This window comes from Oncorhynchus clarkii, chromosome 3 (genome assembly GCF_045791955.1).
Source record: "Oncorhynchus clarkii lewisi isolate Uvic-CL-2024 chromosome 3, UVic_Ocla_1.0, whole genome shotgun sequence".
Lineage (NCBI taxonomy): Eukaryota > Metazoa > Chordata > Actinopteri > Salmoniformes > Salmonidae > Oncorhynchus > Oncorhynchus clarkii.
Genome location: NC_092149.1, coordinates 31,407,756 through 31,468,703, shown reverse-complemented (window position 1 = coordinate 31,468,703; position 60,948 = coordinate 31,407,756). Strand labels below are relative to the sequence as shown.

Below are 60,948 nucleotides of genomic sequence, written 5' to 3'. Positions count from 1 at the left end.
ATTGTAAATAAGAATTGCCTAGTTAAAAAAAGGTTAAATAAAAGAAAATGTGACTTATTGGTACGCTTAGAAACAGGGTGTCAGTAGAGACATCAATCAATCAATCAAATGTATTTATAAAGCCCTTTTTACATCAGCCGATGTCACAAAGTGCTATACAGAAACCCAGCCTAAAACCCGAAACAGCAAGCAATGCAGACGTAGAAGCACGGTGGCTAGGAAAAACTTCTTAGAAAGGCAGGATCCTAGGAAGAAACGTAGAGAGGAACCAGGCTCTGAAGGGTGGCCAGTCCTCTTCTGGCTGTGCCCGGGTGGAGATTATAACAGTACAACAGTCAAATACCTAAGCTCTAAGGGTACTACTCTCACTGATATATATATATATATTTTTAAAGAAACGTAAACTCATTATTTTCTCTCACATTGATTAACATTCATCATCATCATCTGATGATACTAGCTTGCTATCTTGGTACATTCCAGACCTGGGTTCAAATACTATTTGAAATCAAGTACTTTATCTGGTGCTTTATTGAAGTTGCCTGGCTTAATGGATCAATAGAATAATCAAAACAATATATGCCATCTGGCACTTTATGCAGGCTTTATGCAGGCTAGAGCAAACTCTCAAAGTATTTGAAAGATTTCAAATAGTATTTGAACCCAGGTCTGGAAACTTCTGCTACATTCTACCATCATTGAAGTCTCATGACATTATGATGACATAGAATGATAATGTTGTCATTACGTCCATCTGTTCCAGCCATTGTTGGGTCCAAAGAAATCGGGTCACTAGATTATTGGATGTGTCTGTCACTACTGGCTTGTGTCCCTGTGGAACGGAGGATTTGCTCCCCAAACTGTGCCCCACTTGGCCTCATACCCAATTCTGGCTCTATCTTGGGAACTAAGTCAACTATACTGAGATATAATACCAAGATCATCTGAATTGGTTTAAACTGGTTGTCCCTATACTAAGATACAATGCCAAGATCAACTGAATTGAATTTGTTTAAACTGGTTGTCCCAATGGACCCTTCTCCCGAGGCACCTCATCTTATTTTCTAAAAGCTCAAATGGGATCACCCTCTCGAATAAGAAGAGAAGTGTACAACACTTTGACGGGATATGAAACAGCACTCTACCCATCTAGCTATCCTAGTTGTTCTGTTACAATGTTGCGTATAGACCCAAGACAACATACTGTACACCCCTTGGCATTAATGAATTGGTGTGAGTCATGCTGTTGTTTTCGGCCTTTAAAAAAGACCACGGATGAGGAGAGAAACTCTGTTGCTATATCAAGGCTTCTAAAGCCGTACTGGTTCCAAACCTCCACAGCTTTCACACGAAAACAACTCTTATGTTATAAAAGGTCACCAACTCACTCTCACAATGCCACACTCCCCCTGTCACCAAAGCCTGAATGTGGCTGCCAACAACCAGGTGCTAACACGTTTGAAAGACACGAGGCTGAACTCACAAACCACACCTTGTGAACTGGTTTGTGATAACCAATGAATTGTAATGGTACCCTGATACAGAGCATGCAATACAGTGAGGTATTAAAGGCAAACAATGGAATACAATGGAAGCATTTCAGCAGACTATCAAATAAAGTAGTGTTACGCAACAAGACCAATATTGCTCTCAATAGGTATTACAGCCCTGAACACACTGATGCAATTAAAAATAGTAATCAAAAGTCAAGTAACATAATTGCAATAAAATCAAGATGAGTAATCTAAAGCTAAAATGAAACATAAGAACACAAGTCCCATACATGTGGTACGACTCATACCTCATCAGTTGATATGCACCCAGTGAAGAGCTCTAATGCCCAGCAGATAGGAACTAGCAAGTCCTCCTCTCCTATGGCATCTGCCTTCTCTCCTACTCTCTCCCGCTCTCATTTTCTCCTTCTCTCTCTCTCGCTCTCTCCATTGTTGAATCAATCAAAGAAAACAAAGGGAAAACACAATTCTGTATCAGTTGTATTACTTTTAATATGTATTCATACCCTTAGAATAAATATGTCAAACATAAATCACTGTCTTTATATAGGCAACAACATTTAATTGTAGTGCCAGGCAGGTTGTAGTGAGTGAATAACATTGATTTAAAGATAGTTGGGCCCTCTTTGTGGAACATTTCAATATATAGCACGGCTTTCAGCCAATCAGCATAAAGGGATCGAACCACACGGTTTGTAATTATCTATATAACTCTTAGTTTGCATATTTGCTTTCATATCATTAGATCTATCCAAAAACAGGGTGACACAGCAAAATCTGGTGTGCTGGCAGAGTTGATGTACCAAGCAGGTGGCAGCTGGGCTCTTACCTGGTACAGTACCAATCCTCATGACTTGCCATAGCAAAATTTGTCAACAATTAAATTCCTGAACACATTTCAATAACAGGTATAAACAAAGGCCACCATTCAGTCAGACCCAGTGTTACAGCACATCCATCACGTCTACATATTGGCAGACATTGAACATGGAGATTGAACAAGCAACGTGAAAGGCCTTTAGAGTAAAATCTATGGAAATAGGAAAGAAAGCATGGGTATGATGTTCATGTGGTGAAAATAGTAGATACCCATAAAGACAAAAACAAATACTGAAATACTAGTGTGCCTTCTGTATGTTATACAGCATTCCCTAAATGATACTCCCTCAGCGAACAGCTCTTCTTCATGCCACAGAAACAAGACAGTGACATCCGGTGGTACCTCCTAGAACAGCATGTCAGAGCCTATTATAGAATTTTCACCCGGTTTCCAATTGACGTCAACGCATGACTAAGTGACTATTTGACTTAAGTAGAAGTTTGCCCCATAGACTGTATTTTTATATAGAAAAAACCCTGAGCATTTTGAAAAAGCTTTATTGTAAAATTACGCTTGTTGTAAATCACAGTCAACACAGTATGGACAGTGGGTATGACAAGTAGACTGTACAACAATGGAGTAAGTACATTTTTCATAGCAATAATAAAATAAAAAAATTAAATGAACAAATATAATCTGCCTATGGCTGACATTATTCATGACAAATATCATTGTTGGACAGACAGTTAAAACTAATCCAAAACTCTAAATACGATGATAAACAATGTAAAAATAACATGGCTATTATTTGATTTGAGTCATTTAGTAGAGGCTCTTATCCAGAGCAATTAGGGTTAAGTGCCTTGCTCAAGGGCACATCGGCAGATTTTTTACTTAGTTGGCTCACCGATTTGAACCAGCGACCTTTCGGTTAGTGGCCCAACGCTCTTAACCGCTAGGCTACCTCCCGCCATAATAAAATCTATTCCATTTTAAATGTACAGCATGATCTCATTTTCATTTAAAAAATCCATGACTTCTCACAGTAAATAATTAAAAGTTCAAATTAATACTTGCTTTATAATCTTAAAGCTCCGGGTTACTCACATTGACTGTAAGATGAGACTGTAAGGTGAAAATGAATGGTTAAAAAGAGTGAATGAAAACCATTTTTGGTTTACTTTGGCTATTGCAATTCCAGTGTAGGCTACTTTAATTAATTTGGTATGTTCAACCACACACTACACTTAGTGCTTCAGTTAGAGCTATTCTGTACATTAAAAATAATTGAGAGGACATAAGGCTGACAATGTTTTCAGTAAATATGAAGCACACAATTACTAAATTACCCCCAATAAGGTCATTTGTACATAAATATCCAGCACCAAATTTTGATATCTGAGTTTAGGTATTGAAAATAAAATCACGGTATCAAGTTTGCAACATTAGTACTATTGACATAGACGACTAGTAATTGTGTTACGGGACAGATCAGTTACGCTGGGGGATACTAAACGTCTCACACCACCAGGCTCTCCCGACTCACGGCTCCATTCTGAAAAGAAAAGAAAGAGAGTTGAAACAAACAGAATGAGTTGGCCTAATACTGTACTATAAGCATTACTGTCAGTCTAGAGACAACAAGCATACATATGAGAAAAACATGCTGAAACATACCACCACAATTCTGGCAAAACTAGGATCTGGATATATATTTTCTTCTGCTAAATATGATTATACAATTTTTTGTAACTAGCATTAAAGGGATACTTCAGGATTTTGGAGCCCTTTCTACTTCCCAAGAGTCAGAGGAACTCGCTGTAGCCTCTACGAATCCGAGAGTGGAACTCTTCTCTCGTCTCTAACATATAGGCTCCCTTTTTGTGAAAAGTCCCTGCACAAGTCAGAATGCTGAATAAACTTAATTTTAACATACTTTACTTAATCTGACACAAAATATCCAGAGCATTGTTATTAACCTGACTTTCAGCATTGCTGGTCTGTATATCGGTTTGTAGTTTCAATAAAGATGCAATTTGCACGCTACTTGCACAATATGTCAACAATGGCCAATCTTAACCGAAGTACAGACCGAAAGTTGTCGCAGGCAATCAGCTGGCAAATTTCAGAAGCACTTCCAGCTGATTGTGATGGAATGCACTCCAGTCGACAAAGTTCGGGTTACATTCGGCTGTTCTTTACATATTGTGCATCACGTGAAATGCATCAAGACATGGAAAAATACATGCAACATAAAACTACCAGCGCCGCAAAAAGTTGGGTAAACAACACTTCACTGTGGACATTTGATCTCCACTACCTTGAGGTAAGAGGACCAATAGCACGACATTCATTTTAGTCAACATTCTGGCTTGTAGAGACTATTGCGTCTTTTTTACAGCGTCTTCTTTGACTGATTATCTATGGAATAACCATGGTAACAGTGATGTTTAGGTGAAACTTGTGGATACCCTTTTAATGTCTCAGCATCCTGTATGAACAAAGTTAGTGGTATTTTCACTCGCAAATGCTAACTAGCATTAGCGCAATGACTGGAATGCTATGGGGAACAACATGCTAGCTTTTGCTTCAAGCAAGACACAGAGACATAAAAAGGGCATCCACAAGTTCATCGGACTCTGGGGAAGTAGATAAAGGGCTTCATTGCCAAAATCCTGAAGTATCCCTTTAACTATGTTGATGAAAGTAGTTCTATGAAAGAAACAATCAACGAGGCATTATGGCAATGCAGTAAATAACGCTGTGGCCTTGAGTGGCACCCTGAATGCTCAACGCCCATATGCAGAACCCTGTGATGACTGACTGACCTTGCGTAGGTTGCTCTTCTTGGAGGACGTCAAGCTTTCGTCATCGCTAATGTAGGGAGGCGGGTGAGGGGCTGGGTAGTTGTCGTCGTAGCGACGGTCGGGGTAGTTTGAAGGCGGGGACATGGGAAGTGGAGGGGGTCCGCGGGGGGCCCTGCCTCGGTCCGAGCGTTCGCTGTCGCTGTCCAGGCGCTCGCGGCTCCTCGCCCTCTGCTGCTCGCCTAGACGCTTCTTCTCCATGGCTTCCCGCAGAAAGCTATCATCGTAGGCGTCCCGCCCACCACCCCGGCCGCCACCGCGCTCCCGATCACGTTCGATGTCCATCAGGTCGTCACGACTACGGCTGCGTCTCCCCTGGAGACCGCTGACCGGGCTGCCTCCGCGGCGACGGTCATCAGGGGAGGGCTCGCGCCGTCTGCGGTCGTCAAAGTCACGGCCGCGGTCGTAGCCGCCGCGGCTGCTAAAGTCATCATCCGAGCTGAGGGGAGAAAAAAAAAACTGTGGGTAAACCAGTGGGTAAACAACTGGGTCGAATCATTATCTTCCCCAGATTTGACCTTTGAGAAGTAAGGCTCATGCACTAGAAGGAGAAAGAGTGAGAGAGGCACCAAATAAGAACCTCACCCTCTCCTTTCTCTGGCTCCTCCTCCGTCGCGGCGGTGGGGAGGGTAGTCTTCGCGGGGATCCCGGGGGTCTCTGGGGTAGCGGTCTCGGCGGGCGATGTCATCTAGGTTGTCCATGGAGCGGGCCCGTCCGTGGGCCCCCATGTGGGGGGAGGGCCCACCTCCTCGCCGCGGGTAGTCGTCACGCCCCCGCTGGCCGTGCGTGGACACGCTGCTGATGGTGCTCATGGCCTCGTCCTGGTCGTACACGGTGGCGAGGGGCGGGGCCTGGGAGCGGCCACCGCCACGGCCCCGTGGGTCGTCGTGTAAGGAGCTCACCTCGCTCATCCCCCCATCCACTGAGAGAGAGAGAGAGAGATGGGGGGGAGAAGGAAAAAGGAAGAGGATGGGGAAACGCACAAGATAAAGTGCAAGTCAGAGTTAAAAAAGCCCTATCACATTAACATTACAACACATTAAAGTTGATGAAGCCAGTTGAAGGCTCCGTGTGAAATGAACAAACACTTCCCCCTTTCACTTGAACAACACCCACAAAACACAATATTGAACTGATCCTAGAACAGCACTCCTACTCTGAGGCTCTTTGTGATTACAGGCCCCGAACTCTGCAGTACAGTACAGTTGACATGGCTGTGTTTATGTGTAGGTGTAAGACTCACAGCGGTTGTACTTCCCAGCGGCGTCACCAGACCGGGTGGGGTCCAGGTTGGCTAGCTGTCTCTCCATGTAGTAGATGGCCCGCGTTGCATTCCCATCTGGGTCCACCTGGATACGGTAGCCACTCCGAGCTGAGGAGGGAGTAAATCATGAGAGATTGTGACAAGCAGGGTTGGTCTCAATTCCATTTCAAGTAAACAAAAAAAATGTTGTTTGCTTCGTAAACTAAAATTCCTTTGAAAAGCAATGTGGAAAATTTGAATGGGAATATCAGTTTAATTTGTGAATTGACTGAACGGAAATGGTAATGAGCCCAACCCCGGTGACAAGATGAAATATGCTGACATTTTTCAGCCCCCGAGATGATTCGGGAGCGAAGCTGTAGCTCTGGTTAGACTTTTGTATTATCACAAATAATCAAACAGACTGAGAATTTGCACTAAGCATTTTAACCACTCACTTTGGTCTCCTGCGCCACTGTCCTGGTCATGCAGCAAAGGCACCTGGGAGCCATGTCCAACTACAAGCAGAAAACAGAAACAGAGATTATCAAAAGGTTCCTCACACCAGCATTGAAAACCACATTGCTGAGAAAATGTGCAATACTGGGATTAGCCCACAGGTTCCTCGCACCAGCATTGAAAACCACATTGCTGCGAAAATGTGCAATACTGGTATTAGCCCACAGAGGGGAAAAAAAGTTGCGCATCAAGTCCTTGCTTTTATCAAGCTAATTGTCACGTTAAAACTGGAGAGGGGCTGTAGTTACCCGAGCTGGCTCCGTCGTAGTCCCGTCCGTAGCCGTTGGGGTGTAGTGGGGGGCCGCCCATTCCCTGGGGTAAGGGCAGCATGGGTATGCCGGGCTGTTGCATGACCCCTCCGTAGGGTGGCTGGGCGTACATGCTGGGAGCGTAGAGCGTGGGCGCGTAGTTGCTGGGGATGCCTGACTTCACCGCCTTGCCTGCTTCGTACACTGAATTGAGAGGAGTAAGTTCACAGTGTTACGACACATTGACGTTGTAGTTAGGTGGCATACTGTAAATACATATTCTGGAGGACTTACTTCATTTGCCGGTGTGTTGTGCGTGAGCAAAACCTTAAGTCTTTCTATGAATTGTATTTTATTTAACCTTTATTTAACTAGGCAAGTTAGTTAAGAACAAATTGTTATTTACAATGGCGGCCTACCTCGGCCAAACCCTAACCCGGACGACACTGGGTCAATTGTGCGCCAATCTACGGGACTCCCAATCATGGCTGGTTGTGATACTGCCTGGAATCGAACCAGGGTCTGTAGTGACTCCTCTAGCACTGAGATGCAGTGCCTTAGACCACTGAGCCACTTGGGAGCCCAAGAAGATAAGAGTAGCAGCACAAAGTGTATAAATAATATGTACATGAGAATGGCAAATGAAAGGTAAACAGTGCCAGGGTCACAAATTCACAACGTGAAACGAAATGAGAAAAAGGAGTTTGGTTGAATGGAATGGGCATACTAACGTGAAAGTGGCATCGAAGCAGGATGCTCTGTGCCAAGTGGAAAAGGGACAAGTAGGGGTAGAGGGTGGTACTTACGTGCCCGAGGGCAGCAGCATTTCTCTGGGCAGCAGGGGCAGCGGATGTAGCAGCAGCAGGTGTGGGGGCAGCACTGGCACCAACAGATTGCTATGAGGAGCAACAGCAGCAGGAAGCCAAACACTACCAGTACTACCAACAACCAGTCTGTATACAGAGAAAGAGTAGGGGGGGGGGGGGGGGGGGGGGATTATAATTATGCATGTATAGACAAGCTAATGTGTGTGCCATTCAGTCAAAATTAAACATCTCCTCTGCGTTCTCTGGGTGACTATCAGCGTGGTTGACTGTTAACGTTTCTGTATTTACATAGCACTTGTTCATGCAGTTCTAGGTTTCCTGTGGCTCTGTTTAAACCAGAGAAGTAGATAACTTCCATTGTTCAAAAAGACAACTTGACAAAGCTAACTTCTTCAAAAATGTGGGCAAGAATGTGACAAGAATGTGACAATTTACTAGTCTATCAAGAACACTGGAGAACAGAGCCCTAGTATCGAAAAATAAACATTTGTATTAGAACCTGTAGCTTGGCTAGTCCAATGGTCGGTCTAGTATGCAAGGCCACAGTATGAGTAGTGTGAAAAGTCACAAGGACAAGCAGTAAACAATGGAGCATCTACACGAGAGGTTCATTTCAGACATCAGAGAAACCAGATAACACAGGTTTCGGTTTTCATTTTTTTCAAACAATGGGTTCAGTGAGTCATTCTGTCAGATGAGGGAGCTAGCTGCACGGGAAAGAAAAACAATACAAGCCAATATACTGAAAGAGGACATATTCAACCACACATTTCCTATAAATGTCATAGGCTGCAGTCTGACTGAAGAGTTATTTTGCGGTTTGAGTCAACACAAAACAGACCAGAGCTATGTGCTGAGTGGCCCCATATTACAACAATGTCACAGCTTTTAGGGCAATCATGATGTTCTGCTGAGAGTTTTGTGGTCTCGACCATGAAGGAGAGAAATTTTTTTTACAGTTGAATATAACTTTTTAACCAATGCAACCAACTAATTTTATATTTCAAGGGTTAATTATCCATTGTTTGAGTTGTTGTGAGGGGACTTCCCTAAAAAACATTTTTTAAAGAGGTGTTTTTTGGTAGCTTTTTAGCTCTGTCAGTGCACATTTTGAGATGTTAAGCAATGTGGTTCCTCATTCTAAAGTTAGACCTTGAAGGTGCTGTAATGTTTAAAAATAGACAACAAAGGCTTGATTCAGTACAGACAAATTCGTTGCACGAACTACCTTGATAAAAACACCAACAAGCTTGTTAAAGTCAACCAGGCTTGATCAATCAAACCAGCAAAACCGTAGTTTTGTCGGCCTTTCTCAAGGGAGGCTGCTTCTTTGACTCTATATTTTCTAACTACATTGACCACATGTCGTTTCATTCAAAGCTATGAGGTATTTGCAAGAGGGTTCAGGCCAAATGTCATTCTCCTGAAACTGAACCTAAACCGTGACCTAGTTTACTAAAAAAACAGGGCTCTTAGGCTAGGGTTGAGCTCTACTGGTTTTAAGGGGCAAACTGGAAAGTACCTTCCATAACCAGTAAGTCAATCTCAGGCAGGAGATCAGTGGTATTTGACTTTCTCTCTGTGAAAGAAAGAAAGCCACAATTATTTTTAAAAGCCCCAACTATCTTTCTAATAAATTACTACACTTTTGCCCTCTTGAGTCTCCCTCACAACAACTTGTCCTTCTTGGAAGTCCCTGCTAAGTGGTTCATGATTCATGAATCACTTCAAAATAGAAGTCATGGATCCTTCCGGAGAAACTTCACTCAGCCTTGATGGGTGCCGTCTCATTTATACAGAATCCGGAGTCAAATAGCAAATTTGGAAATTGTGGAACTGCCTGAAAATTGGATTTGGCTTTTCAAGATATTTTACATTTGATTGCTACTGCTATTAGATTTTGTGTTGCTCCACATGGTGTCCAGCTAACTCAACAAATAAACCCAAGAGAACTAAGGAGAAACTAGCACAGAGAAAACGAGTGATTGTTCCTCATAGGACAGCAGTTCTGTGAGGAGCAGTAGTATAGGACTTGGTGGAAATGGAGGGGGGGGTGGTGGTGGACAGGTGGAAGATGACAGCAGGTCAGGGGAGCTCTAAAAAGGGTCTGTGAGGATAGGAGCCACTCACCCAGCACTATGAGCTCAGTGTAGTCCTCGCTGTTCCCTGTCAGGTCTTGAGAAGACACCACAGAGCACACGTACACGCCGCTGTCTCCCCACGCCGTCTGGGCAAGGTTCAGGTCTGCGTCTAAAGAGACAAGTACGGTGGGTTTGAGGAGGGGACACTGGCAACAGACAAGACTCACTCTGATATAGGAGCCTTGTAATGGAAGTAACGCAGACAGAGAGACAGGCACACATACCGCTTGCCCCCCCCCCCCCCCCCCCCCCCCCACACACACACACACACACACACACACACACATCACATTTGAAATCACAAAAAGTCAAACTCACTGTTCAAGATGCTGACTTTTCGCCCCTGGTACTCCTCGCCCAGAGTGACAGCACTGCCCTGCTTGGAGGCCACGATGCGCACTGTCCGCATGTTGTCGGCACACTCAATGTTGGCGTTGTAGTTAGGGTTGTTCTGGGACAGGATGTTGTCAGCGCTGCTGGGGTTCAGGGCTGCCTGGATGGGGTCCCTGCAGTAGGACTTGTACCTCCAAGTGATGACAGGCGGCTGCGTGGAAGTGGTCTGGAAGTTGCAGGTGAGCGTGACCGGCTGGAACAGGATGACCACGTACCTCTTGACAGGACACTGGACAGAGATGGCCATGGTGGAGCCTGGAGAGAGAATAGGAGTGTTTAAAGAGGATAGTTTGTCTCAATGCATGCAGGTAGAGATAGATATCTTCACCACCCATAACAGTGTGCAAGAAAGTGTTTGTTGTTAACTGAAGGCAGTGTACTTTTCTCGTGAGTACATTATTTGCTAAATTTTCTAATTTGTAATTCAGCAGCTCTGTGAGAGTGAAGGTACTCTGGGTGTGGCAGGAAGCTGACCAGTCTGCAAGTGACAGTCACAACGATATGTCATAACTAAAGACTGGTATCATAGAGAATAGATGCAATGACTCACCAAGACCTTAAGCTGTGCATGTTCCATCAACAAAACTCTACATTTGAGTAAAAGCCCTAAATGCTGTAATAGTTCAGCTTTGACTGAATTATACATTTCATAGGGGGTAAAATGGTATCAAATGTATAAGGCAGACATTGGCATCTGGCATGAACATATTAGATGTTACTTGGCTCCATCAGAAACTTCAACTTGCTAAGATTGCTTCACCGCTCTTCAATTGTCAAAAAGGTAGCATCACTGTGGAATTCCTGCTAGATAGACTAATCTGTTGAACTACAGTTTCATATCATATTTGGAGTAGGGAGATAGTCTGACTAGTATCGTTGATGTGATATTATCAAAATCACACCCCTTCACCTTATTCCAGGCCATGTGTGTGCACAAAACAATGTCAGGAGTCAAACATATTTATGATATGATGAATACTTCATCTGAAAGTAAAAAAAGAAAAGAAAAGGCTTTGACTATGATTCAGGCATTAAAATGAAAGTGTCTAGTAAACCTTAGTTTACTGTATTCTGACATGTAAATATAGATTGTTGTCCACCATTGGAGAACTGGATATCTGTGATTTAACTAATGAATCACAAATCCACTAATGATTATCTGAAAAATACATAGAACTATTATTAACGTTATACATTTTATTTCTATAGGAAAAACACTCAATATTACTTATACGGTGGTGATTTTACACACCTACAAATTGTAAAAAATACATAAACATAGTATTTCGGGCACGTGATGATGCCAACGGATACATAGCATTTATACATGTTCAAATGAATACAGATGTAGCCATTTGGTGATCAACACCTGACAAAACAACGAACTCCAGAGATCCAGGTCACCTCTAACGATGAAAAATAAAAAATACAATTTAGCACTTTTCCCTACGAATTCGACATCAAAATAAGTTAATATAAACGGTTTAAAAGAAGACGTTTATTAAGAAATACACAAATCAGTAACTAACTTATTGATTAAATTGTGCCCTGACCCTCCCTTCTCGAAAAACATTGAATTTCCTCTCCCTACCTGTTGCCATAAGGACGGTCACGACAAAAATCAGGAACATCTTTCGATCCGAAGTGAGTATATTTTAGAGAAGTCTCAATTTAAAAACCTTAATGTAAAAACCATGTATAGTAATTAATTCAAGGCCTGCATAAATGCCATTAGAAACCTTGTAGAACCCCAAGCATGTATTGTTTTTTTCTTAACTAGGTAGGCCTTCCGACATTTTGTCTCACGGCGTAGGTATGCGAGTAGGAGGCGGACCAGACAGGTGAGATTGCCAAACCTCTGGCACAATGGGGGGGGCTTTTGATGCGAATCCTAGGGCTAGCCATTGGAAACTAATATTAGTTTCCAATAGCGAGCCCTAGGATTTGAATGTGAAATATGTTGGAATTAAAATATATATATATATATATATATATATATACATATATATATATTATTACAGTTTTAGTTTATCGCCCTCTGCATTGATAATCTACATTTGAACGTGACCTGGGATACACCCATTCCACCTCAAACTACCGGTAGCGATAGTTGGTATGGCCTAACTCGAAACTAGTTTTTTTTGTTTTGCCTGTATGCTAAGCAGCAGCAATGTGGTGATCTCAATCTCATTGCCTAGTCAAACACTGTTTTATGAGGATGGTTTGTTTATAAGTATAACCCTATGCGTGAATTGCCAGTATTGCCAGGGCTTTCAATTGTGGGTTTCAATTTCTATTTGAGTTTGAGTTGTGGTCTTCAACTGTTTCATTTTCTTTGAAGAAAATTCGTTTTACACACAGTTTTCACTCTGAATATCCTTAGCGATGGTATCCTACACGTTTCACATTTGTTTTGATACCGAGGTAAAGCCAGTTTCAGGTTGGATATTCAATAATCGCGCTTTCAAACCACTTGAGCCACACTCCAGATAAGTGTCATGATGTTGGAAAAATTGCACACACATTGCAGAGGTCTTATTTTCACAATTTGGACATTATTAATTTGCCTTGCAAAGCTAATAAACATGTGGAAATGTGAGCACCATTTTGTATTCCAAGTTGAATTGTGTTGGTCATGTGACTCAAACGAGGTTCAGAATGTACACTCAGTGGGCCTACACATTGCACACCCTTTAGTTGGTCTATTTTCATCTCACACGGTTTTACATTCATTTTTCAAACTTATTTCAAACTTATTTCAACAGCTCCTTGGTCATGTGACCTACTGGACTCAAACAAGGTGCAGAATGTCTACTGGCTACCCTTCTATATTGCACACCCTTTAGTTTGTCCATTTTCATCTCAAGATTTTACATGAATTTAAACATTCACATTTCAATGGTCCTTGGTCATGTGACCTGACTTTAAACACAATTCAGAATGTACAGTCGTGGCCAAAAGTTTTGAGAATGACACAAATATACATTTTTCAAGTTTGCTGCAGTCTTTAGATATTTTTGTCAGATGTTACTATGGAATGGTGAAGTATAATTACAAGCATTCCATAAGTGTCAAAGGCTTTTATTAACAATAACATGAAGTTGATGCCAAGAGTCAATATTTGCAGTGTTGACCCTTCTCCAATACCTCTGCAATCTGCCCTGGCATGCTGTCAATTAACTTCTGGGCCACATCCTGACTGATGGCAGCCCATTCTTGCAAAATCAGTGCTTGGAGTTTGTCAGAATTTGTAGGTTTTTGTTTGTCCACCTGCCTCTTGAGGATTGACCACAAGTTCTCAATGGGATTAAGATCTGTGGAGTTTCCTGGCCATGGACCCAAAATATGGATGTTTTGTTCCCCGAGCTACTTAGTTTTGCCTTATGGCAAGGTACTCCCTGATGGCTACAGTTATATTCTGAACAAACATGAACATTTTAAGAAATGTTAAATATTCGATTGATATACAAAGTTCTGTCATACTTTCCAGGTCTATACCCAAACAGTTTGAACTTCTAATTTTAAAAATTAACCTCTCCAGAAATAAGTCTCTCACTGTTGTCGCCTGCTATCGACCCACCTCCGCTCCCAGCTGTGCCCTGGACACCATTTGTGAATTAATCATGCTGGAAAAGGCATTGTGCGTCACCAAACTGCACCTGGATTGTTGGGAGAAGTTGCTCTCGGAGGATGTGTTGGTAGCATTCTTTATTCATGGCTGTGTTCTTAGGCAACATTGTGAGTGAGCCCACTTCCTTAGCTGAGAAGCAACCCCACACATAAATGATCTCCGGATGCTTTACCGTTGGCATGACACAGGACTGATGGTAGCGCTCACCTTGTCTTCTCCGGACAAGCTTTTTTCCGGATGCCCCAAACAATCGGAAAGGGGATTCAGAGAAAATTACTTTACCCCAGTCCTCAGCAGTCCAATCCCTGTACCTTTTGCATAATATCAGTCCCTGATGTTTTTCCTGGAGAGAAGTGGCTTCTTTGCTGCCCTTCTTGACACCACGCCATCCTCAAAGTCTTCACCTCACTGTGCGTGCAGATGCACTCACACCTGGCTGCTGCCATTCCTGAGCAAGCTCTGTACTGCTGGTGCACCAATCCTGCAGCTGAATCAACTTTAGGAGATGGTCCTGGCTCTTGCTGGACTTTCCTGAAGCCTTCTTCACAACAATTGAACCGCTCTCCTTGAAGTTCTTGATGATCCGATAAATGGTTGATTTGGGTGCTATCTTACTGGCAGCAATATCCTTACCTGTGAAGCCCTTTTTGTGCAAAGCAATGATGACTGAAAGTGTTTCCTTGCAGGTAACCATGATTGACAGAGGAAGAACAATGATTCCAAGCACCATCCTCCTTTTGAAGCTTCCAGTCTGTTATTTGAACTCAATCGGCATGACAGAGTGATCTCCAGCCTTGTCTTCGTCAACACTCACACCTGTGTTAACGAGAGAATCACTGACAGCTGGTTCTTTTGTGGCAGGGCTGAAATGCAGTGAAAATGTTTTTGGGGGATTCCGTTCATTTGCATGGCAAAGAGGGACTTTGCAATTAATTGCAATTCATCTGATCACTCTTCATAACATTCTGGAGTATATGCAATTGCCATCATACAAACAGGCAGCAGACTTCGTGAAAATTAATATTTGTGTCATTCTCAACTTTTGGCCACGACTGTACACTCAGTGGGCCTGCACATGCTTTAGTTTGTCCATCTTCATTTCATGAAATTTTACATGAATTTTTAATGTTTTTCCATGATACTAATTTCAATAGCTCCTTGGTCATGTGACCTACTGACCTCAAACAAGATTCAGAATGTCCACTAACTATCCTTTTATATTGCACACCCTCTAGCTTGTCCAATTTCATCTCACACTTTTTTAAAACATTAATTAGCCTGCTCTGCCCTTCTGAAGGACAGTGTCACTCATACACCTATTCACTTGGCCTTCTCCCTGGGGCCTTCCTGATCTCCAGGCAGGCCCCCATTGACCTGGTGACCTCTGACTCCTGGCCTCTAGGCCTACACTCCCTGCCCGCCCACCTGCCTGCCCTCTCCCTGGACCTGAGTGTACAGCTTACTCCCTGGAACTACAGACCTCCAGGCCTCCACACCTACTCTCCCTACCCGGTCAACACCCCTCTCCCTTGGCCTTAGAGTATAGCTTACTCCCTGGAATTACTAAAATGTCTATAGTCCCGCTGTCAGGAACCACGTGCACCTGGTAACCTGAAACAAGCTCTGTGCACCTGGTGACCTGCCCGCTTTTATCCGCTCAGAGACAAAGTCCCCAACCCAACCTCCACAGCCTGAGTGCTGCCCCCAGCCCCTGAATCTGGCCGCCCCTGCTCGGACTCTGAGTGCCCCCTGCCTTGGGGGAGGCCTGCTCGTGCACCTGGTGACCATTTGACTTCCACAGCGAGTCCTAACCTGACTCACAGTCCCATCAGAGGATGGGCCTGGGCGGATGGGCGACCACAACCTAGCCCCCTACCTATCCAGAGCCAAATGTCTTATGCCTTCGACCCACCTGCCTGGGCTCTCTCACACTCTGAGTCTTTCTGCGTTCACCTGGTAACCCGTAAGTAAAGGAGGAGGATGGTGGAGGAAGACGCCCTCCGTCCCCGACAAAAGCTTGGATCGAGGGCTGACTTTCAATAGATTGCAGCGAGTGAGTGAGCTGCTCTGCTACGTATGAAACCCTGACCCGGAATCAGGTTGTCTACGAGTGATTTAGCAACAGGTTCCCCACAAACATGCAGTGTGCATCAGGAGAGGGGCGACAACTCATCCGTCCGCACCCCAACCCCGTCACAGACGGCTTTCCTCACCTGCCAAAAGAGGCAGGTTATACCGGGCCAACCGAAGATCCGCTGTGCTATGGTATTGTTACATTTAAGGGGATTCTGACTTAGAGGCATTCAGTCATAATCCCACAGATGGTAGCTTCGCACCATAGGCTTCTTAGCCAAGCAAATACACCAAATGTCATTAGAATCACACCCTGTGGTATCATCTGAGACATTTTCTGTCTTACAAACTGGACATCAGTTGCCGCTACTAACCTTCAGCGGACTTTAACTGTGTTTTTACACCCAATCGACATCAAGTGCCAGTGCAATACTTATAGGCTTGAGAACCAAATACCCATTGCAGTATCTAGCGGCACTACTCACATCAGATGTAGGCCTCCCTCCCCAGACAAGCTGGAGATGCCTCTCCCCACTTCGTAGGGCATGAGCCAGATCCATGAAATGCCCTATCACTGCGAGGCCAATGGGTTTAGTCTCCGCCTCAAGTCTAGTGAGCATAGAGGAGACCTCCCCACCTTCAATTTGTGGGGCCGGCAAGCACCGTAGCTGAGGAGTTCCACGAGAAGGGCCGCCACCTGCTGGACCCCCCCCCCAGAAAAAGGTCCGCCTTCGGCCCTCTGACGGACACCACCCCGACGAACCCCCGCATGCAGCCCCTTGCGAGACCACGCACGAGAGACCGCGAGATGGGCCGCACAACGAACTTCTAATAGTAATGAGAGGGCGACAGAGCAACTGCTCCCCCAGCCCCGCTTCGCACCCCTGACCTTTTTTGCCAACTTCCCTTACCTACATTGTTATAACATGCCAGAGGCTGTTTACCTTGGAGACCTGCTGCGAATATGGGTACGGCCCAGTGTGAGATTTACACCATCTCCCCTGGATTTTCAAGGGCCAGGGAGAGCTCACCGGACGCAGCCAAAACCACAAGGCTTTCCAGGGCTTGGACCCCTTTCTCAGGGCGAACCAATTCCAGGGCGCGATGCCCTTCACAAAGAAAAGAGTACTCTCCCCGGGGCTCCCGCCAGCCTCTCCGGGATCGGTCGCGTTACTGCACTGGATGTCTCGCTATTTAAATAATTTAAAATAGTGCAAGATGTAAATCAACAACAACAAAAAGTGTGTGCAATGTGTGTCTATGCCATTCGGTTAGCTACAACCAGTTTTAGGAGTAATGGTTAAAGAGCTATTGAAATTTGATAAATAAGATTTGTCACTATGTTGACGGCCCCTAACTGCTGTTTGTGGACGTAAGGAAAACTACAGGCAAATATCCGTTGAATATCCAACCTGAATCTGGCTTTACCTCGGTTGTTTTGATTGGGATTCCTCAATCCCCTTCATACAGATGCTTACCCATGAAGTACCTTCTTTATTTTAGCTGGTTAGGCTTTTTCACATCCCTGTCAGTTATGAAAGATAAAAGAGGTCCCTTTCAATGCAATGAACATAATAATAATGTCATCCAGATGCATAACATAGGAGACAATTATTCTGGTTTCACACTATTAACTTTTCTCAGTAGGCCTGGCTACATATATGGTGACAAAATATTGGCAGTCCAATAATTTTGTTTTACTTTTGTCAGATTTGATTCAATAGCAAATCAATTCACAACCTTCCACAGAAGGTGCATATGCCTACTGTAATATAGTACACATAGTTGGGGTTAGAAAGCAGACACCTCAACAAATGAATGTCAGCATACATGTATGTCTCAGGGTGTAAAGCAACAGGTTATTTTGGATCTGGGTTGAGCATGCAGTGTGAAGCAGAGACCGAGCACAAAGGACAGCTTTGATAGATTTATTGTGAAAGACGGAATTCACCTGGGTGAAAATGGCTCCCGGCTGTTGTCATCAAACATTGGGAACGTTGTTGGTCAACTAAATAGACATGAGGACAATATTAGCATTACATGTAAGTCAGTTTTTACCATCTCCTCATTGGTCACTGTGAGAGTTCCACATGTTGTCTGAAAGTGGTGACATGCCAAATGGTGCTAACTGGAGAAATGTCATTGCTATTCTTGCTTTGTTTTCCTAACAGGTATAATCCAATCTTTGAGTATCCTGTTCTGAAATCTCAAAGTATAGAATCCATATGATTTTAAATGCAGAAAAGGTTTGACATTTTTACATGTTAATATTTGTAGTTTATTACCTAAAATTGATCATGTCAAGATCTGGGCCTCACAGGCAGACCCTGATATTTATATTGTATCTGAGACCTGGTTAACTAATAAAACCCTGGACTCTGATGTTGCTACGGATGGTTACAATGTGTTCAGGGCTGGTAGGAAAGGCAAAGGTGGTGGTGTTGCTATTTACACAAAGAATCTTTCTGTGTCTCTGTTAAAGGCTACTTCCAGTCCTAAACTATTTGAATTGTTGGCTTTAAGTCTTCAGTTGTACAAACTCAAGAATAACAGGTATCGGAATCTATCGTCCACCTTCTGCCAAGAAGTGTGTACTAAACGGACTCACTGATTGAACTGCCATTTTCATTACCCCAGAGGTGTCGATCGCTGGAGATTTCAATCTTGCATGGTGAACGCAGGATGCGGATTGTCTAAATTATTTTTGTACTAATCTAAATTTGACTCAGCTGATTACAAAGCCCCCACGTCCAAACTTAAAGGACCCTACAAAGTCGACTTTGACCTCATATTTACAAATATGCTGGGAGTGGGGTATTTGCTTTGGATATTAGTGATCCCTGTCCCATTGCATGTGTCAGGGATATATGGATGCTTCGATCCAAACCTTGTTTTATCAACAATATACATTTCAATGAGCAGGCCTTTTATTTTTGACCTTTTATTTTGGTGACTTTATTGCATCTATACCTGACCCAGACTTGGCTCTGAACCACTTCTCAAATGTTTTCAATTGTATTGTAGATAAACATGCTCCCTTTAAAAAAATGTGAATACAAAATCGATCTTGCCCTTGGTTCAGTCCAGAGCTATCTTAAGTTTTATAAAACAGAGATGCTGCCTAGGCCAAAGCTAGATTCACAGACTCGGGCCCAGACTTGCAGTCTTTTAGGCGGTTGAGAAATCTGTGTAAAATTTGTTTAAAAAAAAAAATATATATATATATATATATATATATATAAGAAGCAAAAGTGTATTAACATAATAATCAGATATCTGAATGTACAGGGAACCAAGCTCCATTTTGGAAAGCAGTTAATTCACTGAAGGGTTGTAATCTCCTATTCTCTCCCCAATAAATTAATTTAGATTGTCCCTATTACTGACAAAATTGATATCATTAATGCATTTAATCACAGTTTTATCTCTGCAGGCTTTATATTTGAATGTATTTTCAAGCCAGCTCTTGAAAAGTAGTTTGGATGTAGATGGTGAAAGTTTATTGAATGATACTGAAAATGCTAGTCCGGAGTTCTCGTTTCGGAAATTCACTGATAAAGAAGTCCTGGATGCTTTGTTAACATTAGACCCCAAAAAAATCCACAGGGGCTGATCATTTGGAGCCTTGTCTGCTTAAGTGTGCAGCACCCCTTATCGCTGGCTCAGTAGACCACATTTTAATTTAACATTGTTATCAGAAAGTATTCCAAAAGCTTGGAAATCTGCATATGTGCTGGCACTCCATAACGGTGGGGACACAAAAGATCTTGACAACTATTGCCCCACTTCAAGACTCATTGTTTAGCTAAAATTCTTGAATCCTTGGTTCATGTACAACTTTGTTCCTTTTTATCTGATAATTGTATTAATATAAACCAATCTGGGTTTAGGCCTGGGCATAGTACTACCACAGCAACCACGCTAGTTGTTAATGATCTTGTCAATGTCTTTGATGCTAAAAAGAGCTGTGCTGCCTTGTTTATTGATCTGTCAAAGGCAGTCGACACTGTTGATCATTCTGTTTTGCTGAAGAAATTATCAAGAGTAGGCCTTGGATATAGAGACTGTTTACAGTTTCAGAATTATCTTAGTGACAGAATTCAGGCCATCTTGATCGATGGGGTTAAATCAGAATTTCTTGATTCAAAAACGTGTTCCTCAGGGTTTGATTTTGGGTCCATTATTGTTAACTTTGTATATTAATGAATAGGAAACACTTAATTCTTTTAGCATTCATCTCTATGCAGATGACACAGTTTTCTATTCCTGTGCCACCTCAGTGCAGCAGGCCATTCGTGAACTTCAACATGACTTTGATTCAATTCAGAAATCACTTACAGATCTTAAATTAGTGTTAAATACAAGTAAAACCAAGCTCATGCAGTTCTCTAGGTCACGAAATGTTGACCCTAAGGACCTGCATATGTGCGCTATAAATGGAGCACAAATTGAGCTTGTTTCTCAATATAAGTACCTGGGTGTCTGGATTGATGACAAGTTATCCTTTGTAATGCATATAAAAAATCTGACTAAGAAGCTAAGATCCAAGATTGTTCTTTTTATATCGAAATAAATCATGCCTTAGTATTAAAAATAGGAGAACGATTGTTCAAACAACTCCCTGTATTGGATTTTGGTGAAATTGTTTACATGCATGCGGCAACCTCTATTTTAAAACACTTCCACAATACGTTTTATCACAGGGAACAATTTTAGGACTCATCATTGTATCTGTATAAAATGTGTGATGGACCTCTGTCTGTAAGAAGAGCTCTGCATTCTCTTTTAGTTATTTACCAAGTAATCTTAAAGAAACTCCCTCCGTATAGAACTTCATTAATTAAGATAAGAATCATAAGTTACCAAACCCGTTCACAGGAATGGACAGCACTACAGATCCCTTCAGTCCCCACAGATCTGGGAAAATCGTGTTTGGTTTTTGCCCCTAATTTGTGGACCAATAGAAAGAGTTCAATGCAGCTAGATGTGATGGTGCCACTCAGGCAGTTTAAATTATTGATTGAGGACCTCTATGTAGTTAAATGTTATTGTTTTATTAAATGTTTATTTTTGTTAATTGTGTTCTGAAATATATTGTTTTAATATTCTGTTTTTATTGTGATGTGTACAGGGCTCTCTTGTAAAAGAGATTTTAATCTCAATGTGACTCCCTGTTAAAAAAAGACAAGCATGGTTTTATCCACAAAAACTGTTTGCAATCACAAGTTCCAGAATATTCTCTTATTCTTTTGTGAATTCTTTACTATTCTTCTTATCAATCACTGTTTACTTTTTAAAAACATAGTTCAAATTGGAAAAACAAAGAAACGGGAAGCAGTGCAGCACAAAAGGCAGGCGTCCCGTCTTTAGAATTATTACCATTACAGCTCTCAAACGTTATTAGCCATGTGCTCCCATCAAACAGCAAACAGGATCCACCATGCCTCTAGACTGCATCTCTCCCTGTGGGCAGCTGTCTAGAACTACAAATGACAGGGTTTAAAATGCACCAAGCTCAATTTACAGGATCACTTTATTCTTCATTCAGCATCATTCTTAAAATAGTGGTGATCCTAACTGACCTAAGACAGGGAATTTTTACTAGGATTAAATGTCAGGAATTGTGAAAAACGTAGTTTTTAAATGTATTTGGATAAGGTGTATGTCAACTTCTGACTTCAACTGTAGGTAAGTATATGGAAAACATATATAGGAAAGAAAATGTTTCTAAAGGCATGCACTGTCATTGTAACTTTTTTCCCCTTATAGAAGTGTCCAGCACAAACGATACAATTGTAGTTTCTACTAGTGTTAACAACTCATAAGACATGTTTGTTTGAAAATGTAGAACGCTTCACTGTTCCTCTCCCAAATGCTCCACTGCATGTTCCTCATACTTTTGTCATCTCAGAGCTTCAGGCCTATAGAAAGAAATTAAAATGGATCAAAAGCCTTACTTAGGCCAATAAGAATAAACGTGTGTTGTTAATAGCTGTCTTACCCATCACCTGAGGGGTGGGGGACAAATTTGACCAAACCTACCTCCTCTCTTGACGATCACAACATTGAGCCATAAGTTTAGCCATTTTATTGGTTGTTGCTGTTTTAATAAATACATTAGCATTTTATTGTATAGAATGTTGTGGTTGGATTATGATATAAAATAGAGAATAGCCTTCCTAATTATAACTTGATATCATTTCATCTGTTTTAAAGGGGTCATAAAATCTGGATAAGAGGTCCCTTAAATTTGTAATCTTAAATTGTGTACATACCGTTCAATCTTGCGATAATAGAAACAGATTGACACTGACACGAGGCCAATCCCAGCACAGCAGACCACTATGGATAAACAAACTCAGGTTGTTTCTTTTTTTGCTGTCTTTCAAAGATAATTTGTAAAAATCCAAATAACTTCACAGATCTTCATTGTAAGGGGTTTAAACACTGTTTCACATGCTTGTTCAATGAATCATACACAATTAATGAACCTGTGGAACGGTCATTAAAACAGCTTACAGACGGTAGGCAATTAGGACTCTGAAGAGGCCTTTCTACTGACTCTGAAAAACACCAAAAGAATGATGCCCAGGGTCCCTGCTCATCTGCGTGAACGTGCCTTAGGCATGATGCAAGGAGGCATAAATTGCAATGTCTGTACTGTGAGATGGAAAAGACAGCACTCCAGGGAGACCGGACGGACAGCTGATCGTCCTCGCTGTGGCATACCACGTGTAACAGCACCTGCAACGGATCGGTACACATGAACATCACACCTGCGGGACAGGTACAGGGTGGGGGAAACAACTGCCCGAGTTACACCAGAAACGCACAATCCCTCCATCAGTGCTCAGACTGTCCGCGATAGGCTGAGAGAAGCTGGACTGAGGGCTTGTAGGCCTGTTTGTAAGGCAGGTCCTCACCAGATATCACTGACAACGTCGCTCACCTATGGGCATAAACCCACCGTCGCTGGACCAGACAGGACTGGCAAAATGTGCTCTTCACTGACAAGTCGTGGTTTTGTAAAACCAGAGGTGATGGTCGGATTTGCGTTTATCATCAAAGGAATGAGCGTTACACTGAGGCCTGTACTCTGGAGCGGGATCGATTTGGAGGTGGACGGTCCGTCATGGTCTGGGGCGGAGTGTCACAGCATCATCGGACTGCGCTTGTTGTCATTGCAGGCAATCTCAACGCTGTGCGTTACAGGGAAGACATCCTCCTCCCTCATGTGGTACCCTTCCTGCAGGCTCATCCTGACATGACCTTCCAGCATGAAATGTCACCAGCCATACTGTGCGTGATTTCCTGAATTTCCATTCCCCCCAGAAATGTCTGGGAACTTACAGGTGCCTTGGTGGAAGAGTGGGGTAACATCTCACAACAAGAACTGGCAAATCTGGTGCAGTCCATCAGAGGAGATGCACTGCAGTACTTTATGCAGCTGGTGGCCACACCAGATACTGACTTACTTTTGATTTTGACCCCCTCTTTGTTCAGGGACACATTATTCCATTTCTGTTAGTCACATGTCTGTGGAACTTGATCAGTTTGTCTCAGTTGTTGAATCTTATGTTCAAACAAATATTTAGACATAAATAAACGCAGTTGACAGTGAGAGGACATTTCTTTTTTTGCTGACTTTATTTTCATACTTTTAAACTACAAAATATATTTTGGTCTTGACATTCCCAACTCTAGTATCAAAAAAACAAACAGGTAATGGGGTGTTTATTCAAGTTACACAAAACACCAAAAGTATATTTTTTAAAAACAGTACTGGTACATGGATACATACCAATAACGGCAATTCCACCAGGGTTGAGGGTACCAGAAATATCACCAGGGATAAGGTCTTAGGGGATACAAAATAATATTTGATTTAGAAATATGGTATTGATCTTTTATAGGTGAATATATCACTTTCTATTTTATAACATTAATGTTTTAACATTTACCTGTTACACGATCAACAGTCTTCATGGCTGGGCAGTCTGTCATTAAAACAGTTCATGATTATAAACATCAATCGAGCGAAGGGTATTTAAATTACTTATTTCTAGAATAACAAATCACATTTAAAAAAACCAAAGACAATATGCAACTGTGAAGATTTCCCATCCTGACAGTTGAATAGTAATGTTATATCAATCTGTTTTGTCACATTTGCTTTAATTCACTATTGAGTCCGATTTTAGCCATATGTTATACTTACCAACCATAAAGATGTTTTTCAATCGGATGCCATCAACCTCCCAGTCGAGCGGCCCAGCTGCTTCCCAGCTGTCTGAGCAAAAGAGGGTTATATCTCTGATATCAGCAAGACACAAAACACAACTCCGACTCTGAGGAGGTGGTGCAGAGGTGGTGGAACAACTTGTGAGGTTTTCGATGGGGTTACTTCTCTGATACACTATGGTGTCATTCGATCCATATATTGTCTGCACTTTTGCACATCCGTCGTCATTGCAGGCTGAACAGCTTCCTGAGGTAACACGAAAAGGAGGCATGGATGAACACAAAGGCAGCAAGTAGGAACATTAAAATGAACACTTGGAATATTATGTTTTTCTCAGAAGTTTGACCATATAGATGGATTTAACTTTAAAATCTCATGACATTTTTATTGATGGATTTGAAAATAATAGTAAAATGCCACACGACAAAAAAATCTGTGGTTGTTTAAAGCAGTACATATCTCATACAGGGTGGGAAAGAGACATAGGGAGAGGGTGAAACAGAGGGAGTGAGAGAATGACACTACTAGTTTCAACTGATCACACAGCCTCACTTACAGGAGTGTTCCTGAGAGCGAGTGTTCCACTTCCTGCATGTGTGTCAGTCAAGTTGAGCTCATTACATGACTGGCTGCTCTATCAATCTAAACACACATCAGAATGTATAGAGCTTTTTTCATTGCAGAAAATCATCTCAAAACGTTTAAAGAGCAAACGGATAAAAAGGCAGAGCTCACCATTAGAGTCTTGAATTAGTGCAGTGATGATTAAGAACTGAAGAAACACTGGAAACACAGGACATTATGATTATTTTGTTTGTTTTCATTGTAACAATCACCAAAAAGCACCTATTTTGTTCAACGTTATTGATTCCAACACAGGCTGAAATAGAACATGTATGGATTGAAAAGGTATCATAAGTACTACAAACACAGTGTACTGTTTGACAGAGTGGTAGACTGTTTCATCAACGTGAAAGAGAGGATGTCATTGGTGTTTCTCTACAAGTAGGGTGAGTCAACATGTCTTTTTCTACTTGCACGAGCACACAGAAATCCGAACCATGGACAGCCACATGATATTTAGCTCACGTTAATTGGACTAAGTTGTTTTTTGATATATTTTAGTTGTCACTGTATTAGACTAAGCATAGGTGATTTGATGAGGTTGAAGTTGAAATGGTGCTGGAATAGTGGATGCAGCTCCTGTTTTCTTTGCGAATTGTGGTAACTCTCCGTGGTTCTAAATCAATAGTTTAGTGGTTAGACAATTTCTGAAACATTAACTTGCTTGACCATGCTCTAGATCATGTAACTGTTTGTTATATGCAATATGCTTGCTTTGTGGACTTCCCTGGACAGCACTCTCTGGTCTTGTGATGAAACAAAGGTGTTTGAATTTTTTCTGCCACTGTCTTCTTATTGTCTCAGCCTTAGGCCTATATATCACGGTCGCAAGGCATATGAACTAACAGGTTATAGAGTAAACAACGCAAGTATCACAACACATGGCTTGGCTTCCCCAGTGATTTTTACTCTCGCACCGCTACTGCAAACACATAACAATGCAAGTGAAAGGAAAAATACATACCAGTATATGTCACATGCTCCATTCCAGCCCCCCTTCTTCTGTAAAAGGTCATTTTAATTTGTTGACGAGCTGCAAGTTCACTCACACACTGGGTAACAGGAAGTCGCTGGGTAACGGGAAGTGGGAGGCCTTTCAACTCCTGACTTTGAGCCACGGTTAATTTAAGATTTGGGGCCTCTTCATCTCTTCTGTAGGTAGCAATGTTCCATTTTGCACCTCTCTTATACCCCGTTACACCATCCATTGTTGCTGGGCCTTTCTTTGGAACCAGTATGATGGTCGGGGATGGACTGCCTCAGCATCTTTTCCAGAGTTGGTCTCTGGTTCAAAGGCAGATATGGATTTGCTGGGTGCTGCTATCACCCCTATTTCGGATTGGTGATCCCCTTGAGGACTCATACATTTTCTTCACCACTGTAGAGACACAACCTGGACGGGTAGATCTCTGGTCAGTCCCATGAGTGTAGAAATCATCCACTTGACCATTTTTCTTAACATGACCAGAGATAACTAGAGATAACTAGCTTTGTTTAAACTCAATGCCAATCCATGATCTAAGCAAACATGTGCACACACAGACGAGTTATTTGTAGACTTACCCACTTTCCTGAGCATGCTGCAATGATCCACCTGTGGGGTAAATAAAAACAGTAATTATGAATCATTATCGTGACGTTGGGAAAGCGTAAATAGGGGCCTGGGGAATATGATGTTGGCATAGTTAAATTCATCAGCCGTTAAATGCTTACACATTAATAATCTACTGCCAAATAACAACAAGAAAAATAAAACGCTACATTTTTGTATGAGTATGAGTTGCGTTATGGACCTTGTGATGTCTGAGGACAGGTATTTTTTCTTTACTAGGCTACTAACTATTGGAATTGTAAATGGCATGTCACACGTTATTGGAGTTACACGCGCCTTATCTAAACATTTTAAAAAAATAACAGGTCAAGAGAAGTAGCACAGGCTAATAGAAATACAAAAGTCCTATAATAGCTTATATTTGTCCAATTACACACACTAAATAGGATAACGATTAAGCTGAATGAACCATTAATCGGCAAAATTGAAGTTGTATTAAAACTACGAGTTTAAGGCAGGCAAACATTTTATATAGTACTACCCCACGAAATACAGGCTATTCTGCACGGGCTATATACATTTTTTTTATGTTCCGTTTAGGCTATGCTTTATCAAACTATTCATCATTTATTCAAGATTTAGCTAAGCTACCAAAAGGTTTCGGCATGGAATATCTCTCCAATATTGGATTCCGTAATTGATTTATCTAGCAGGCTATTTACTTTTTTCAGACTTTCTGGGAGCCCCAGGCTATACCATTTATTGATACAGCATAACAGCATTCATTGCAATTCTGACTGTCACCCAAGTTCATAGACATTGTTTTAAGAAAGACACCCATAAACGTGTTATTTTATGACCTCGGCTTACACAAGCTGGAATAGAACATGAATTAATTGAAAAAGTATCATAAGTACTGCAAACAGTGTACTGTTTGACAGAGTGATAGACTGTTTCATCAACGTGAAAGAGAGGATGATGGCATTGGTGTTTATCTACAAGTAGGGTGAGTCAACATGTATTTTTCTACTTGCACGAGCACACAGAAATCCGAACCATTGACAGCCACATGATATTTAACACACGTTAATTGGACTAAATTGTTTTGATATCTTTTAGTTGTCACTGTATTAAACTAAGCATAGGTGATTTGATGAAGCTGGAATAGTGGAGGCAACTCCTGTTTTCTTCGCGACTTGTGGTAACTCCGTGGTTCTAGCCAAAAAAACAAATAAATAGGCCTGTTTAGGCTATTCGATGCAGACTGAGACCCCCGCTGTGAAAATTGCTGAACTTCGATTCAATTTTAATATGCTAAAATTGGCTACTCTAGACAGCATTATCAAAGACTATGATAACTAACCCCATACAGTTTTCACCTTTCCTCCGTGACCGTATTATCGGAGAACAATTATCGGGCTTCTGCGCGCAACATGTCTACTAAGTTCAGAAATAGCTTAGCAGGCCTTACTCAGCCCAACCGGTACCGTTAAAAAAAACTCCGACACCGTATAGGCTATTCCGAGCACAATAATGAACATTCAAATCATACAAGTTAAGTTAGATGATATATTTGAATGTAGACTTACTCAGCTTTGTGATAATGATAAGCATTGTCGCGAAGTTTGAGTGAGCCCAGTACGTGTCGGGTGTAGCCTACAGTATGCTTTAACCGACTTCAAGAAAATACACATGCTGGACTGGATAGTACCGGTATGATCCTTATATAAAGAGTAATTGAAATTTGAGAAACATCTCCGCCTGGTGTTTCAAATGGGCATAATAGGCCTATTCATATTAGCCTAAAAATAAAGCTGTATTACATATAGAAAACCGGTTCTAAAGGGCTCTTCTACAGGGGCAAGGGTTCCTTCTCTTTGGAATAAAGGCTTCTAAACTTTGTTGGGTGAAAAGGTTCTACTTGGAACCATAAAGGGTTCTTCACCTTGGACAAGCTGAAGGACCCTTTATTGTTCTAGGTCGGGTGTTCCCAAACTGGGGTACGCGCAGTACCGTCCGGGGATCGCCAAATACAAATGTGATTCACATTTATACATGTATATATTTCACATCACATTTTCAAACAGTCCATTTCTATTTTCCAACGGGGCTATACATTTGGGTGTTTTTTTTCTTGCCTGAGTAGTCTCGTTTCATTACTCAAAAATAAAATTAAACCATCTAGTGTTCAGCGAAATAATAACAACACAATGTGAAATACAGGTAGCCTAGTCAAATAATTAACATTCAATCACATTAACCGTAACTCTCTTGCGGGAATTCCACTAAACGTCCGTATGTAGGCAAACGTAACTGCTGCTCTTTCCGTTTGTTTGAAAATTAATAATAAAATAAAAAAGTAAGGCCCGCGTCCATAGATGCACATACCAGCTCTACTGGTAGTACTGCTACTAGCAGAAGTACTACATCTGCACCTGTCGATGACACAAGTTGTTCTGCTTCCACAAGCACATCCACTGCTAGCATCAGTAATTCTACATTTGTTGTTGGCCCAGCTAGCATGGACACTGACAGTTGTGAATCTGATGCAGCCGAGGAGCTACTGCCCCCTTACCTGGGAAAGCACCGAACAACAGACCGGGACGTTGGACAATGGAAGGGGCACAAATATGATGAGAACTACATTTATTTGGGGTTCACTTATACTGGGAGTAGTGCCTTTCCTCAGCCACAGTGTGTTATATTTACAAAAGTATTATCTCATAACTCGATGAAACCTTGATTCTTGCACAGACATTTAGAAACAAAACATGCCAATTTGAAAAATAAGCCACAGAAGTTATTTGAGCGAGAATTAAGATGACTTTTGAGTAGTAAGACATATATAAAAGCAACAGATACCATTAATGAGAAGGGGCTAGAAGCGTCTTATATGGTGAGCTACCAAGTGACTAGGACAGGCAACCCCTATACTATTATGGAGGACTTAATTGCTCCTGCTGCCACAGATATGGCTGGGACAATGCTGGGGGAAAAGGCCCAAAAAACTATACAGAAAATGTCTTCATCAAACAACACTCTTTCATGACGCATCAGTGACATGGCAGGAGATGTTTTGAAAAAAAATCTGTTTTGCATACAAGCCAGTGAATTCTATGCATTAACAGCTGGATGAGTCAACAGACTTGGCGGGCCTGGCACAGCTCCTGGTATATATCCTTTACATTTATGGGGGGTCAATTAAGGAAGACATCCTCTTCTGCAAACCACTGGAAACTAGGACAACAGGAGAGGATATTTTTTAAAGTACTGGACAGCTTTGTTACATCAAATGGACTTTGGTGGTCAAGATGTGTTGGCATCTGTACTGTTGGCACAAAAGCCATTGTAACGGATGTGAAATGGCTAGCTAGTTAGCGGTGTGCGCTAGTGGCGTTTCAATCGGTGACGTCACTTGCTCTGAGACCTTGAAGTAGTTGTTCCCCTTGCTCTGCAAGGGCCGCGGCTTTTGTGGAGCGATGGGTAACGATGCTTCGTGGGTGACTGTTGTTGATGTGTGCAGAGGGTCCCTGGTTCGCGCCCGGGTATGGGCGAGGGGACGGTCTAAAGTTATACTATTACATTGAGGCTGTTGACCCAGATTACTGGTTGCTGCGGAAAAGGAGGAGGTCAAAAGTGGGGTGAGTGTAACGGATGTGAAACGGCTAGCTAGTTAGCGTTTCAATCGGTGACGTCACTTGCTCTGAGACCTTGAAGTAGTGGTTCCCCTTGCTCTGCAAGGGCCGCAGCTTTTGTGGAGCGATGGGTAACGGGATGTGCGGGACAAAATTGAGGCTATGATTAAGAAGTTGGAGCTCTTCTCTGTCTGCATTAACAAGGACAGACACAGGTCTTTCCATCATTGTATGTTTTTTTTGTGTGCAAATTAACTCAAGCTTACGGACAATGTCAAATGTAGTGAAGCACCTGAATGAGTTGGGTGCGCAATTACGCAGGTACTTTCCTGAAACGGATGACCCCAACAACTGGATTCGTTATCCCTTTCATGCCCTGCCTCCAGTCCACTTACCGATATCTGAACAAGAGAGCCTCATCGAAATTGCAACAAGCGGTTCTGTGAAAATTGAATTTAATCAGAAGCCACTGCCAGATTTCTGGATTGGGCTGCACTCGGTATCCTGCCTTGGCAAATCACGCTGTTAAGACACTGATGCCCTTTGCAACCACTTACCTACACTACCGTTCAAAAGTTTGGGGTCACTTAGAAATGTCCTTGTTCTTGAAAGAAAAACAACTTTTTTGTCAATTTTTAAAATAACATAAAATTTATCAGAAATACAGTGTAGACATTGTTAACGTTGTAAATGACTATTGTAGCTGGAAACAGCTGATTTTAAAAAAAATTGTTTTTTAATGGAATATCTACATAGGTGTACAGAGGCCCATTATCAGCAACCAACACTCCTGTGTTCCAATGGCACATTGTGTTAGCTAATCCAGGTTTATAATTTTAAAAGGCTAATAAATCATTAGAAAAACCTTTTGCAATTATGTTAGCACAGCTGAAAACTGTTGTGCTAATTTAAAGAAGGAATAAAACTGGCCTTTAGACTAGTTGAGTGTCTGGAGCATCAGTATTTGTGGGTTCGATTACAGGCTCAAAATGGCCAGAAACAAAGACCTTTCTTCCGAAACTCGTCAGTCTATTCTTCTGAGAAATGAAGGCTATTCCATGCGATAAATTGCCAAGAAACTGAAGATCTCGTACAACGCTGTGTACTTCTCCCTTCACAGAACAGCACAAACTGGCACTAACCAGAATAGAAAGAGGAGTGGGAGGCCCCGGTGCACAACTGAACAAGAGGACAAGTACATAAGTGTCTAGTTTGAGAAACAGATGACTCACAAGTCCTCAACTGGCAGCTTTATTAAATAGTAACCGCAAAACACCAGTCTCAATGTCAACAGTGAAGAGGCGACTCTGGGATTCTGGCCTTGTTGAGACCTGTGTTTTGCGGGTACTATTTAATGAAGCTGCCAGTTGAGGACTGCCAGTCAAAACTGTAACTCAGCCACTCAGGAGCATTCACTGACTTCTTGGTAAGCAACTCCAGTGTAGATTTGGTCTTGTGTTTTGGGTTATTCAAATAAAATGTTATTTGTCACATGCCGAATACAATAGGTGAAATGCTTACAGTGAAAGGCTTACTTAAAAGCCCTTAACCAACAATGACGTTTTAAGAAAAATAACTGTTAAGTAAAAAAGAGAAGTTAAAAATAACAAATAATTAAAAAGCAGCAGTAAAATAACAGAGCGGCTATATACAGGGGGTACCGGTATAGAGTCAATGTGCGGGGGCACAAGTTAGTCGAATTAATTGAGGTAATATGTAGGTATAGTTAAAGTGACTATGCATAGATAATAAACAGAGTAGCAGCAGCGTAAAAGAGAGGGGGGGGGGGGAATGCAAATAGTGTGGGAAGCCATTTGATTAGATGTTCATGTGTCTTATGGCTTAGTGGTAGAAGCTGTTAAGAAGCCTTTTGGACCTAGACTTGGCGCTCCGGTACCGCTTACCATGCGGTAGCAGAGAGCACAGTCCATGACAAGGGTGGTTGAACTATTTGACAATTTTTTTTTGGGGCCTTCCTTTGACACCACCTGATATAGAGGTCTTGGATGGCAGGAAGCTTGGCCCCAGTGATGTACTGGGCCGTACACATTACCCTCTGTAGTCACAGCCTTGTATATCACCCCAAGCAGATACCTTCGACGGCTGTTACTGTAATTTCATTATTTCCAATATGTTTTCATTAATTGAATTCACTTAGTCTATTTTATGAAAATTTGTAAGATTCTTATTTGCATAAAATAGACGGAGACCAGTCTTATCAAAAATGGATAATAGTATTTATTCTCGGAGCGCGCTGCCACGTAACCACGAACAACAGTTTATATACAAAACATGACGTAATTTCATTGCTTCTAGAATGAATCTCCTCCTCCCGACCAAGAATAAAGCAAGTTCAAAAGTTCATTCCAACTCACTAATACACACACAGGACACAACATAACTGAATTAACTCTTGACCCCTCACCATTATCGATCACCACTTATCTGACAGTTCTAGTTAACCTAAAACACCCCAGAGCTAAGTTTCGTAGGTTCAACCATAGGTTAACAACCCTATCTGCTTACTTAACCCACAACCCATTCCTCCCCAGACTAGTTGGAATGGTGTTCATTATGTTTAATTACTCCTTGTCCATGCCACATAAGAAGGGATTATGAACTCATATTGTTAATTGGATATAATAAAACAGAGTATAAGTGTACTTAGTTACAGTTCTATTTAAAATGAGGATATTGTTTAGTCATTTATTCATAGAATTCCTAACAACGGCCCTGAAAGAACTTCACTGGACTCTATGTAAACTTGAAACTTTATATCCTGAGTCTGCATGTAATGTAGCTGGGGGATTTAAACAAAGCTAATTTGAGAACAATGTTACCTAAATTCTACCATTCTACCACATTGATTGTTGCACCCGCTCAAGCAAAACATTGGACCACTGCTACTCTAACTTCCGCGATGCATACAAGGCCCTCCCCCACCCTCCCTTCGGCAAATCTGACCATGACTCCATCTTGTTGCTCCCCTCCTATAGGCAGAAACTAAAACAGGTCGTGCCCGTGCTTAGGTCTGTCCAATGCTGGTCTGACCAATCGGACTCCACGCTTCAAGATTGCTTCGATCATGTGGACTGGGATATGTTCCAGGTAGCCTCAGACAATGACATCAACGTATACGCTGACTCGGTGAGTGAGTTTATTAGGAAGTGCATTGGAGATGTTGTACCCACTGTGACTATTAAAACATTCCCTAACCAGAAACCGTGGATTGATGGCATTATTCTAGCAAAACTGAAAGCGCGAATCACGGCAAGGCAACTGGAAACATGACCGAAAACGAACAGTGTAGAGACAAAGGAGAGTCTCAATTCAACGGCTCAAACACAAAACGTATGTGGCAGGGTCTAAAGACAATCACATATTACAAAAGAAAACCGGCTCCGTTGTGGACATTGACGTCTTGCTCCCAGACAAATTAAACAGCTTCTTTGAGCGTTTTGAGGACAATGCAGTGCCAACGACACAGCCCGCTACCAAAGATTGTGGGCTCTCCTTCAATGTGGCCGAAGTGAGGAAAACATTTTAAACGTGTTAACCCTCGCAAGGCTGCCGTCCCAGATGGCATCCCTAGCCACGTCCTCAGAGCATGCGCAGACCAGCTGGCTGATGTGTTTACGGACATATTCAATCAATCCCTATCCCAGTCTGCTGTCCCCACATGCTTCAAGATGGCCCCATTGTTCCTGTTCCCAAGAAAGCTAAGGTAACTGAACTAAATGACTATCACTCACTTCTGTCATCATGAAGTGCTTAGAGAGACTAGTCAAGGATCATATCACCTCCACCCTACCCTACATCCACTCCAATTTGCTGTGCAACTGCGTCCTGGACTACATGACGAGCCGCCCCCAGGTGATGAAGGTAGGAAACATCTCCACCCCACTGATCCTCAACACTGGGGCCCCACAAGGGTGCGTTCTCAGCCCTCCTGTACGCCCTGTTCACCCATGACTGCGTGGCCATTCACACCTCCAACTCAATCATCAAGTTTGCAGACGACACTACAGTGGTAGGCTTGATTACCAACAACAACGAGACAGCCTACAGGGAGGAGGTGAAGGCCCTCGGAGTGTGGTGTCAGGAAAATAACCTCTCACTCAATGTCAACAAAACAAAGGAGATGATCGTGAACTTCCCCCGATGTCACAGGAAGGCCAAAAAGATCATCAAGGACAACAACCACCCGAGCCACTGCCTGTTCACCCCGCTATCATCCAGAAGGCGAGGTCAGAACAGGTGCATCAAAGCTGGGACCGAGAGACTGAAAAACAGCTTCCATCTCAAGCCCATCAGACTGTTTTATACAGCCATCACTAACATAAGAGGCTGCTGCCAATATACAGACTCAAATCACTGGCCACTTTAATGAATGGATTTAATAATGGCATCACTGGTCACCTTAAATAATGCCACTTTAATAATGTTTACATATCCTACATTGCTCATCTCATATGTGTATATACTGTATTTTATACTAGAGGTCGACCGATTTAATCGGAATGGCCGATTTAATTAGGGCCGATTTCAAGTTTTCATAACAATCGGAAAACTGTATTTTTGGGCGTCGATTTCTGATTATTTAACTAGGCAAGTCCAATTAAGGACACATTCTTATTTTCAATGACTGCCTAGGAACTGTGGGTTAACTGCCTTGTTCAGGGGCAGAACGACAGATCTTCACCTTGTCAGCTCAGGGGTTTCAATCTTGCAACCACAGTTAACTAGTCCAACGCTCTAACCATTGCACTCCACGAGTAGCCTGCCTGTTACGTGAATGCAGTAGAATTGCTAGCTAGCATTAAACTTATTTTATAAAAAACAATCAATCATAATCACTAGTTATAACTACTAATCCAGTTTAGCAGGCAATATTAACTAGGTGAAATTGTCATTTCTCTTGCGTTCATTGCACGCAGAGCCAGGGTATATGCAAAATTTTGGGCTGCCTGGCTCATTGTGAACTAATTGGCCATAATTTTACGTAATTATGACAACATTGAAGGTTGTGCAATGTAACAAGAATATTTAGACTTAGGGATGCCACCCGTTAGATAAAATACAGAACGGTTCTGTATTTCACTGAAATAATAAACGTTTTGTTTTCGAAATGATAGTTTCCGGATTCGATCATATTAATGACCAAAGGCTCGTATTTCTGTGTGTTATTATGTTATAATTAAGTCTGATTTGATAGAGCAGTCTGACTGAGCAGCAGCAGGCCCATAATCATTCATTCAAACAGCACTTTCGTGCGTTTTGCCAGCAGCTCTTTGTAAGCACAGCGCTGTTTATGACTTCAAGCCAAGGGGAATAACTACTCCAAATCTAAAAGCGAGTGACGTTTGAAACAGTATTAGCGCACACCCAGCTAATGGCTGGTGTAACCAATGTGAAATGGCTAGCTAGTTAGCTGGGTGTGCGCTAATACTGTTTCAAACGTCACTCGCTTTTAGATTTGGAGTAGTTATTCCCCTTGCGCTGCAAGGGCCGCGGCTTTTGTGGAGCGATGGGTAACGATGCTTCGAGTGTGGCTGTTGTCGATGTGTTCCTGGTTCGAGCCCAGGTAGGGGCGAGGAGGGGGACGGAAGCTATACTGTTACACTGGCAATACTATAGTGCCTATAAGAGCATCCAATAGTCAAAGGTATATGAAATACAAATGGTATAGAGAGAAATAGTCCTATAAATACTATATTAACTACAACCTAAAACCTCTTACCTTGGAATATTGAAGTCTCATGTTAAAAGTGTTGGATCCTGTGTTTACATTATAGCCATTACCATATATATGATTGAATATTATCTGCTGTTGGCTTGTGTGGATGTATGTATGTGTTATGCAACATAGCTGACTTGAAACATTGTTAAAAGTTTCAAGGCCATGGGCCTTTCTCATGATGGAAAAATACAGAAGACAGGGCACATTCAGAGCGTGGGGTTGCAGAACAAGCGGTCTTTTGTTTAGATAACAGGAGCCAGGTGCGAGATAACGGTATGGAGCATGAGCGCATGGATGTTCTTCACAGCAACAGTTACATCTATCAACAGAAGCGCCAAGAGGCGGGGACCCGCCTGAGCGCCTGCAATAGGCTGAGCAAGTTTAAACCACGCCCAGCCTCTACTGTGATAGGCCAACAGACGGGTTGGAACTGTCTATCACAGTATAAAGAATACTGTTTACATACATCTTGTCAGTTCCCTGTTCTGTGCTGCGTGGTATTACAGTGAGCCCGTATATACGAAAGTTGCATTTGCCATTTATTACTTAGCTAATAAAAAACACATAGTATAAAATCGGTGACTCATTGTTATATTTATCCTGATACCAGATTCGAATTTACGCAACTCTAACAAAAGGAACCACCAACTTTCATATGTTCTCATGTTCTGAGCAAGGAACTTAAACGTTAGGTTTTTTACATAGCCCATATTTTACTTGGCACACATTTTTACATGGCACATATTACTTTCTTCTCCAACACTTTGTTTTTGCAATATTTAAACCAAATTGAACATGTTTCATTATTTATTTGAGGCTAAATTGATTTTATTTATGTTTTATGTTAAGTTAAAATAAGTGTTAATTCAGTATTGTTGTAATTGTCATTATTACAAATAAAAAGTAGACCGATTAATCCGTATCGGCTTTTTTGATCCTCCAATAATCGGTATCGGCGTTGAAAAATCAGAATCGGTCGACCTCTACTTTATACCATCTATTGCATCTTGCCTATGCCGCATGGCCATCGCGCATCCTCATATTTATATGTACATATTCTTATTCCATCCCCTTACATTGTGTGTATAATGTAGTTGGTGTGAATTTGTTATATTACTGCACGGTCGGACTAGAAGCACAAGCATTTCGCTACACTCGCATCAACATCTGCTAACCAAGCAGTTGCCATACGGTCGGAGGCCAAGCAGTTGCCATACCAGGCAGTGATGTAACCAGTTAATTAATTATGCTCTCGATGGTGCAGCTGTATAACTTTTTGAGGATCTGAGGTCCCATGCCAATAGGCTTTGTTGTGCCCTCTTAATGGCTGTCTTGGTGTGTTTGGACCATGATAGTTTGGTGATGTGGACACCAAGGAACTTGAAGCTCAAAACCTGCGCCATTACAGCCCTGTCGATGAGAATGGGGGCGTGCTCTGTCCTCCTTTTCCTGTAGCCCACAATCATCTCCTTTGTCTTGATCGCGTTGAGGTTGTCATCCTTGCACCACCACACGGCTAGGTCTCTGACCTCCTCCCTATAGGCGATCTCATCGTTGTCGGTGATCAGGCCTACCAATGTTATGTCATCTGCAAACTTAATGATAGTATTGGAGTCGTGCCTGGTCTGCTGAAAGGTTAATTAATCTTCCAGTGTCTGGTGGAAAGCAAACTGAACCAGGTTTTACATGTGCTTAGCTCTATTCCGTTTCTTTTTATCTTGAAAAACTCCTCATTCCTTAACGATTACAAGCATACCCAAATGACTAAGCCACCAATATGCTTGAACAAATTGAGAGTTTCGATTTGCCCCAAACATAACATGTATTCAGGACAAAAAGTTAAATGCTTTGCAATTTGTTTTTGCAGTATTACTTTAGTGCCTTGTTGCAAACAGGATGCATGTTTTGGAATGTTTGTATTGTACAGGCTGCTTTCACTCTGTCAATTAGGATATTGTGGAGTAACTACAATGTTGTTGATCCAGCCTCACTTTTCTCCTATCACAGCCATTAAACCCGGTAACTGTTTTAAAGTCACCATTTTCCTCATTGTGAAATCCCTGTGCGGTTTCCTTCCTATCTGGCAAGTTAGGAAGGACACCAGTATCTTTGTAGTGACTGGGTGTATTGATACACCATCCAAAGTGTAATTAATACCTTCATGCTTAAAGGTATATTCAATGTCTGCTTTTTTACATTTTTACCCATAGGTGCCCTTCTTTGCAAAGCATTGGAAACCGTCCCTTGTCTTTGTGGTTGAATCTGTGTTTGAAATTCACTGCCCGAATGAGAGACCATACAGATAATTGTATGTGTGGGGTACAGAGATGAGTTAGTCATTAAAAAATCATGTAAAACACTATTATTACGCACAGAGTGCAACTTATTATGTGACTTGTTAAGCACATTTTTAATCCTGAACTTATTTAGTTTTGCCATAACAAAGGGGTTGAATACTTATTGACAATTCAGCTTTTCTTTTTTATCGATCTGAAGAAAGAAAAATATAAAACATAGTTCCACTTTGACATTATGGGTTTTTGTGTATAGGCCAGTGACAAGCAAATCTAAATTGAGGTATTTTACAATTCAGCCTGTAACACAACAACATTTGGAAAAAGTCAAGGAGTCTGTATACTTTCTGAAGGCACTAAATATTATTTGCTACCAAAGTTAGGCTGCCTGTTAGGAACACACCAGCAGACACCCTAAAAAAACAAAGGCTCATTGCAGTCATAAAGTGTTGTCATGTACATTGTTATGGAAGGATACCAAAAGATAGCCCTAATTTGGTGAAGAACAGAACCCAGCAGTGTATGTTTTATAGAGCAGCAGCATTAGATGGTCTCTAACTGAATCATGTGACATTTCTGTCCCCTAAAAAAATTCAGCTTATGTCGCATTTGAATCCATGTCCTTTCCATACCATGGCTCAACTCCTGGCGCACTCCTGGCACACTTTCTCCACTCGAGAGGTGGGACAAGTACTGGTTTGAGCAGAGTAGCTCAGGTGTCCGAGGCTTGGACACTCAACACAGTTATAACAAACAATGATCTTTATTAGAAAATACCAATTCATAGGACAGCGTGGACCAAAGATGTATTTACAATGACGGCCTAGGAACAGTGGGGTAACTGCCTTGTTCAGGGGCAGAAAGACAGATTTCTACCTTGTCAGCTCAGGATTCAGTCTAACCTTTTGGTTACTGGCCCAACGCTCTATAAACTTTCTAGGGAGTTTTTCCTAGCACCATTGCTTGCTCTTTTTCGATTTTAGGCTGGGTTTCTGTATGAGCACTTTGAGACAACTGCTGAAGTAAAAAGGCCTTTACAAATCAATTTGATTGATTAAATGTAAATCTAGGACACTCCAATTAGTATGATATGTTACAGAACGTATGGTATTTATTAATTTGTGAATGTCCATCATCCATTTCGTATGACATGTTACGAATTGGAATTTGTACAATATGTTACAAATTTGAAAAATATATGATGTTACAAATTTCTAATTTGTTGTGGCTAACATTAGTTAGGTGGCTAATGCTAACATTAGCTAGGTGGATAACAGTAGCCAGGCTTGGGGTTAAGCTTAGGTAAAGGGCTAGGGTTAGGGGAATGGTTAGCTAACATAGTTGCAAAGTAGCTAAAAAGTAGTAAGTAGTTGCTAAAATGCTAACGGGCAACCTTTTAGTTTTCTTCACATTATACGCCCACCCATCTTGCGTTAAAGGGATATGTTATGGGTGTAAGATGGCATAGTGATGCCATCTCTTGTGTTTTACCGGGGTGCTTGAGATACCCGGATGTGTTGTGATGTACAGAACAAGACTGATTACTCGCATCAATGCCTCTGTCTCGTCATTTAACATTCAAACAGGATACTATGGGATTTTGACAATGAAGGCCTTTATCTACTTCCCCAGAGTCTGATGAACTCAAGGATACCATTGTTATGTCTCTGCATCCAGTATGAAGGAATTTGGAGGTAGTTTCACAAGCCAGTGCTAACTAGCATCAGCACAATGACTGGAAGTCTATGGTATCTACTAGCATGCTTTAAAAATGTATCCACAGTTCATCTGACTCTGGGAATGTAGATAAAGGGCTTTATTGACAAAATCTTGAAGTAACCTTCTGTCTTATGCAGGGGTTGGAACCAAAAATGATTTCCCAATCATTTCATTCTGAACAGAACCATTATAACCAGCAAAATACAGTTCTGAATCGGTTTTTAAACCTTTGAAATCTGATTTTAACATTAAATTACTACGTATAGAGCAGCTTGCTATGGAGTGGGCAAGCGCTGGGTATCTAGTGATGACATGCATTATCTGAATTAGGCTCAAAGAATTATCTGGGATCCTTGGGACATCCCTACCCCATTTGAAGTTTAACATTTAAAAAGATTAAAAGGTTATGGTTAAGATTAGGGTAGTGGTTAAAGTTAGGTTAGGGTTTAGGGTTGGGACATTCCAAGGATTCTGGATAGCACTGACCTTTGGCATTTCAGATCGGCAAATCAGATTATGACTCGTGACTCGCTCCATTGAGAAATCAGAAACTGAGATTATGGACTGCTTTGCTAGCGCCGATTGGAATATGTTCTGAGACTCCGCCGATAACATCGACAAGCTAACCACCTCTGTCACCGTCTTCATAAGTGAATGCATCGGCGAAGGTTCGCTGCTCCTCCAATCAAAAGCCCTGGATAAACTAAAGGACAGGGCTACCGCACACAGGGCTATCACAGACAACACTGAGGCTACGGCTGAGGATAGGAACAAGTACAAGAAGTCCCGATATGACCTCCGCAGAGTCATTAAACAAGCAAAAGGTCAAAATAGGAATAAGGTGGAACCATACTACACAGGCACTGACACCCGCCGAATGTTGCAGGGGCTATAGTCCATTACGGATTACAAAGGAAGACGCAGCTATGGTCTACCCAACAATGCCTCTCTTCCAGAAAAACTCTATGCATTTTATGCATGATTAGACATTAACACTGTACTGTGCATGAGGGCCCCCACCGACCCAGAGGACTGATCTCGCACTTCGAGGCCGACGTGATTTAAGTTCTTTAATGAGATCAACACTGGCAAGGCCGTGGGCCAGAGAGTATTCCAGGGCGAGTTCTCAGCACATTCACAGATCAGCTGGAAGGCATATTCATGGTCATTTTCAACCTCTCCGTGTCCCAGTCTGTAATCCCAACATCTTAAAATGACTGCCATCATTCCTGTTCCCAAGAACTCTAAGGCTTCTTGCCACAATGATTACCACTCTGTGGCCCTCGCATCTAATCCTGAAGTGCTTTGAAAGGCTCGTTATGGAACACACCAGCAGACACCCTAAAAAACTTGAACTGCGGATACTTGCAAGGGTTACAAAACACAATATACATCAAAGCACCAGCTCCCCCGCCAAGACCTGCCTGCGCTCTCGGCCCTGCCTTATATCAGTTTCTCTGCCTTATATCAGAGTCCCGAGCAGAGTTTAGCAAGCAGGAGCAGGTATGAGCAATTAGTTAATTATTTGGACATGTCTTTTCTTACAAGCTGTCCCACTGTTTCATCACAGTATGACACCAGATAAAGGGGCGTTAATACTTTAGGGGTGGGGCAGAGGAGAGGTAAAAAACACAGACAACTGTGTTCTCTCATGTTTAAACCTGACACAGCAAGACAGCAGCCATTCCTGAACTAAACTGACTGAGGTAGAGGTAAGATTATTTTCTTTTTTAAGATATAAACTGTATTTGATTAACTTCCCATTTATAACAAGCATTAAGTTAATCAACTTTCCTTTTTAAAGTAGAACAAAGGAAATTGTGATTTTATATGAATATGTTGTATCAATATCCAATGAAATGTAAGTAGCTACTCGAGAGGATTGCAAAATGTTATTGCCTATCATGAGGCATTAAAAAAACATGTATATCTGGTTTCTAGAGGTGTCAGCGTAATTTGCCCAATGTGGCCAATAGTGTAAAGGCTATGTCAGGGGAGCTGCACATTGCTGGGGGGAAAAAGTAATTTTCATTCCTGTATATTTACAGTGCCTTCAGAAAGTATTCACCCCGCTTGACTTTTTCTACATTTTGTTGTGTTACACTCTGAATTTAAATTGGATACAATTTAGATTTTTATTCACTGGCCTACACACAATACCTCATAATATCAATGTTTTTTGCAATAAAAAAAAAATGAAAATCTGAAATGTCTTGTCAACTATTCAACCCCTTTGTTATGGCAAGCCTAAATTAAGTTCAGGAGTAAATATATGTTTAACAAGTCACATAATAGGTTGCATGTACTGACTTTAAAACAATTACAGAGTTGAATGGCTAGGATGGGAGAAAACTAAGGATGGATCAACAACATTGTAATTACTCCACAATACTAACCTAATTGACAGAGTTAAAAGAAGGAAGTCTGTACAGAGTAAAACATATTCCAAAATGTGAATCCTGTTTGCAAGAAGGCACTAAAGTAATACTGCAAAAGATGTGGCAAAGCAATTAACTTTTTGTTCAGGGTAAATCCAATACAACACATTACTGAGTACCACTCTCCATATTTTCAAGCATAGTGGTGGCTGCATCATGTTATGGGTATGCTTGTAATTGCAGCAGAACAATAACCTAAAACACAAGACCAGATCTACACTGGAGTTGCTTACCAAGAAGACAGTGAGTGGCCAAGTTACAGTTTTGACTTAATTAAATCTACTTGCAAATCTATGGCAAGACCTGAAAATGGTTGTCTAGCAATGATCAACAACCAATTTGGCAGAGCTTGAAGAATTTTGAAAAGAATAATGGGCAAATGTTGCACAATCCATGTATGGAAAGCTCTTAGACTTACCCAGAAAGACTCACACTAGTGACGCCTCAAGGCACGGCATCTCAGTGCTTGAGGCGTCACTACAGACACCCTGGTTCGTATCTAGGCTGTATCACATCCGGCTGTGATGGGGAGTCCCATAGTGCATAGCCCGCAATTGGCCCAGCGCCCTCCAGGTTTGGCCAGGGTAGGCCGTCATTGTAAATAAGAATTTGTTCTCAACTGACTTGCCTAGTTAAATAAGGTTAAATGTTTTTGTTTTTTTACAAAAAATTATAATCGCTGCCAAATGCTTTCTACAAAGTATTGACTAAGGGGTGTGAGTACTCTTGCTAATGAGATATGTATTTCTGTATTTCATTTTCAATACATTTGCAAAATTAAAAATGTTTTAACTTTGTAATTATGGGCTATTGTGTGTGTAGATGGGTAAGAATTTTGTACAATTTTATTCATTTTGATTTCAGGCTGTAACAACAAAATGTGGAATAAGTCAAATGGTATGAATATTTTCTGAAGACACTGTACATGCTCATAGTTTAGCAATTCGCTCTTTTGCTTAAATAGCATGAGCTATGAATTTATTATTGTAATGCGTTGTCACTCCCAACATCAAATCTTTTCAAATAATTGTAGTGTTGGGAACAGAAGTAGGGGTCACATTATATTTGATGGCTGGCCACAAATGGTCGCTGAAAGGTATTTACCTATCTTGATGGCTGTCCCTCAGACAGCTTTCCTCCTATACATAATTTATGTCTTGCTATGTCTCTGTCTAATCTCCACTGAGTGTACACAACATTAGGAACACCTTCCTACTATTAAGTTGCACCCCCTTTTGCCCTCAGAACAGCTTCAATTCGTTGGGGCGTGGACTCTACAATGTGTAGGGATGCTGGCCCATGTTAACTCCAATACTTTCCACAGTTGTGTCAAATTGGCTGGATGTATTTGGGGTGGTGGACCATTCTTAATTCACATGGGAAACTGTTGAGTGTAGTGTTGCCGTTCTTGACACACTCAAACCAGTGCGCCTGGCACCTACTAACATACCCCTTTCAAAGGCACTTTAATATTTTGTCTTGCCCATCCATCCATTCATTCATGTCTCATGTTTCTTATAAGCGTCCGGATTAGTGTCCCACTCCTTGAAAGCGGGCAGATCTAGCCTTTAGCTCGGTGCAGATGTTGCCTGTAATCCATGGCTTCTGGTTGGGATATGTACACACGGTCACTGTGGGGACAATGTCGTCTATGCACTTATTGATGAAGCCGGTGACTAAGGTGGTATACTCCTCAATGTCATTGGATAAACAACGGAACATATTCCAGTCTGTACTAGCAAAACAGTCCTGTAGCGTAGCATCGACTTCATCTGACCACTTCCGTATTGAGCTAGTCACTGGTACTTCCTACTTTAGTTTTTACTTGTAAGCAGGAATCAAGAGGATAGAATTATATTCATGTTAACCAATTGGACGGCAAGGGAGAGCTTTGTATGCGTCTCTGTGTGTGGAGTAAAGGTGGCTAAGAGTATTCTTTTCTCAGGTTGCACATGTGACATGCTGGTAGAAATTAGGTAAAACGGATTTAAGTTTGCCTGCATTAAAGTCCCTGGCCACTAGGAGTGCTGCTTCTGGATGAGCATTTTCTTGTTTGCTTATGGCCTTTTACAGCTCGTTGAGAGCGGTCTTAGTGCCAGCATCAGTTTGTGGTGGTAAATAGTCGGCTACGAATAATATAGATGAAAACACTCTTTGTAGATAGTGTGGTCTACAGCTTATCATGAGGTACTCTACCTCAGGCGAGCAATAACTCGAGATTTCTTTAATATTAGACATTGCGCACCAGCTGTTATTGACAAATTGACACACCCCCACCCCTCGCAAGTTCATTTAAAACCAGGTACATTCATACTTTTACTCAAGTAGTATTTTGCTGGACTTTTACTTGAGTCATTTTCTATTAAGGTATCTTTACTTTTACTCAATTATGACAATTGGGTACTTTTTCCACCATGCGTATATCTAATTGTTCAGCAGTTGTCAAAGCCAAACTGAGAATGACATCCGGGCATTTAAAACATACTTGATTTTTGAAATGTTGCATACTATTAAACTTTATTTTTTTCACATACTCAAACAACCTACTATTTAGGACGCAAGTATGGGTAGGCTATTCGGACACGGCCACTGTCTGTAGAATTTCTCTGTTCTACAGTTGCAACATTGTTTGCTTTAGTTTGTAGTCAACAGACACACCCTTCTCATCCACTCCATGATTTTCTTTGGAATTCTCTCTTTGTCTTTGTAACTTTGAGAGAATTGACTTTGTAGGGTGTACTTTAACCTTACAATAGTACTATAACAATTGTTATGCAGAGGTCAATGCTTTAGTAGTTTTTGGTCACATTTCTATCGGATCTTGACCCCACTGCCCACCAAACCCCCTAGATGGAGTATTCCACCAAAACTCTTGCTGCTGGCTGCTTTGGGAAGATCTACAGGGAGAAGTACAATGACACCTGGGCTGCAATCAAGAAGGTGCCACAACACTTAATCAATAGGAGAGACCTGGAGAGAGAGTGTCAAGTATACAAGTGAGTATGACAGACATGGTAGGTTGCTAAATGGTGATATCAGCCCAGAGTGAAAGTATTTTGCTCAGTGGTCTTTTTTTCATCTCTGTAGAAATATGGGAGATCTCAATTTTGTATCATTTATCTGAACTGTTTCTCCTAAGAGAATTCATTCTTGAAACTTTCTTGAGACAAATGAGCTCGGATTGAGACTTCCACTTGAGAAGCATGAGAAATAGATGAGATCTTATCATTGTATCCTCATGAGCTAATTTATTGCACCAGAAATGCCTTTTTGAGCATTAAGGAGATGCATTATAAAAATGTGCATGCATTAAACACATTCAAGTATCACAACAACAGATTCCTTAAATGTTAACAACTTTTAATGTTTAATGGGGTTGTTTTATACATTGTCAAACATACAAAGATAATGACTGGGAAGAGGTTAGATTGCTTTTAATACAAAATAGTATTGCTTGCAAAATATCAAAATAGTCCAAATATGGCCTTCTCTAAAATAGGTGTGAAATTGAAAGTGCTGTCATTAACCCCATATAAAAACATGAGCTGGTGCACACAATAAAAAAAGTTGGTAGAGGTGCTGACTGACGGCAAGTAAACTGTATGCTATTTAAAAATAGAGTCAAACACTATATACGGCTCCCAGTAATTTATTGGGTAAACCACAAACGCTTCGCCACCCTATTTAGACAGAGCCAAAGTGGAAAACTCCCTGCAAAATGCCTGGGGGAGCTGTCTAAAAAGTTGTCAGTCAGCACCTACCAGCTCATAACTGGTACAAACTGTACCAACTTCACACTTAGCGAAACTCTGTATAAATACTGAAGTCTGAAATTGAAGGTGTCATCACTAACCCGTGAACACTTGAACAGATGATTGTAAACATCTTACATGTGTCAAAATGGACCTGGGGTTCACCTGAAATGCAGATTAACCCAAATTAAATTACATAATTTATAGGGATTAGGGCTGGGAATTGCCAGGGACCTCATGATACAATATTATCGTGATACGATATGTTTTTGCGATTCTCACTATTCTATATGTATTGTAATTCCATACTGAGATTTTATTTCGATTCGATATTCCAAACATATTGCTCACCAACCATATGTCTGCTGCAGAGAGATGAGAGCCATGCGAAAACAAGTTTTGATCAGTCACGGAAATAAGTGTTGAGAAAAAATTGGCTCCCTTTTTAAAAAGAAGAGGGAGAACACCCAATGAAGGAAAAATACTGGAGTTTTGGTGCAGGTACAGCCAACTAGCGCACAGAATTATATTGCGACAGTCAAAACGATACAATATAGCGTCAAAGATTATATCCCGATATTTAACTGTATTGATGCTTAGCTTTATTACTATTAGGGTTGCCCTGATGCCAAAATATTACCCACAAAACAATGCATGTGTAATGAGTATGATGGGAGACGCAGGAGGAAAACACAGGAGGTGGCAGGGTCCAGGGACAGGCAGAAGGTCAACAGGCCAAAAACCTTGTCAGTGAGGATGGCCAAAAACTACGACACACAGGAGGACTAATATGGAATTAAACAGCGCTCTGACTAGAATGTGTACAAAAACAATACCTCACAATGATGGGGTATTATGAACTGAACTAAATAATGTGTGTAAATGACATACAGGTGTGTGAACAGGTGATCAGAATTCAGGTGATTGGGATCTGGAGAGTGAGCTGCGTTCAGGGATCTGTGTGTTTGAGAGTGTGAGTTGGGAAGCAGACGTTACAGCATGTGAAAGTATCACGATACTACTGCAGAACTTTTTTATCACTGATATCCACATCTTGTATCACTATAACACTGAATTTTAACTCACGCTATTCACAAACTGTATATGACTGTGGTAGCTGCTGTTGTTGTGTGAGTGGTGGTTACGGTGTCTGCCGTGGTCTCTGGAGCCCAGGCTGTCTCATCTGTAGACCTTCTCCCCTCTCTCTCACTCTGAGTGGTGCGAGTGGTGGGAATACAAATGCTCTGTCACGTGCTCCCTCTCCGGCCTCTAGGTCAACAGGCTGCTCGTTATGGCGCACATGTGTCACCATCATTACGCTCACCTGTTTATCATCAGACTCCCTTGGACTCCATCCCTTCCCTGATTACCTTCCCTTTATATGTCACTCCCTTTGGTTCCTTCCCCAGGCGTTATTGTTTATGTGTCATGTCTGCATTTATGGTTCTTATTTTGTATTATGGTGTGCTTATTTATTAAAAAACACACTCCCTGAACTTGCTTCCCGACTCTCAGCACACATCGTCACAGAATAACGCCACACCTAAGGGAAGCATCAGGGAGTGTGTTTTTTGTGTCAGGTGGAATGACGTCGGGTCTGGGAGCCACTACAATCTTTCATCCCTCCGCCGGCTCGCCAGGCTCCACCATGCTCCCCTGCCTCCGCCAGGCTCCCCTGCCTCCCCTGCCTCCGCCAGGCTTGCCCTGCCTCCCCTGCCTCCGCCAGGCTCCCCTGCCTCCGCCGGCTCTTGTGCCTCAGTCGGTTTGTCAGGTTACCGTGCATCAGCAGGGGTGACGGTCCGCTCCTGATCCCCGGGGTCGTCCCTTTGGTTGGCCACCTGCGGCTGGAGCCGAACGCGCCGGGGAGGGGGTACCGTCACGTATGCTTACTCTCCGGCACTCTAGGTCGACATGCTCCCTGCTCAGCCAGATTGATAGGTTTCCAGCACCTCAGCAGAGGTGACCGGTCCGCTCCGGATCCCCGGGATCGTCATTTTGGTCGGCGTTCTGCGGCTAGAGCAGCGCGTCGGGGAGGGTGTATTTTCACATGTACTCCCTCTCCGGCCTCTAGGTCACCAGGCTGCTCGTTATGGCGCACACCTGTCACCATCGTTACGCGCACCTGTGCATCAGACTCACCTGGAATCCATCACTTCCCTGATTACCTTCCTTTATATGTCACTCCCTTTAGTTCCTTCCCCAGGCGTTATTGTTCCTGTGTCATGTCTGTGCGTTGTTCGTGTTTATTAATTTGTCTTACGTTGTGTTTATTTATTAAAACACTCACTCCCTGAACTTGCTTCCCGACTCTCAGCGCACATCGTTCCATGCTCTAACTTAACAGCGTCTGTATGTAATAGAACATGCGTTTGGCATAGAGGAACTAGGTCACTATATCTGCTTGGATAAAATAGTAGCTAGCAAGATGGAGATCAGAGGTTATTTTTAATGAATGCATTTCACAAGTGGCTAGTTTTCATCAACTATCTTCAGTAAAACCACAGCAAAGGTTTTGCCTGCAAACTTTTTTTTATTGTATTATTTTTATTTCACCTTTATTTAACCAGGTAGGCTAGTTGAGAACAAGTTCTCATTTACAACTGTGACCTGGCCAAGATAAAGCAAATCAGTGCGACACAAACGACAACAGTGTTAAACATGGAATTAACAAACATACAGTCAATAACACAATATAAATGGTGTGTATATACAGTGTGTGCAAATGACGTAGGGCAATAAATAGGTCATAGTTGTGAAATAATTACAGTTTAGCAAATAAACACTGGAGTGATAGATGTGCAAGTAGAGATACTGGGGTGCAAAGGAGCAAAAATAAATAACAGTATGGGGATGAGGTAGTTGGATGGGCTATTTACAGATGGGCTATGTGCAGTGATATGTGAGCTGCTCTGACAGCTGGTGCTTAAAGTTAGTGAGGGAGAGTCTCTAGCTTCAGTGATTTTTGCAATTCGATCCAGTCATTGGCAGCAGAGAACTGGAAGGAAAGGCAGCCAAAGGAGGAATTGGCTTTGGGGGTGACCAGTGAAATATACCTGCTGGAGCACATGCTGCTATGGTGACCAGTGAGCTGAGATTAGGCAGGGCTTTACCTAGCAAAGACTTATAGATGACCTGGAGCCAGGGGGTTTGGTAACAAATATTAAGCGAGGGCCAGCCATCAAGAGCATACGAGAGCATACAGGTCACAGTGGTGGGTAGTATAGTCACTTTGGTGACTAAACGGATGGCACTGTGATAGACTGCATCGAATTTGCTGAGTAGAGTGTTGGAGGCTATTTTGTAAATGCCATCGCCGAAGTCAAGGATCGGCAGGATAGTCAGTTTGACGAGGGTATGTTTGGCAGCATGAGTGAAGGATGCTTTGTTGCCAAATAGGAAGCCGATTCTAGATTTAATTTTGGAATGGAGATGCTTAATGTGAGTCTGGAAGGAGAGACTTTGGTTTGCCTGGTGATTTGTTGGGAGAGTTGTCTGTCTGAAGAGGACCCACCCGGAAAAAATATCCCTTATCAAAGATGCCAAAATAGTCCGACATTGAAATCAGACCCTAGTCACTTGCCCAGGATCGGATTTTCTAGACTACTGTTATGCATGTTTATAGCCTAATGTTATATTTGTATTATTATATTCCATAGACTCAATGTCACCCCAACAGGGTGTAGGGTGTTTCAATTCAAATAACCTTTATTTCCTGAGGGAACTTCATGTGTGGTGACATGACGGACTGACCTGGCAACAGAGTAGCCCGAGTCCTGTGACAACGGAGTCCAGGAGTGAGGTGTGTAGTAGTGCGTTCCTTTTCCCAGGGAGGAAGCAGAGGAGCCTGGGGTGTAGGGTTCCCCCATGGAGGAGGGGGGTGTGTCTAGATGCTGTTAACTGAAGCTCGTGTCCACAGAGCAGGGGCTGGTGCATCTGGGGTTAAGTGCTAGCATCCCTGCTGCCAAGCCAGCTATCTCAGAGGACAGCTTCCGCCTGATATCTGAAGACTGCACAGAAACAATGAGAAGAGCGGATTAGGTAGATACATTACACAAAAGCAGGCAATGAGTCTCAAGCATGAGGGACCATAAAGGTAAATCATAAATATTACATGAAAATGATGGTTGTGATAAGCCTCAGGTCAGGGCCTCCTGTAGGCACAGTCATCAGGTCATAATACTTCTTCCTCTACTGGCCTGCAGATACACACACTCTCACACAGACAAACATGTCTATAAAAATATATATAACTTTATTTGTCACATACACATGGTTGGCAGATGTTAATGAGAGTGTAGTGAAATGCTTGTGCTTCTAGTTCCGACCATGCAGTAATATCTAACAAGTAATCTAACTTAACAATTTCATAACAACTACCTTATACACACAAGTGTAAAGGAATGAAAAAAAATATGTACATAAAAATATATGAATGAGCGATGGCCGAACGGCATAGGCAAGATGCAGTAGATGGTATAAAGTACAGTATCTACATATGAGATGAGTATGTAAACATTATTAAAGTTGCATTGTTTTAAAGTGGCTAGTGATACATTTATTACATCAATTTTTCATTATTAAAAGTGGCTAGAAATGAGTCAGTATGTTGGCAGCAGCCACTGCAGCCACTGTTTTTCAGTCTCGGTCCCAGCTTTGATGCACCTGTACTGACCTCGCCTTATGGATGATAGCGGGGTGAACAGAAAGTGACTCGGGTTGTTGTCGTCCTTGATGATCTTTTTGGCCTTCCTGTGACATCGGGTGGTGTAGGTGTCCTGGAGGGCAGGTAGTTTGCCCCCGGTGATGCGTTGTGCTGACCTCAATACCCCCTGGAGAGTCTTACGGTTGTGGGCAGAGCAGTTGCCGTACCAGGCGGTGATGCAGCCCGACAGGATGCTCTCGATTGTGCATCTGTAAAAGTTTGAGTGCTTTTGGTGACGACAAATTTCTTCAGCCTCCTGAAGCACTGCTGCACCTCCTTCACCACGCTGTCTGTGTGGGTGGACCATTTCAGTTTGTCCGTGATGTGTACGCCGAGGAACCTTCCACCTTCTTCACTACTGTCCCGTCGATGTGGATAGGGGGCTGCTCCCTCTGCTGTTTCCTGAAGTCCACAATCATCTCTGTTGTTTTGTTGACATTGAGTGTGAGGTTATTTCCCTGACAACACACCTCCTCCCTGTAGGCCGTCTCGTCATTGTTGGTAATCAAGCCTACCACTGTAGTGTCGTCTGTGGACCTATTGGAGTGGGTCTAGGGTGTCAGGTAGGGTGGAGGTGATATGGTCCTTGACTAGTCTCTCAGAGCACTTCATGATTACGGAAGTGAGTGCTACGGGGCGATAGTCATTTAGGTCAGTTACCTTCGCTTCGCTATACACGACTGTGATTATGAGCAAAGAGAATTCTCTTGGTAGATAATGCGGTCGGCATTTGATTGTAAGGAATTATAGGTCAGGTGAACAAAAGGACTTGAGTTCCTGTATGTTGTGATGATCACACCACGTCTCGTTAATCATAAGGCATACATCCCCGCTCTTCTTACCAGAGAGATGTTTGTTTCTGTCGGCACAATGCGTGAAGAAGCCAGGTGGCTGTACCGACTCTGATGGCGTATCCCGAGTGAGCCATGTTTCCGTGAAACAAAGAACGTTACAGTCTCTGATGTCTCTCTGGAAGGCAACCCTTGCTCGGATTTCGTCTACCTTGTTGTCAAGAGACTGGTCATTGGCGAGTAGTATGCTCTGGAGCGGTGCACCCGTCTACGGAGCCTGACCAGAAGACCGCTTCGTCTGCCCCTTCTGCTGCGCCGTTGTTTTGGGTCGCCGGGTGGGATCTGATCCATTGTCCAAACAGAGGATCCGCTTCGGGAAAGTCGTATTCCTGGTCGTAATGTTGGTGAGTTGACGTTGCTCTTATATCCAATAGTTCCTCCCGACTGTATGTAATAAAGCCTAATATTTCCTGGGGTAACAATGTAAGAAATAACACATAAAAAAAACAAAATACTGCATAGTTTCCTAGGAACGCGAAGTGAGGCGGCCATCACTGTCTCTATATGACAAGGTTGTCATATAAAGAAATGTAAAAACTTTCCAGTACAAAGATATTGAGTACAATCATTTCTCATGTCTCTATGACACAACTCTATGCATCGTGTAAAAAAGGCCATTCTGTTCCTCCTCTCTAGTCTCTAGCTACCCAGCTTTCCCGCAGTCCCCTTAGTCCTGTTAGTTTGGCAGCTGATGCATTGTAAATGTTTATCATAAGAACTAGCCTAAACACATATTGGCACTGACAGTTAAAATTATCAACACTAAATAGACACTTGTTAACTAGCTAGCTATACATTTCACGATTCCAGAGGTAAGAATACACAGTCTATCAGCCTGGTCTCATAGACTAGACGCAACATAGTAAATGTAAATCCAGGACACTCAAATTAGAATATGTTACGTTTGGTATGGTTACATAAGACAGAAGGTTACTTCTGGCAAAAACAAAATGAGGGTGGTTAGTCGGGGTTGATGGGTAGGAGTATAACGCAAACCTCTAACAACCTGAAGGTTGCATGTTTGAATCTCATCACGGAAGACATTAGCATTTTAGCAAATTGTCAACTTTGCAACTACTTAGCATTTTAGCTAACCCTTCCCCTAACCCCTAGCCTAGCTAACATTAGTCACCTAGCTAGCTATATCTAAAAAAATAAAAAAGGTTAGCTGCTAGCCTAATAGCTACTCAGTTTGATATAGCAAGTTAGCTTGCTTGCTAGCTAGATAGTTGGCAAATAACCTAGCTAGCTAACGTTAGTTTGAGAAAATATGTTAATCTCTGGTAGCAAGCTAAGTTAAGTAGGTGACTTTAGCTAATAAATAGTTAAATTTACAGCATTTGCTGTTCGGACACTAACGTTAGTTAGCTAGTCAAGGTGAGCCAAAGAATCTACCTAGCTAACGTTACATTTTGTTAATGTAGCTAGCTAGTTATCTAAATCATAACTAGTGGGTTGAAAATATTGTTATACTAACATTAGCCAGCTAGCTAAACACAGCTAACGTTAGCAATTTGCAATTCATACAATATGTTACAAATTTGAAAATACATATGTTACGAATTTGTATGATATGAATAACATTAGCTAGTGTTAGCCAGCTAACATTTAGATATACTGTGTACATTGTTCCCTTACCCCAGTTTTTTTGAAGTCTTTTAATAGTCTACTTTGTTGAAAGTTTTGAAGTCTTCTCGTTGAAATCACAGCTAATATTGTGTAGAGGCTTGACAATTGAAAAGACTACAGTGAGTGAATCTCTAGTGAGCTAGATAACTCGCACTGAAATTTAAAAAATCCCGCCGGAACGTGATGTGGTTGTGGGCCAGTTGCAGCAGTTGGTCACAAAAAAATGCAGCAATGAGAATATTATGTGAAAACAGACATGTTTGAGAAGGAGCATCCAAATCATTGCAGTCATAATATAGTCAAATCAAGTTTTATTTCAGATCTAGCTGTAATCTCATTGTCTCATGCATGGAAACCTGTACAGGTGAATTCAATTATTTAAGATAATTTAGATATATTATTTTGATTTGAATGAAACGAATATGAGCTACACGACATAACCAAAGGTATGTGGACACCTGCTCGTCGAAAATCTAATTCTAAAATCATGGGCATTAATATGGAGTTAGTCCCCTCTTTGCTGCTATAACAGCCTCCACTCTTCTGAAAAGGCTTTCCACTAGATGTTGAACCATTTCTGTATGGACCTCACTTTGTGCATGGGGGCATTGTCATGCTGAAACAAGAAAGGGCCTTCCCCAAACTGTTTCCACAAGGTGGAAAGCACAGAATCATCTAGAATGTCATTGTATGCTGTAACGTTAAGATTTCCCTTCAATGGAACTAAGGGACCTAGCCCAAACCATGAAAAACAGCCCCAGACCATTATTCCTCTTCCACCAAATTTTACAGATGACACTATGCATTGGGGCAGGTACTGTAGTGTTCTCTTGGCATCTGCCAAACCCACATTCGTCCTGGTGAAGCGTGAATCATCACTCCAGAGAACACGTTTACACTGCTCCAGAGTCCAATGGCGGCAAGTCCAACCACTCCAGTCAATGCTTGGCACTGCGCATGGTGATCTTAGGCTTTTGTGCGGCTGCTCGGCCATGGAAACCCATTTCATGAAGCTCCTGACAAACAGTTATTCTATTGCTTCCAGATGCAGTTTGTAACTCGGTAGTGAGTGTTGCAACCGAGGACAGACGATTTTTACACACTACGCGCTTCAGCATTCGGAAGTCCCGTTCTGTGAGTTTGTTAGGCCTACCACTTCTCGTCTGAGCCGTTGTTATTTCCACTTCACAATAAAAGCCAAATCCACTCATTTGATGGAGTGTCCACATACTTTTGTATATATAGTGTATGTGGTTGTTTCTAGACATTTTTAAAAAATAAGAAAATGATCTGTGTCTCATTTTGGTGTTAAAGTGAGCTCATTTGTGTCTATGATAAAAATATATATATATATATTTAACCTTTATTTAACTAGGCAAGTCAGTTAAGAACAATGACGTCCTATACAGCCAAACCCGGACGACGCTGGGCCAATTGTGTGCAGCCCTATGGGACTCCCAATCACGGAGAGTTGTGATACAGCCTAGATTCAAACCAGGGTGTCTGTAGTGACGCATCAAGCACTGAGATGCAGTGGCTTAGACCGCTGCGCCACTTGGGAGCCCAGTGGGAAACAAAGGGGGAAAAGATGATCTCTTCTTGGATTTTGCTTTACTTTGGGATACATGTGAAGATGAGGGTGCTGATGAAGGTCACTACAGAAGTGATTAGTTGTGCTGTCTGTAGTCTCCAATGCCCTCATAACCCTTTCTCACCATTTTCTTTCACACTTTCTCTGTGACCTGGGACTCCAGTAAGGCAATTCATCCTAACATAGTGAAGCTTCTGGGTAATCCAACACTCAAGGACTCTAAGTGGATCATCCCCATGGAGTTCATATTTGGAGAAGAACTGGAGACAACCATCTTCAAATCACAAAAATCTCAAATACAGGTAGGCCTATGGATCCCACTGCTGCCACCAAACATGCATGTGACAGTGTTGATGAAAGTTCACATAGAAAAACTCTAAATATATTTGATAAATAAGTATCTAAGCATACAGGATTTTCAGGGTGCCTTCCATACCTATTACAAAAAAGTGCAAGTTAACTCATCAGTTGATTATGAAAGCCTTTGATCTCCCACAGTTAACTCCATCTGTAAAGGCCACCATCATCACAGGCATGTGTGAAGGACTACTTCACCTACACAGCAAAGATATCGTCCATCAGGACCTCAAGCCTGAGAACATCATGGTGAGACAGGCATTAAAATGTTTTTTGTTGTTTTAATGTTCTTCATTAATGATGCAAGACTTTAGAAGCAGTAGTTCATCTGTTGTTGGGAATAAAGGACATTGTCACACTAAATGCTTAGATTAGATATAAAACAATATTTTTCCACCCCTCTCAAATGATCTCTTCCAGGTAGAGCATGACACTCACAGAGCTGTGATCATTGATATGGGGCTGGCCAAATTCTTCCGCAATGGCCTAAATTCTGCTGTGGATATGGGCAACGAGGCCTACTCTTCCCCTGAGGTCCTGCAGAGGCGGGGCCAACGAGACCAGCGTTCAGACGTGTGGGCTATGGGTAAAATCATTGCTGAACTCTGTGCCAGAGTCAGGCTGCACACCCCTAGTGTCTGTCCGGCTATGATCTATGAGATCCTCAGTCTCCAAGGACAGCAGTACTGTAATGCTGTCTGTAGGATGGTGCAGAGCGACCCCACAGTGCGAGCCACCATGGCCGGGATCATGCCAGAGATGCGAAGGGCAGGGGGAGGTGGCAACACCGGGGAGCAACAAAGAGGACATCTTCCGACACCCTTTCCTCACACTGAGGTAAAAGACACATCGCCACGTCCTCATGCTACCCAGCTACAAAAAGCTGAGTGCACAGCCTTGCCAAAGATTGAGGTCAAGACGACACTGCAACCACAACCCATACAGCGGTCACCTTCCCCGGCAAGATGGGAGCATGCAGCCTTGCCAATGACTGAGGTCAAGATGACACTGCAACCACAACCCGTACAGTGGTCACCTTCCCCGGCAAGATGGGAGCATGCAGCCTTGCCAATGACTGAGGTCAAGATGACACTGCAACCACAACCCATACAGCGGTCACCTTCCCCGGCAAGATGGGAGAATGCAGCCTTGCCAATGACTGAGGTCAAGACGACACTGCAACCACAACTCGTACAGCGGTCACCTTCCCCGGCAAGATGGGAGCATGCAGCCTTGCCAATGACTGAGGTCAAGACGACACTGCAACCACAACCCGTACAGCGGTCACCTTCCCCGGCAAGATGGGAGCATGCAGCCTCTCCAAAGCCTGAAGTCAAGAACTCACCATCTCCCCTTCCAAAGGTAGACCAGGGTAATGCACTGGTGGTTCCATCAGGCATGGTTCAACCCAGTCAAGATGTCATGAAACAACTTCTCTTCAAAGAGGCCCCAAAGGGTCTCCCATGCCCACTCCCCACAACGGGCAAGGTGCGAATCCGCCGCTATGAGCAAAGGAATGGGGAAGTGGAGACTTGGGAGCAAAATGAGGTAGAGACTGAAGGAGGGAGGATAGTCAAGTTTGAGAATGTGATGTTTAACAACAAGTCATAAGTAAGTTATTGAGAGGTTGTGAAATAGTTGGGAATTGATTTGACTCTGCTTCTGAAATAGTTGGGAGTTGATTTGACTCTGGTCACTCTCCTTCCATCCTTCATTGCAAAAGTCTGACATGTTTATGGAGAGGGGGAAGAGTATATTTGGGAGGTGGGATAAACTAATGGAAGAATTCTAATGTCCAGTGAAACTATACCGGACGTACTGTGCCTAAAAACAAAGCGACACAATATCCCACTACGTGAGACCAAAATATATATATATTAACAACAAAAGTTGTCTTGCACTGGTAAGAAGGAAACCTTGGAGTGTGTTAAGGTTGAGTAAGGATTTAGGGATGATCTTGAAAGTACTATCACTTCTTCTAATGCTACATCATGTTACAATGTTGCTCATCTGGATAGGTGACAGTGTATAGAGGCACCTGGAATCAAGTAACTATCTTTGAATGGTTTTGAAACCTTTTTGTTTTGGGAAACTTATCCCTGTTTGCTAATCAGTTGTCTCTTTAGCTCAATATCATACATTTGACTGTGTACATACAGTACCAGTCAAAAGTGTTGGGCACACCTACTCATTCCAGGGTTTTCCTTCATTTGTACTATTTTCGACATCGTAGAATAATAGTGAAGACATCAACACTATGAAATAACACATGGAATTATGTAGTAACCAAAAAAGTGTTAAACAAATCCAAATATATTTTAGATTTAAGATTCTTCAAAGTAGCCACCCTTAGCCTTTGACAGCTTTGCACACTCTTGGCATTCTCTCAACCAGCTTCACCTGGAATGAATGAATGTTTTTCAAACAGTCTTGAATGAGTTCCCATATATGCTGAGCACTTGTTGGTTGCTTTTCCTTCACTCTGCAGTCCAACTCAATCCAAACCTTCTTAATTGGGTTGAGCTTGGGTGCTTGTGGAGGCCAGGTCATCTGATGCAGCATTGCTCTCCTTCTTGGTCAAATAGCCCTTACACAGCCTGGAGGTGTGTTGTATCATTGTCCTGTTGGAAAAACAAATGATAGACCCATTAAGCGTAAACCAGATGGGATGGCGTATCGCTGCAGAATGCTGTGGTAGGCGTGCTGGTTAATGTCTGGTTAATAAATCTGTGTCACCAGCAAAGCACCCCCACAACATCACACATCCTCCTCCATGCTTCACGATGGAAACTACACATCCAGAGATCATCCGTTCACCAACTCTGCGTCTCACAAAGACACGGCGGATGGAACCAAAAATCTCAAATTTGGACTCATCAGACCAAAGGACTGATTTCCACCAGTCTAATGTCTATTGCTCATGTTTCTTGGCTCAAGCAAGTCTCTTCTTATTATTGGTGTCCTTTAGTAGTGGTTTCTTTGTAGCAATTTGACCATAAAGGCCTGATTCAAGCAGTCTCCTCTGAACAGTTGATGTTGAGATGTCTCTGTTACTTGAACTCTGAAGAATTTATTTGGGCTTCAATCTAAAGGTGCAGTTAACTCTAATGAACGTATTCTCTGCAGCAGAGGTAACTGAGTCTTCCTTTCCTGTGACGGTGCTCATAAGAGCCAGTTTCATCATAGCGCTTGATGGTTTTTGCGACTGACTGCACTTGAAGAAACTTTCTTGAAGTTCTTGAAATGTTCCGTATTGACTGACCTTCATGTCTTAAAGGAATGATGGACTGTCATTTCTCTGCTTATTTGAGCTGTTCTTGCCATAATATGGACTTGGTATTGTACCAAATAGGGCTGTCTTCTGTATACCACCCCTATCTTGTCACAACACAACTGATTGGCTCAAATTCATTAAGAAGGAAAGAAATTCCACAAATTTACTTTTAAGGTACACTGGTTAATTTAAATGCTTTCCAAGTGACTACCTCATGAAGCTTGTTGAGAGAATACCAAGTGTACAAAGCTGTCATCAAGGCAAACGGTGGCTACTTTGAAGAATCTAAAATATAAAAATAAAGAAAAACCCTTGAATGAGTAACTTGTCCAAACTTTTGACTGGTAGTGTAGAAATAAGCAATTGTTTTGTATCAAATTTTTCTTACTCTTAAGAATAAAATAAATTTTTCATGACAATATGCTGTTATCCTCTTTACAACAACAGTGTACAAAATAACCTCTTGCAAGACTGTCAACCAAAGCGGTGTTCAGCTACAGAAAGGGTATCCCACACAATTCATCCAGTCAGAAGGAACTTCACAGGTGTTTGACTAATCTTTTTGTTTATTAATCATTGTATAAGGCCACTCTGGACTGTGCAGACTTCATTGATAGAGGAGAAATGAAATCAGAAATATCACGTTGTCAGTGAGCTCCCATCTTCTGGCGCCGTCACCCTGGACAGCAGATCCACATCATAATGGAGTGAAAGTCAAGTTATACATCAACTGAAGCCAAAGAGCACACATACAGACATTATAATACCATATCATAAACCACGGCAGGAAGTGTTAAAAGGTACATATAGCATACGTCTTATGAATCACTACACAAGCATACACTTCAGCATGCTTCTGGAAACTCAAATGTGAATTCCTGTCACAGTGGTCAGTGTGTGGTTTTCTGTACATTCCACTCATCTAATACAGGCTCTGTGTATCATGCATAATCAGGCTTCATATGGAGTAGAAAAGGTCAAGACATAGCCTACATAGTGAAGCAGGTCATCCAAGAGATTCCTAGATCAGATAGTAGTGTGCACACAAAAACACACAAACCTCAGCATTCCTGCAGTCAGTGGAATCCCATCTATTCCCATGTCAGCATGCAACCACCAGCACAGCTATCAGACATCCAATTCCTTCTAAGATAAACGGTCAACCCTGTCACATTATTTGCTGCTATTTAGGCTTGCCATAACAAAGGGGTTGAATACTTACTGACCCAAGTCAGTTCAGCTTTTAATTTTTAATACATTTGTAAACATTTCGAAAAACATAATTCCACTTTGACATTATTGGGAATTGTGTGTAGGCCAGTAACAAACAAAAAATCTACATTTAATCATTTTTAAATTGAGGAAACACAAAATGTGGGGAAAAATCAAGGGGTATGAATACTTTCTGAAGGCACTATAATTGGTGGAACAACCCATATGCTATTGCATTATCAGTGACTGAAAGAGGTTTTTCCATTCTATCTCCTAATCTTGCTATCACTAGAAACCGGTTCCATTCATAACTCTTGACCTGAAGTTTTATTAAAAGTAAAGTATGAGTGAAAGGACAAATAGAAAACCTGTTTTGTTCTAAGGCAACATGGTTTTCAGCAGCCACCCTGGTGCTGTACATACAGTATATTTAACTAATAAGGTCCGAGGGGGTGTGTTAGATGACCAATATACCACGACTAAGGGTTGTTCTTCTGGATATAGCCTTAGCCGTGGTATATTGGCCATATACCACAAACCCGAGGTGCCTTATTGCTATTATAAACTGGTTACCAACTTAATTAGAGTAGCAGAAATATATTTTTTGTCACACCTGTCACCATCGTTATGCGCACCTGTGTGTCATCAGACTCACCTGTACTCCACCACCTCCCTGATTACCTTCCCTATATATGTCACTCCCTTAGGTTCCTTCCCCAGGCGTTATTGTTTCTGTTCCAGTGTTATGTCTGTGTGTTTGTGTTCCTTATTTTTGTATTTATGTTTATTTATAAAAATCAAATCAAAGTTTATTTGTCACGTGCGCCGAATACAACAGGTGTAAACCTTACAGTGAAATGCTTACTTACAGGCTCTAACCAATGGTGCGGGGAAAAAAAGGTGTGTGTGTGTGTGTGTGTGTGTGTAGGTAATTAAAGAAATAAAACAACAGTAAAAAGACATTTGAAAAAAGAGTAGCAAGGCTATATACAGACACCTGTTAGTCAGGCTTATTGAGGAGGTAGGTATGCATATATGTAGGTATGGTTAAAGTGACTATGCA

General features: G+C 42.0%; 3 protein-coding genes across 5 annotated transcripts; 1 reads left to right on the top strand and 2 right to left on the bottom strand.

Moving 5' to 3' along the window:
• Nucleotides 1-2,871: 2,871 nt before the first annotated feature.
• LOC139393178 (lipolysis-stimulated lipoprotein receptor-like) lies at nt 2,872-21,754 on the bottom strand. 2 transcript variants are annotated; one of them, XM_071141589.1, is made up of 11 exons: nt 21,653-21,754; nt 18,225-18,281; nt 10,495-10,824; nt 10,166-10,285; nt 8,015-8,161; nt 7,209-7,412; nt 6,900-6,959; nt 6,442-6,570; nt 5,784-6,120; nt 5,163-5,637; nt 2,872-3,889 (listed from the first exon to the last, which is right to left on the bottom strand). In XM_071141589.1, the coding sequence occupies exons 2-11, from the start codon at nt 18,253-18,255 to the stop codon at nt 3,854-3,856; spliced, it is 1,869 nt and encodes a 622-aa protein (XP_070997690.1). In that variant the 5' UTR covers nt 18,256-18,281; nt 21,653-21,754; the 3' UTR covers nt 2,872-3,853. The 2 variants fall into 2 exon arrangements, with proteins under 2 accessions (XP_070997690.1, XP_070997699.1); XM_071141598.1 differs by lacking the exons at nt 18,225-18,281; nt 21,653-21,754 and adding an exon at nt 12,161-12,387.
• Nucleotides 21,755-21,790: 36 nt separating this feature from the next.
• Nucleotides 21,791-28,408, bottom strand: LOC139393184 (uncharacterized). Its single transcript, XM_071141613.1, has 9 exons — nt 28,281-28,408; nt 26,703-26,733; nt 26,104-26,532; nt 25,251-25,298; nt 24,492-24,761; nt 24,235-24,270; nt 24,075-24,131; nt 22,545-22,615; nt 21,791-22,194 (listed from the first exon to the last, which is right to left on the bottom strand). The coding sequence occupies exons 3-9, from the start codon at nt 26,345-26,347 to the stop codon at nt 22,189-22,191; spliced, it is 732 nt and encodes a 243-aa protein (XP_070997714.1). The 5' UTR covers nt 26,348-26,532; nt 26,703-26,733; nt 28,281-28,408; the 3' UTR covers nt 21,791-22,188.
• Nucleotides 28,409-41,703: 13,295 nt separating this feature from the next.
• Nucleotides 41,704-59,092, top strand: LOC139393167 (uncharacterized). 2 transcript variants are annotated; one of them, XM_071141569.1, is made up of 5 exons: nt 41,704-41,791; nt 45,368-45,513; nt 55,206-55,344; nt 55,541-55,648; nt 55,820-59,092. In XM_071141569.1, exons 2-5 carry the CDS (start codon nt 45,368-45,370, stop codon nt 57,008-57,010), a joined length of 1,584 nt encoding a protein of 527 aa, XP_070997670.1. In that variant the 5' UTR covers nt 41,704-41,791; the 3' UTR covers nt 57,011-59,092. The 2 variants fall into 2 exon arrangements, with proteins under 2 accessions (XP_070997670.1, XP_070997678.1); XM_071141577.1 differs by having other exon boundaries at nt 41,731-41,785.
• The last annotated feature ends 1,856 nt before the right edge of the window (nt 59,093-60,948 follow it).

Coding starts and splice junctions, on each gene's coding strand:
- LOC139393178 (XM_071141598.1), bottom strand. CDS start 12,200: ATGTTCCTGATTTTTGTCGTGACCGTCCTTATGGCAACAG. Junction 6,960..7,208: donor CTACGACGGAGCCAGCTCGG/GTAACTACAGCC, acceptor TTCTGCTTGTAG/TTGGACATGGCTCCCAGGTG. Junction 5,638..5,783: donor GGAGCCAGAGAAAGGAGAGG/GTGAGGTTCTTA, acceptor TTCTCCCCTCAG/CTCGGATGATGACTTTAGCA.
- LOC139393184 (XM_071141613.1), bottom strand. CDS start 26,347: ATGGATGGTGTAACGGGGTATAAGAGAGGTGCAAAATGGAACATTGCT. Junction 24,271..24,491: donor GAAAAACATCTTTATGGTTG/GTAAGTATAACA, acceptor TTTTAATGACAG/ACTGCCCAGCCATGAAGACT. Junction 22,616..24,074: donor TGGTGGAATTGCCGTTATTG/GTATGTATCCAT, acceptor GTTTATCCATAG/TGGTCTGCTGTGCTGGGATT.
- LOC139393167 (XM_071141569.1), top strand. CDS start 45,368: ATGGAGTATTCCACCAAAACTCTTGCTGCTGGCTGCTTTGGGAAGATC. Junction 45,514..55,205: donor AGAGAGTGTCAAGTATACAA/GTGAGTATGACA, acceptor CTGGGACTCCAG/TAAGGCAATTCATCCTAACA. Junction 55,345..55,540: donor CACAAAAATCTCAAATACAG/GTAGGCCTATGG, acceptor GATCTCCCACAG/TTAACTCCATCTGTAAAGGC.